Genomic DNA, 67,017 nt, shown 5'->3' on the forward strand with positions numbered 1-67,017 from the left:
TCTAGAACTTGTCCATGTGGCGCTGCACCATGGCCCGTTGTTCGTCGGTGAGGCTCTCCCAGGTGATGGGGAGAATGTTCTCCACGCTGACTTCCTTCGCGGCCATTGCTGTTATCCTGTCTTGACGTGCCTTGACTGACTTGAGTTGGGTTCTTGACACGGGTCCCACCGGGCGTGCCAAAAATGTGTTGACGCTGAAAATGACAATCAACGGTCACACACGTAGGCCTGGGAATCAGTCTTAGGCCATTCCAGTGCAGGACCTAATTCTTAGAAATACTAGGCGTGCCAGTCAGTTTGATCTTATAACTGACAAGATAATCATGGAAAACAGTTAACCCTGAAATCGCTATCGGCTGGATAGCCAATACCGTCCTAGGACCCTAGCCGATAGACTAGATGACCGGCTTTACAGGAATTTTATGATATTAATTATAAATATGCCTAATCGGCTAAGTCACAAGCAGATTAAATACTAGATAAGCCAACCAGCGAGTTAATCTTAAAAGATCAGACTCAACCGAGACAGTCTTAAGATTAATCGGCCGATTGGACTGCTCCAACATTTATCATCCGCTAAATTGTCAGCCGATGTAAAAAACATGGAATTCATATAGTAAACTGGAATGCTACACTAATTACTCGCATAAAATAATATCAACCAATGACATGTATGCCCATACCAGATCTAGAAGATCGAACCTAATCGAGACACTACAGATCTAAGCATAACCACGCATGACATCAGATAAATATTATAGCACATGAATAATAAGATAGCAAAGCAGCGTAATTCACCAACTAATATATTAAACTTAGCCGATCGGACAAATCTCCATGGACAGATCGCACCAAATCTCCATAGATTAGACCTAACCGAGACAGTATGCTACCCGGCGCGATATAACCACAGAAACGTGAAGACCAGTAATATTAATAAACCAATCAAGGAATTACTCAAGATAGCACTGGCTAGAACTCCAGCAGTAGGCCCTCGCAAACCCTCAATCCAATCTGATAACATGAACCAATCAAACCTAATTGATCGGACCGAACCGAGACAGAATTAGATCAGCAAGACTCACGCGGACAGATTAGACAGAAGAACTTACGAGAACTTGATTGAGAACTACCATTACCTCAAACCAAAACAGATTAAAATAATGATAGAACTCAGCCCGCCGATCAACTAAACAGAAGATCGGATACATCCGAGACAGTTCTGCCTTAATTGATCGATGGGTTTTGACGAGCTAGAACTTACATTGCGAAGCTGACAAACCCCATGCCGAAAGCTCAAGCAAGTCGAAGAATTGAGGTGATGCACCAAGTTAAATTGATCGAGAGATATTTTACAAAGACCCCGAACACCTATATTTATAGCCCCGGGAAATAACTAACTGGATAAGAATCCGCTACCAAAAAGAATCCGCTACCAACTAACTTTACATTATTCGGACCCTAATTAAACAACAGAATCCTAACCAAACATCAAGATAAATCCTAATTAATCTACACGGTATCTCGGTTAAACACCGAACCTATCTCTAACTTTCGGGCTCAATCGGACTCCCATCCTTGTCCGATTCAGACTCCATCAGCTGCAATCCCTTTGTGTCCAGCCTCCTGTCTACAGCCGATTCAAGCTTCCTTGTCCGATTCGGTTTAAACCATGTTTCAATCAATTACGCTGATTTGCCAAAATCTGGCGTTAACACCCCGAGAGTTTCTTGATGAACTCACTGGTGGAAGGCGCTCTGGAGCCCAAGGAGGGGAGAGCCGATGAAGAATATTCAATCGGCTTACCACTTCTGCTGACAGCGGGAATTGCGATAGTAGGCTGCAAAAGAAAGAAAAGTCGGTGACCATAGAAAAGATATGCCAAAGGTGAATATGTGGATTTGGTACAAAAGTTACCTCAGAGTCAGCATATTCATAACCGGAGTCAATCTGATTGTAGAAGAAGCCGACGGCAGTGGAGAATAAGTGCATATGTAGCTCTTTCCACTAGCCAACATAGAGATCCAGCACTGCATTCCCAAAAGAAAAGGGACCATCGACCCAAACGGGATAGCTTCAGCTATTTTCGCGATTCTGTCAAATTCTAAAGCCGAAGCTACATGGCCTCTCATCTCAATCTTGCCGAAGAAGAACAGATCGACTGGTAATTAACCACATCCAAGTTACCTAGAAGCAAGAGCCGGATGATAGAATTCGTAGGATGGACTGGCCGATTGTCCAGCGTGAAAGCTCACTGGCAGCAAACATGGGGAGCAGGCAAAAGCAAAGTTCTCTGATGAACATTGGTCTGTTAGTACATCTTCCAGCCTAAGTATGCTTGGGATTTCATAATCTCGAGAATCCGGGTAAGCAAACCAAGTTTGAGCATTGGGTTCTGGCCCTTGGTAGCAGATCTGAAAAAGGTGTGGCAGTCGGGCAACTGACATCCGGTGACCCAGGAAGGATGCCTGGCAGTCTCACGATGGAGCGCGAACCCAAGGGGCGGCAGGTGTGCCGAATGCAGGAGTGTGGGGTGCGAAAGATTGAGAAGCGGGAGGAATGCAGTGACGGAACTTCCTCACTCCAGAGAAAAGTGGGATCTTATAGAGCAGGCGGGCAGAAAAGAGCCGTTAGCACAATGCAGCAAAACAGGGAGTTCGTTGAACTGTACCGTTGCAACATTGAGCCGATAGCGGAAATTGGCTACAAAAGAGGAAATTTTGGAACAATGAATTATTCCGAAATTAGGGGGCATGTGTTAACGCCAGATTTTGGCAAATGGGAGTTATTGATTGAAACACGGTTAGAAACCGAATCGGATGAAAAAAGCTCGAATAGGCTAGAGATAGGAAGCTGGATGCGGGGAAGTTGCAGCCGATAGAGTTCGAATCAGACAAGAATAGGAGTCCGATTGGGCCCAAAACCTGGAGATAGGTTCGGTGTTTAACCGTGATTCCGTGTAAATTAATTAGGATTTATCTTGAAGTTTGTTTAGGATTCTGTTATTTAATTAGAGTCCGAATAATGTAAAGTTAGTTGGTAGCGGATTCTTATCCGATTAGTTATTTCTCGGGGCTATAAAAAGGAGTGCCTAGGGTCCTTGTAAATTATCCTCAGATCAATCTAACTTGGCGCATCACCTCAAATCTTCGACTTGCTTGAGCTTTCGACGCGGGGTTTGTCAGCTTCGCAATGTAAGTTCTAGTTCGTCAAAACCCGTCGATCAACTAAGACAGAACTGTCTCGGTTAAGTCCGATCTTCTGTTTGGTTGATCGGCGGGCTGAGTTCTATTATTACTTTTGATCTACGTTGATTTGAAGTAGTATTAGCACTCGTTCAAGTCTCTACGAGTTCCTCCTTTCGATCTGATAGCCTTGTTCTAGTCAGCCTGATTCTGTCTCGGTTCGGTCCGATCAATCTAGTTTATTAGATCTGTGTTGTCGAGTTTCATCGGGGGTTCGTAGAGGCTTATTGCTGGAGTTTTAGCTAGCATTATCTTGAGTAATCTATCGATAAATTGGTTAAATTTATCGATCTTCATGTTTCTATAGCTATATTATACTAAACTGCATACTGTCTCGGTTAAGTCTGATCTATGTATGTTCGATGTAATCTATCTATGGAAATCTGCGCGATCGGCTAAGTTTAGTAGATTGGTTGGTGGTTTACGCTGCTTTGCTGTCTTATTATTCACATGCTATAATATTCATCTGATGTTATGCGTGGTTATGCCTAGATCTGTACTGTCTTGATTAGGTTCGATCTTTTAGGTCTAGGATAGGCACGTTTGCTGTTGGTTGATATTGTTTTATGCGAATAGTTGGTATAGCATTCCAGTTTACTGTATAAATTCCATGTTTAGTCTTATGTTGGCTAACGATTTAGCGGATGATAAATGTTGGAGCGATTCGGTCGGCTGATTAACTTTAAGACTGTCTCGGTTGAGTCTGATCTTCTAAGGTTAGCTTGCCGGTTGGCTTATCTAGTGTTTATCTCTCTGCTGATTTAGTCGATTGGGCATATTCATAATTGTCATCACAAAATTCCTGTAAAGTCGATCGTCTAGTATATCGGCTAGGGTCCTAGAACGGTATCGGCTATCCGGTCGATAGTGATTGCAGGGTTAACTGTTTTCTATGTTATATCTTGTCAGTTATAGAATCAAACTGACTGGCACGCCCGGTATTTCTAAGAATTAGGTCCTGCACTGGAATGGTCTAAGATTGATTCCCGGGTCTTCGTGTGTGACACGTTGATTGTTATTTTCAGCGTCAACACTTATCAGCCGGTATATGGGCATGAGGCAGTACTCCCGTGGGAAAATAACATTGGCTCCAGGAGATTGATGTTGCAAGATCAATTGACAGCCGATGAATACTATAATCTCATGATGGACGAGTCGGAGGAAGTTGCCCAATCCCGGTTAAGGGCGCTAGAAAAGATAAAAGAAAACAAGGCTCGAGTGTTAAGGCACTACAACAAGAAAGTCAAGCCGAAAACTTTCGAAGAAGGTGAATTGGTATGGAAGCTGGTTTTGCCGATTGGATCCAGAGATAACATTTTCGGCAAGTGGTCACCGAATTGGGAAGGCCCCTTTCGGTTTCATAAATGTGCGCCCGGAAATGCGTATATGCTAGAGGGGCTAGATGGAGAAGTATTCGGAAGAGCGTTAAACGGGAAATACTTAAAGAGATACTATCCGACCGTATGGATAAATGCTTGATCGGCTAAAATGGATTAACGTGAAAGCCGGTACAACCGAGTATCGTCTCCAGATGGACGATGTTAATACATCGCCCTTAGACTAAAAACCTATTCCAGGATAGGACAGAAGACAAGTTACGCAGAAGTGATATCATTAAAACCAAGGGCTGCCGAGAGCCAACAGAAGTATTGGCTCATGCCAAGCGGGCCAGTCACAGAAGAAAAGTTAAGCAATTACAAGCCCAGATATACTTTCAGGGCGGCAATCGCACGCAGGCGAACATTGTCGGCCCCTTGAATAATCTTCAAGTCGTCGGCGTCGGTCCCAGCGATTGCTTTCAAGGACCGGCGACTGTGAATTGCAGCTTGGACAGCTGACTTTAAGGTTTGCTCTTGAGCAACGACGACTGATGGTAGGTTTGCTAGTTTGTTCTCCTCCGCGACGAGGTCTGCCATAACTTGGACCAACTCCGCCTCCAAAGCAGCCTTCCTCGACTGTAAGCCGGTGATCTTGGCCGATATGGCTGGCGTGGCCGACTGAAGTTCGTCCAGCTTAGTCTTCTTAGTGACGGCTTTTCCCGATCAGCCTGTACCTTCGCTTGGGCTGCGACTTGGGAGGCACGGTCTTCGATCCGTCGGCGAGCTCTCAACACCGGAAGTCTATGAATTTCAATATAGCCAGCCGAAGCGATGGCGTCGATCAGATCATCCGGCAGCTTGTCTTGTATTTCTTCGATTCTCAATCTGATCGGGCCGGCATCATTGATCAAGGCATCGATCAGGTGGTCTAGCCTGGCCAGGATATCCTAGAGTTGTGCTTTGAGATTGGTCGGTAGATCAACGGGGTCAGCAGTGTTGACTTCAGATGACTCCAGGTATTGGCCAACGTCAAACAAAAAGAAGTCACCCAAGTCCTGGAGCAGAGACGATGGATGAGCCAGAGCACAAGTAAAGCAAGGAGATAAGCTGGAAAAAATTACCTGTGCCACAGAAGCGACGTCGGCCAACTGGATAGGCGTGTTAGCAGGAAGAAGGACTTCCTCCGGGACGGGCACTGGTGTAGGATCGGTATCGGCCGGCAGGGTCGGTGAGCTGGGAGCATAAGGAAGCTATCACAAGGAAACAAAATGTTAGCCAAGAACACGAGATCGGGTGACGAAAGGATCATCGGGTGGTTACCTATGTAGAAGAAGTAGCTTGTCGAGGAGACCGACGAGCCACCATTTTTCGTTTCATGCCAAACCTCAGGGATGGGCTAGATGGCGAGGCTAGACTTGCTGGCACTGGTGCTGTAACAGTAGCAGGAGCTGGATCAACGACAGCAGACAATGCTGGGGTAACATTGGCTGCAGGACTAACGGGAGACTGCAGGGAACAAAGTTAGCAATACAATTGACAAAAACATAGATGTAGGGATGTGTTATAAGGCAATTAACCGCAGAGAAGGAAAAAGACAGGTAATCACCTGCTAACGAGTTTCGGCGTCAGAAATTTCCTCGGCAGCCGCGTCGACGGCGGCATCCAATTCGGCCAATGACGCAAGAATCGGCAAAGCCACTGCCATTGTTTTGGCCTTCTTTTTCTTCGAGGCCAAAGTAACTTTCTTACTCCTAAGAGGCCTCTTTGCTGGATTTGGTGGCCCCGAAAATTTCTTGGTATACTCGCTTGGGGAAGGTGCTCCGTGGCCCAAGGAAGGAAGAGCCAATGAGGAGTATTCAATCGGCTTGCCACTTCTGCTAACGACAGGAATTGCAATGGTGGGCTACAAAAGATAGATTCAGTAATTACAGAATAAATACACTGAGAGTAAATGGATGAATCATGTTCAGAAGTTACCTCGGTATCTGAGTACTCGTAATCGGGATCAATCCGATTGCAGAAGAAGCTGTAGAGAAGAGGTGCAGGTGCAGTTCATTCCACTAGCTGATGTAGACGTCCAGCACCACGTTTCCAAAAGAGAAGGAAGTGGTTGACCCAAAGGGGACTACTTCGGCTATTTTGCTAATTCGGTCGAATTCTAAGGCCGAGGCCACATGGCCCCTCATCTCAATTTTACCAAGGAAAAATAGGTCGGCTGGTAACTAACCACATCCCAGTTGACAGGCTATGAGAGCCGGATGGTAGAATTCATAAGACAAACTGGCCGATCGACCAGCGTGAAAACTCACTGGCAGCAAGCATGGGGTGCAGGCAAAAGAGAAATTCTCTGATGAGCACTTGTCTGTTAATACTTCTTCCAGCCTGAGTATACTTGGAACTTCGTATTCTCTGGAGTCGGGGTAGGCAAACCAAGTCTACACATTGGGATCAGGGCCTAGGTAGCAGAGCTTGAAAATGTGTGCTAAACGGACAGCTGACATCCGATGACCTAGGAAAGATGATGCCACTTCTCCATAAGACATACATCTCCGAGTCTCGACCGGCTCTGATTCTAGGAATGACAGAGAAGGGAAGCTGCGTTGGTCGAAGGCCGATAGCTCTAGAACTTTGGAGAAGTACAGTCGGAGCCATAACTGGAGGAACCACCATGGTCCAGCTACATGACCAACTGGCTGGCCGGTGGAAAGCTTGACGAAACTTGATGTAGCATGTGGTATACTGCCCCAAGCAGGTATTGACCAAGAGGCATGGGGTCTCCATCGGCTAGGTGCTCTGCTATGTTCTCAAAGTTGGTTGTTGGGCCCAGGGTTTGTCTGCAGAACACGAATCTCTCTAACCAGAGGTTAAGGAAAGCACTATGCTCCCTATGGTTGGCTGTCCCAGAGCTCTTACGATGGGAGGCAATGTATCCCGACCAAGCCCCCACATTTTTGGTCTGAAGCCGGTGCTGAAAGGTACCTCTCAAGTTTAATGGGTTTAGGGGGGTCATAACGTTTAAACCCATCAGCATTGCTAAGTCCATGAGAGTGAGTGTAAGAATCCCGTGGCCCAAGACAAAGGCATTTAAAGCATCAGACCAGAAGTAAGAGGCAGCTGCTAAAAGGGGTTCATCTTTTTCCATCTCAGATAAGCTGAGCCTTATGCAATAGTCGATGTCTAATTCTTCCCACTGGGTGCCATAACTTTTGTACATCCGATTGTACCAATCCCTCCAACCGGTCAAAGGGGTGGGGAAGGATCTGAAGGATTGGGACCAATCAGATGTGTTTAGCCTGACATTCTTAAATGGGATCCGATTGGCTTCAGAGCAGATAATTTCTATAGGATCGGGGTTTCCCATGGGCCCAAGAAAGTAAAACCTAGGGTTTGGGCTGGGAATCATGATCTGGTTTTTAAGTTGCTGAAAAGAAAACAGTGCGGGAAAGGAATCAGCTAACAGGCCGATCGATGGCATGGTGCAAAGAAAATTCGCTAACAGTAAACCCTAGATTCAGAAAACAGAGTATTCAACAGTGGAGGGAAGGAATGAGCTCGGAGTGGGGAGCTTACCTCAGGGATCTCGTACGGGGTGTCTGGCGATGAACTTGCGGATGCCATTGGTGCTAATGGAAGCTTGACGCGACGGTAGGTCTGTGTTTCTCTACGGCACGGTGGCGGTGAGTCTAGCGGTCTTGCGGGAGGAACACGGGCTCGAGGAGCAAGTGGGATGGATGAAGGAGTAAGGATCGCCGGGGCTCTGGAAGGAGAAGACAATGGTGAGAAATGGTTAAGTCTGGAAAGGGGAAAGGCTTATAACGCAAGCGGTGGAAAATGACCATTGGTACAATGCGCCAAAACAGGGATACATTGAAACTGTACCGTTGCAACAGAGTGAGCCGATGGCGGAAATCGGTTACAAAAGAGGAAATTTCGGAACAATGAATTATTCCGAAATTGGGGGGCATGTGTTAACGCCAGATTTTGACAAATCACCGTTATTGATTGAAACACGGTTAAAAGCCGAACCGGATAAGAATGATTGGATCGGCTGGAGACAGGAAGCTGGATGATTAATGACAAGGCTAGACAAGCATGTCTGCGCTAATGAGTTGTGACTGCAGAGAAGTTTAAGCGATCAATTTGATGGAACAAAAACGTGACTAACTTGATGGTTGTGTGTGACCCGGAGCGACGGTTCTACGAAGACGAAGGGACTTGAAGAAGATTTTATTTTTTGTTTTTGAGTTGTAGGAACTCCGTACTATTAAGAGGGGTCACCAGAAGCTATGCATGCATCCAAGAGTAGTTAGGGTTGAGTCTAAGTCGAGCAGAGGCTCGCTGCTGTTTTTCGCAAGCAGCATGGACCGGACGGTCCGGCCCCGTGACCGAACAGTCCGGTGCCAGGACGGTCCGGACCCTAGTCCAGCTCCTCCTCTAAGTGAGTAAGCCAAGTGTCGACCGGACGGTCCGACTCCCTAGCCGGACAGTCCGGTTAGGTTTCTTTTCCAATGGCTAAGTGACGTCTGCCAGCCTATAAAAGGGGCTCTTGAGATCTAGCCTATAAAAGTTTAGTACCTCTCAAGCCTCCCCACTAACCCAAAACACCTCCTAGAGAGATTAATCGTTGGATCATGTCTTAGAGAGAGTGTTAAGGATAGTGAGTGATAGAGTGTTCATTCTCCTGCGTTGATGGATGCATGTGGAGTCGGTGCCTATTACTCTTGGAGATTGATCTCCTAGACGGATAGGCGTCGCCCCTGAGCTTTCGATTCGTGTGGATCGCCCGGCAGCAAGTTGTGAAGGTTGGTGCCTAACCTCCGTAAGGAAATAGGTAAGATTGATAGTGGATTCTTGTGCTTTCTCATAGAGGACTGCAGGGTAGAGCGGATTGTAACCTAGGGCTGGCAAGCCGCCTTGATCTTGACCTTGGTGGTCGATCGAAGGGGTTGCTAGTCCTTAGGTGTAAATTCAGAGACACGTGTTGGCCTTGTGGGAGGAAGCCAAGAGAGGAAAAGGATCGAGAGAGATCCTGCTCGTAGGAGCGCCTCAACGGAGATTAGGATCGAAAGATTCGAACATCGGGATAAATCTCTCGTGTCTTCATTCTTGTGATTTCTGTGTTCTGTTTGTTCCTGCGATCTTTCTGCTTTTATTTTCCACACACTATCACAGCACATTCTCAGGAACATCACCGAAAAAGCATACTGTCATGTCTGCATTTTTAACTAACCAGATGGTCAGGTGTTCTAACCAGGACGGTCCGGCCAGAGCTCTCGGCCCAACCCGAGAGTGCTGACCAGACGGTTCGGCCCTTACTGACCACTGCGATTTGAAAGAATTTTCAGGACACCTATTCACCCCCCTCTAGGATGTCTCTCTGGGACTTCAATTGGTATCAGAGCGTATTCTTCTGAAAAGGCTTAAAAGCTTGAAGTGATCTAAGATGGGAGACAAGACTAGCGACGTTTCCAACAACAACCGTAAAGATGAAGATGGTGGAGAAGGCTCTACCAAAAGGGGAGCCTCTATTGAGTTTGATTACTCTCATGGGCACCTCAATGTAATAGATTGCAGAAGTGCATGACCACGTCGAGTGATTGAGGAGTCAATCACGAGAAAAGTAATCTATCAAAGATCGAGTGAATGATTAAGCTATTAAAATGATGATATATGTTTCGCCTTGTGCTTAATCAATATCATATAGTAAAGGGACTCAAACATTAACATGTCATAGGTTCAACCGATGTGATCTTTATGTATACTCGACACGTCATTATTTTGAGAGGTTGGTTTTCACATTTTTAGACCTACTTCCTCAGGCTTTCTAGGGTTTTGATTCCTCTCCCATAGTATTTGTACATGTTATTTCGAGAGCTTATTTGTGCATGTTAGTGGGCATATTTGGGTATTTTGAGTGTTGTGAAAAGTATGATTCATCTTGGAGGGTACATCTAGCCAATTCGAAGATCGACCTCGAGGGTACATCTTGAAGCTCATTGCTCTTATAGGTTGTACTTCTAGCCAATTAGATGCCGCCCACGTGTATCTAATTGTTCTGGATAGCTCGAGTGAGTTTTTATGATTTTGCCTCAACTCTGTAAGGAAAAGAGATAACTTTAGTAGAAATTAAGCTCGGTCCTAGAGGTTTATATGTAGAGCAAGTTTCATTACAGGTACTACCTCGTTGCCATTGCATGGACCTAGGTGGTCACTCGGGAATAGAGATTTGCCTTGGCAGTTACTTGAAAGCCTTGGCGATTACTTGAAAGCATAGGCCTCTTCCATGATGCAAGCTTGGTGAAGCTTGGGATCAAGTGCAATTTGACTTCTTGTAGTTGCTCAATGAGGAGTAGGATCTTCATGATGCGAACTTCAATGAAAAATCATGTCTCTTGCATTATCTTTATAATTTCCTTGCTTGAACTTGTTTATGCTTTGTATCCTATTGTTTACCTGCCTGAGATCTTTTTTCATATGTGAGAGTTGCCTTGGTTGCATCCTTATTGGGAGACTGAACCAAGGGATTGGAATTTCTTATCGTAGAGATCAAAAGTTTCTATCAGCCAACCTTGTCTGCGAAACAGAGAATGTTGATTGGAAGTTCCAATTGTTTTGATCAGAAGTTCTAGTAAGTAATTTAATTCCACATCTAAGTTTTTCTAGAGACGTCTATTCACTCCCACTCTAGACGACTCAGTGGTCCTTTTAAATTCAGCCTTAGCTTGTGGAAAAATAATAGTTAAGCATTTTTTTTGCCTTTCGTAGATAAAAGGTTATCTCTGTCTTTGAATGATTTTTAGTTCTTAGTCAAGCTAGGATTTTATAATTTGCAGTTGTTTGTCTGACAACTTCTATAATAATTGGTTGTAACTTCATTGAACCAAAGGCTGGAATGAGTTCGATTATTAACAGAAAGGAGCTTTTGCAAATTTGCCACTAGTTTTTTTTGCAGGATACCACACTTGAATGACAGTTCTGGTGGAAATTTGTCAATTTTTAGTGGCAGTTATGTAATAATAATTTTAAACCGATGGCAAATTTAATTGCCCCTAAAAGAAAAGGTTGAATCTTTCTTGGTGTTTAGAATCTCATAAATTTAGAGCAAATGTTCGCACCAACGACGTATCCAAGATTTCAAGTAGAGGTGGTCCAACTTATATAACTTTTTTATTGTCACAAATATAGTATACAATATATAATAGAAATATAAAATGAACAAAGTGTATTTTACATATGTTAATAAATGATATTTTTCTCCTATTTTCATTTTTTTCTATATACATATGTATGCAGGGCTTAACCTAGGATTTTTTGGGTGGTCTATGTGCACCCCTAGTTTTCAGTGAATAGGTAGCACACAAAATGACAAAAGTTTTAATGAAAATGGCTATACAGTATATTTGCTCTAGCTCCACACAAGTTAGGGCAAAATGGGATCCTATGACATTACTTTCCCCATCATAGAGGTTGACATGTGAACCCCATAGCCATCAGCCCATATGTTAGCCACCAAGTCAGAGAAAAGTTAAGTGAGAGTAACTTCGTCCGCTACTAGCTACATCCCCTCCTATCCCCCACCTTTGCTTTTTCCTTTTCCCCTTCTAGCTTGAGCTATTTATGTTTTTGCAATTTCTGCTAGGGTGACATCTACTAGTTTAGCAATCTTGTATTTATGACTTGTGACTTATGATCTATATACAATAGACACATATGGTGACAAGTTGTCAAAAGTCATATCTAAGAGGAAAAAAATTAAATATTTTCCTAGCTCATGCACAAACTAGACAGACGCCAATGACGGACCTCACCGATGCCGAATCGAGTCTGCTCAGAGGCACAAACGGTCTTCAAACATGATCGCGAAAACCGTCGCGATTACCGTGATTATTGATACCGTAATTATCGATACCGTAAAAACCATCGTGATTACCATCCCGAACCGTGATAATCATGTAATATCATGGTGATTTGACCATCAAAACCACGACGGTATAATTCAATTTTTAAAATTAATTTTATATGGTTTTTCCATGATTACGGGGATAATCGCCTACCGTGCTTCCGGGAGCCACAAAACGAGAAACCCTCGTCCCACCGCTGTCTAGGAGTAGCAGGATGCTTCTCCTTAAATCCTTTTGCGTCGGCTTCCGCCTCTCACGCCGTGGGCCAATCCACCTACTCCACCGCTCTCGCCGCCGCTGCCGCCTCCTCCTCTCCGTCCTCCCTCAGGCCGCCATGGGTTCTGTGGCCGGCGACACCGCCCGCCTGTCCTACCCGCCGGCCCGCCGCGACGATTCCGTCGTCGACATGTACCATGGGGTCCCTGTTGCCGACCCTTACCGCTGGTAAGTACAACCTTGCTTCTCCTTCCCGAGGGTGGCCTTCCTTCTGTTGGCTGCTTATGCTGTGCGATGCGATGCGTGCGCAGGCTGGAGGACCCAGAGTCGGAAGATACCAAGGAATTCGTGGCCAGTCAGGCGGAGCTAGCGGAGTCTGTGCTCGCCGGCTGCGCCGACAGGGAGAACCTTCGCGGTGAGGTCACTCGCCTCTTCGATCATCCCCGCCACGGGGTGCCGTTCCGCCGCGGGTACAAGTACTTCTACTTCTACAACTCCGGACTTCAGGCCCAGAGCGTGCTCTACGTGCAGGTACGCCATCAAACTCAGTGAAAAATTCAGAGCCATCATGCGGCAGATCTAAGGTCTGGAGCTCTGCGGGATATGCAAGCCAGATGACGTGAAAGTAATTGCAGATGGGATTTTTTTTTTTAGATTTGGTCAATGTAAATCTTTCACATTATAGTTACATGCTCTAGCAACTGAGGCTATTTTAGTTGGTGAATATTCAATGCACATCCCTACTGTCTAAGCTGGAGCTTCCTTTGCTTGGCCGCTTGCAAGTCTATTTCTTCTTGATTAAATCGAATCTAATTTATAAAATAGTATGTTTAGTTCTGCAATAAAATTCAGCGCTAAATCTGTAGTTATGAAATTGTTTTGTCGGTCTGCTGGTAGCTTTGTGAAATTTAGTCATTCTTTTCCAACCTATGCAATGTGTCAAGTTGGGCAAGATTAAAATATAGACAACTGTGCTTGTGTAATATTGCCATGGGCATGTTTGGTTTATTTGCCCACATCCCACCCTCACTTAGGCAACCTTCTTTACCCCCTCTTCCCAGCCTATATTCTCTTGTTTCTGCACGTACGCTTCCTGAACTGCTAAACAATATGTTCTTTACAAACATTTTCTGTACAAAAGTTGTTTTTAAAAATCACATCAATTCATTTTTCAAGTTTTTAAGCTAATAATTAATCAATCATATACTAATCTGTTCCGGTGGTTCCTAACCCAACAAAGAACATGGCCTTAGCCTTGATGAGCAACATTAATGGGTGTTTGTTTCCACTTTGATTTTAGGCAAGGTGGTCCACCCTAGCAAGTAGGCTAGCAAAAGAACCAAACACACTGTACATAAAAATGTACCCTGTGAGACTGTTCAAATCTCATGGTTAAGTTTGACAACTTTGAGCAATACCGCATCTTTTGCTTTCTCTGTGATATTCATGCTTTCAATTTCTCATAAGATGATTTGGGGTTCTCACTACATAAAATATACAAATGTGTCCACATAATTCTTTGCTGTTTTTTCTTTTAGAGTACCATTTTGTTTATGTTTGAACTGTCTCCAACATAATCCTATTGATGTGATGAAATGGTAGATTGAATATAGCATATACTTATGTGATGATGGATTGATGGTATTCAGGATAGTTTGGATGGGGAGGCAGAGGTTCTTCTGGATCCAAATACACTAAGCAAGGATGGGACAGTGGCTCTTTCAACATATTCTGTTAGCAAGGATGGCAAGTACATTGCTTATGGCCTAAGTGAAAGTGGCAGCGATTGGGTCACTATTCATGTCATGAATGTTGCTGATAAAGAACCATTGTCTGACAAATTGTCTTGGGTGAGCAGTTACAGCTTGTCACTGTTATTTGGAATTGTACTGCATACGTTTCACCTATTGGTTCTTAAAACCAAATCCGACATATGTGTTCTATCAATTAATGGTGCAGGTGAAATTCACATCTATCAGTTGGACCCATGATGGGAAAGGTTTTTTCTATGGTCGATATCCTGCACCCCGGTAGGTTAATGAACTAATTTTTTCTCCTAATATTATACTTGTTTCTTAGTTTCTCCCATTCCTTTTGTTAGAGAAGTAGAATTGGATGCTGGAACTGAAACAAACATTAATCTTAATCATGAGATATATTACCATGTGGTGGGGTCGGATCAATCAGAGGATATATTGTGCTGGAAAGATCCTGAACATCCTAAGTATACCTTTGGTGTGTCGGTCACAGAGGATGGAAAGGTAAAAATACTTGTACACGCTATTTAATTCTTCGTTCATCTTTTGGATGTATCAACTTGATTCCTTTACTTCTATGGTTGGTGCAAAGAATATTCTACATTCTAGTTTAATGATAGGATAATTTTATTACAAAGCATATCTGGGGTCATCTTAATTCTTGAGTGATCAGTAGTTTTTGGTATGGCCTTCGACATGTCTATAAAGATTACATTAATCATATAATGGATTTTCCAAATCAACATGCATGCATGCATAGTACAAGTTGCACAGACAACAGTATTATTTAAGTAAATAGTAGGAGAAACATGTTCTTGAAGATGCATGTCTTGCTCACATTGGCTAACCTGTCATGAACCTACAACTTTTTGTAACCTTACAAATACCTGTTGTCAAAGTGAAATAAACAAACAATATGAAAAAAAAACAAAGCTCAAAATTGATTGAAATTTCACAGTAGCAATGTTATGGCTCACAGTTTTATATGAATTGCAAAAGAACAACTCAAATCCAAGGTCTTGAGAAAAAGTTATGGCCCTTCAAAATATATTTGGCTAAAACAGCAAAAATGATTGCCTACCGAGTTTGGAAACCCCATTTCATTAGAATTTGAATAATTCTATTCCATCCATCTCAAAATATAGCTACTTCTAAAATTTAAATTTGTCCCAAAATACGACGACTTCTCCACCTACCTCCTAACCTCAACCAATCACAACCCTTCCCCATTTAATTTCTTGACCTATTTTCTCATATGAACCAATCAATACTATCTATCATCTCAACCTTAATCTCTCCAAAAAAATGACATAATTAGTTATATCTTGAGATGCAGGGAATAGAGCATTTTTTTTGAGGAACGGGAATAGAGCATTTATGTGCAGAGTTTCTATATGACAGGGAGTATAGAATGTGATGGACAACCTGTTTGTTTTAAACCACCTCAAGTTGAGCTATCATGAATTAGTTTTTGATTTTGAAATTAAATGAATTTTCAATGTAAACATAATTGATTTTCTGATCTTTGTTGGAGTTAAATATTCCCTTTAGTTTATTGCATTAGGAAGAAATTTTCGTGGTGGATGGTGCAGTAGAGTATCTCTTCACATATATAAATAATGAATTATATCCACGACTTCTATATTGCCTCTAAAAATGGTTCTCTCATAACCTCATCTTTTGTTGTTAGTACATCATACTAGGTATTCATGAAGGTTGTGATCCTGTCAATAAGCTGTACTACTGCAAAATTTCTACTCTTGCTCAAGGGATAGAGGGTTACAAAGAATCCAAGGAGAATCTTCCATTTGTCAAGCTTATAGACAACTTCGATGCCCAATATGAAGTTGTGGCAAATGATGGTGATGAATTTACATTTTTGACCAATAGAAATGCTCCTAAGAACAAGCTTGTAAGAGTAGATATCAAGAAGGAAGAATTGTGGACTGATATTCTTCCTGAGCATGAAAGAGATGTGCTTGAGTCAGCTGATGTGGTTAATGGTAACCAGTTATTGGTGTGTTATATGTCAGATGTTAAGCATATACTTCAGATAAGAGACCTTGTAACTGGGAACTTGCTTCATAAGTTGCCTCTAGAGATTGGTTCTGTTTCAGAGATCTCCTGTAGACGGGAAGACACAGAAGTCTTTATTGGCTTCACAAGCTTTCTTTCCCCTGGTATTATTTACAGGTGTAACCTCACAGCTGCAATCCCAGAAATGAAGATATTTCGTGAAATTTTGGTTCCTGGATTTGATCGAACAAAATTTGAGGTTAAGCAGGTAGATGCCATCTCTGTCTTAGTTTGCTAATGAATCTAGACACACATAAGACTTTCAAGCCCTTGCCAAGATTCATATGGATGCTAATGAATCTAGACGCATATACAAACCGTAGACATTGATCAATGGATTAATCTAAGTAAAGTTAAAATGTCAGTATGAAATGGAGGGAGTATATCATTTTCTATAAAAAGAATACTAGTGCACTTTGTAAAAAAAAAAGGTGATTTCTAACTATTTGGTAACTATTTTTTTTCCAGATTTTTGTCAATAGTAAGGATGGAACCAAGATTCCCATGTTCGTAATGTCAAACAAAGATATTGAACTTGATGGGTCACATCCAACTTTGTTATATGGTTATGGTGGATTCAACATAAGTCTTACTCCTTCTTTCAGTGTTAGTCGTGTTGTTTTATGCAAGAACATGGGTTTTGTTGTCTGTGTTGCAAACATTCGGGGAGGTGGAGAATATGGGGAAGAGTGGCACAAAGCTGGAGCACTCGCAATGAAACAAAACTGTTTTGACGACTTCATTGCCTGTGCTGAACTACTCATTTCTGCTGGTTATACTAGTTCCAGGCAGTTATGTATTGAAGGTGGAAGCAATGGTGGTCTTCTGATTGCTGCTTGTGTTAATCAGGTCTGTATACTTCTCTGGTCAAAGTTGTTTTATACCCCCTTAGTGAAAAAATGCTATTTAATTTTTAAAAAAATGCCTAAGACTGACTTCAACCATTAATTTCGAACAAAACATATTCATAATATCTGCAGAATCAGCATTTTATGAAAGCTCTTTGAAATGTGAATATGCTGATAACTTTTATGCACCAAATGCAATTGTAAATTGACCTAATTGTTGGTTAAAATATGTAAAATTTGACTTTTTCAGAATATAATTTGCCTTGTAGGATACTATTGTGATGTCCTGCATAAATTTGATTTCTTCTGTGTTGCAGCGGCCTGATCTCTTTGCGTGTGCTCTTGCTCATGTTGGTGTAATGGACATGCTCCGTTTTCACAAGTTCACTATTGGTATTTCTTTTCGTTTTCCTGTGTATTATCTTTGTTTACGTGAGTATTGATAATATTATCATTTATCAGTGGATGCTTGATGTTTTTTATAGGTCATGCCTGGACTACAGATTATGGTTGTTCAGATAATGAAGAAGAATTCCACTGGCTTATCAAGTATGGAATTTCCTTTATTCCCAACACCACATTTACTAGAATATGTTTCTGTCAATGTTCATTGCTAACGATTGCTGGTCTATTGGGCCATGCAGAATTGCAGTTTCATAATTCCAGTTTCAGAATTATCTGTGCTGTTCAGATCTTATAATAAGAGTACAGTAATTCTTAAATGTCACATGTTTTCTTCATTGTTCCTGATTACCCTGAATATTCCTAGACAAAAATCTTGTGCATACATCAACCCACGAGTCCAACATATGTATCTAATATTTCCAGTGATAATATTTCCTATCCAATTTTCAGCATTCCAAAACTCTTGTTGGTCATTCAGTAACAGGGTGCTCTCAGCAAGTACTTCCCATTTTCCGAAGCCACATTATATCTTCAGTGTTTTATTTGATGTATTACACATGTATTCTGTACTGATGGACATAAATACTACTAGATATTCTCCCCTTCATAACGTGAGGAGACCTTGGGAGCAAAGTTTTGGTAGCGGTTGTCAGTATCCAGCAATCATGCTGTTGACTGCTGATCACGACGATCGTGTTGTGCCATTGCACTCGTTGAAGTTGTTAGCAGTAAGTCACATTTCTTTATTCCATTTCTCTGCATTTTCATTTGAATGCAAAGCGACCAGTCCACAACAATTGTTTTGTTAGTAGCATTCTTATTCTCTGGTACCTTAGCGCTAACCATATTAACTGAAAAATTCACAATAATATTTAAATGTACTGTAACAATGCTCTTGTTTATTTCTTGCTTAAGGAATAGATATGCATCCGCATATATGGGATGACCTTATCTTTCACATAGACCTTTGTTCAAAACCCACCTGATGAAGCCAATGCAATTACTTAACCCGCCCTCCACTTAGAACCCAAGCCCAAACCAAATCAGTAGGTCTGACTCATTTCCCATAAGATTTACCGGCCTGAATCTTCCTCCAATATATTGTCCATCATGCCAGTAATGATTACCGCACCATGCCACTTAAGAAAAATTTGAAGACATTGCGTACTGGCCTTTCGGGAAGTACTGGGATGGAATGGACATTTCATGCCTCTATTGACAGAAGTTGTCAGGAACAAAAAAAATCATGACGATGGATAAATTGCACAAACAGTAAGAGGAAAATTTTGATTGTGAAGTAAATGGACAGGGGTCACTTTGTTGTAGAGACCAAAATTCTTTCAGATGTTACTGCCTACTGGTACTGAAAAGGTTTAATCAGACGGTGATGATGTATATTTATTTTGATACCTTAAACTGCTGTTTGTTGTTCTAAGCATTGTGACTATCAAAAGATGATACAGGAGTCGTTTGATTTACATAGTATGATTTTTGACCTCTTTAGTTTTATATTCTCACCTGTTTGCTTTGCTTCTTATTCAGACATTGCAGTATGTCTTGTGCACTAGCATTGAGGACCCACCACAGGTCAATCCGATTATTGGTCGCATTGACCGCAAGTCAGGGCATGGAGCTGGCAGACCAACTAAAAAAATGGTTTGTGCAATTTTACATGTCCTGCTATAGATCCATAGTAATACCTGTGTTGTCAATGTAGATTCATATTATCATATTTGTGATGCTATTTGCAATATATATTATTTCAGATTGATGAGGTCGTGGATCGATATAGCTTCATGGCAAACATATTAGGTGCTTCATGGACGGAATGATTGATTTTGTCCTTCATAAGGCGGAGATGGTGAGTAGTGGTCAATGCAATGGTGCATGCAATCCCATAAAAAAGGCCCCCTTTGGAACGAAGGATTTGTGGATGAATTGTGTAGTGTTCAAATCCTATAAAAATACTCTTGTTTGGTCCTTTGGAGCGAAGGATTGAATCCTTCAAAATCAAATGAAATTCCTTTGAAATGGCTCAATGCATGAATATTGTATAAAGGAAAGTTAGCATGAGTTTTAACTTTTTGGAAAATTTCCTTTTGAGTCTCTCCGCAAATTGCTGTTTTTTTTTTCTTCCTTTGGCCTATTCAAACGATCGATTGTATTTATTCTTTTCAAATAAAGGAGCCCAAAACAAACCCTCCAGACAAACATGTGTTCTTGTAATTTAATTATAATTTTAATGTTACGACCTCTGAAAGTTACAACTTCTTTGTTACATTCCCTTGCACGAGGGGTTTCCTAGGTAAGTTAAATTTGATTAAAGAAAAATGTGTATTTGTTACGTTCCCAACTCAAGCAGGAGACGAGAGAAAGGAATTGGGAGGAAGAAGGATAGGGAAGCAGTCAGATCGTGTTTGCCTAGGATCTTCACAGTGGGGTAACATGTTAACATGTCAAGTGGCTCAACTTTGTGAGCTCAACATGCATTCTATTGGCTCAAAATCATCGCTCTGCCAAATCACACGCCTCTGCACGAACGTCTTTGTCAAGTGTCGAGGAAAAACAGCAGGTGCACACTGTGGGGGGCGTGCCCTCGTCGCCAAGCCGAGCTGCCCGAGCTCCGGCCGCGAGCCACCCAGAGCCTCGGCCGCCGTGCCTTGATCTGTCGCCGTCGCTGCACCTTGAGATCCACCGCCGGCACACCTCCATCTGTCGTGTCGCCGCCTTGAGATCCACCGCCAGCACGCCTCGATCTGTCGTCGTCGTGCCTCGATTCCTACCGCTCGCCGTGGTGCCTCGATCCGTTGGCGTGCCTCGATCTGTCGTCGTCGTGCCTCGATTCCTACCGCTCGCCTTGAGAAAAGCTTGCACTGTGAGAGCCCTTACAAGCTCGATGTCTTCCTCTCTGCCTCTATTTGTTCTATAGTGCACATATTTTGCTCATCGTATATTTTTCATTTATCATTCTTCAACAATGGCTAGAAATATCCCCTCAACATCGAATAACCAGAATACAGCGGCACTCTCTCGTTAGATCGTGTTGCTCCCTCTCCCCTAATTTGTGCTCCACTCCCAATCCTCGCATGACATCTCACACCTCCCTCCCGTCCTCACTCTATCGCCACTGCTCTTCTCCCTCAAGCCATCTCCACCTCCAACACCGCTTCCTCAAGCCCACCACCTCCCTCCTGTCCTGACTAGGCCTGCTTGTGGGCTAAAATCTGATTCAAATCCATCCCAACTCATCTCATCATCAAGTAGCCCACCATACCAATCCGTAATTCCTCTCCTCCTAGACCCAAACCAAACCAAACCAGCCCACTTTGGATTTCAAAGCAACCCACCCTAAACCATTATACAAAATGCATTGAATCCACTCAACCAAAATGGATTTGATCCATGGATCGACTTTGCGTTGTACATCAAACATTGAACATAATTCACACTATCTCCAAATCCCCTGAAGGTTTATTATAACAACACTTAATGCCTTGTATATCTTGTAGGTGTCGACGCTCTTGTTGCCTGATGTGGTTTGATCTTCCAGGGGGTGGAGTACCCCTCTTGGCGCGCTCCAGGTCTCAATCACCCCTTCCCAGTGGTTCCTCTGCAACATGAACCCCTTAATGATAAGGAGTTCATGATGGACATGGCCTTGGGGATGACCAAGGATCCCTTGTATGATAAGGATTTTCATGATTGACATGGCCTTGGAGGGAACACCTCATATGATAAGGAATTCATGATTGACATAGCCTTGGAAGGGATGCTGATGACAAATGCACCTTCTTGAACACCTGAGTGGTGTCTATCTCGCGGGTGACGCCCTCCCCTTAGCAAGGGACTTTAAGTGACCTCTGGGAGATGTCAAGCCCCTAGGACCTAGTAATCCCTAGGGGCCTTACCTAGGTCCTCTTCGTGGATATTGATATTTTTCCTTTCGAAAAGTTGGTGAGGAATTGCTAGAGGCCTAGGGCCCTAGGAGCCCCGGGTCTAGGCCTCCAACATGACCACCTATCCATCGATCCCTACACATCTCCTTCCGGGAAGAAGTGAGGCCCTAGGTCCGGTTCCACCGACACGTGTGAAGTTGGGGTTCTAGTTCTGGCATTAATGGGTTTGTCGTGCAAGTCTAGGATTTGGGGAGTTGTTAACAAGTCATCTGTTCGGGTAAGGTTCTGTTTTCTTGTACATTTTCCTGTTTCATTCGGGTTACCGTTAAAAAGCTAGTAACTCATTTTTCAGGTTTAGCGAGAAAACAACAGAACTTCTAAGATTCATAACTAATTAATCCGAAGTTTGTTTAAGCCTATTTAATTTGCAGTGGATCAATAATTTTGTTAAGAATCTAAGTAAGATAGTTTCTTTTCCTATTTTAGTAGTCATTTGCACTATTTTTAGTGTTTTAATTATTTTCTTTAGATTTTGGCAAAACCCAATGTCCAGTCGAAGAGCCTTTAGTGGTGTAAGAGGAGGAAGTAATTGACTTACCTATGGGTGGATCAATAATAATTTTGTTAAGAACCTAAATGAGATAGTTTCTTTTCCTATTTTAGTAGCCCTTTGCACTATTTTTAGTGTTTTAATTGTTTGCTTTAGACTTTGACAAAACCCAATGTTCGGTTGAAAAGCCTTTAGTGGTGGAAGAGGAAGTAATTGACTTACCTGAGAAATTAGCAGTTGAACCATATACCCAAGGAAAGAGTTCCACCGCCTTTTGATCATATCTTATTGTCATATGTTTTAATTTCATATATTCATGTTATATTTATTTGCTAAATTGATTTGAATGGGGAATGAAAGGTAGCTAAACCTAGATGTTGCATATTCACCTAAGGATTATTGCCATGCATTTATTTGTAACCTTAGGATGTGTTATAGGAATTGCAAGATCATTAATATCCGCTATTTACATGCATATTAGCATATATGCTTAGGCCTTGGATATCAAAGACATAAATATACGTGGCTTCTTATATCTTTGATCAAATGAGATTTTGGTATTATGTACAACATGTATATGACATTTAGTCGTGAAATAAACTTGGTTTTAGACTTGGACAAGTAAGTGGTATGCATATTAAGTAGTTGTTTTCCAATGAAGGAATACTTTTCTGAGTCGATTAAGGACCGAACTTAATGCCATTTATTGTATTAATGAGTATATCTCCACATCTTCTCGTATGGGATAGCCATAATTTTCAAACACTTGATAACTAACGAAGCTGCCGAACCAATAAAAATACCTAGGAGCAGTTTCCAAATCAACCATGGATTATCCTATTCATCATAGTGAATTCTTTTATTATTTCACCCTTATTTTTAATTTTAAAACTAAACCTTCGAACCACTTATGCTATGCAAAGTCAATTTAACTAGGACTATAGCAGAATACAGATATGTGACTATGTGTTGATGTCAAAAGGTGATCTTGACGTGTTACACGCGTATGCCTGAAAGTCTTTTAGATCACTTCAGTGCAGGACCCAAATTTTTAGATTGTTTCAAACGGAAACATGAATGCCAGTCAGTTTGACCTTACAACTGACAAGACATAAAAACATGGGGAAAATATTAACCCTAAACACTCTATTGGCTAGATAGCCGATATTGCTTTAGGACTCTAGCCGATAGATAGCATTGATCGGCTCAGGAGGAATTTCATGATAGATAAATATAAAGGTACTCTATCGACTGAATTATCGATATAATAATCAAACAACTAATTGATAACCACCCAACCTAGAAGATCGGACTCAACAGAGACAGTTCTAAAAATGACCAGCTAATAGACCAGTTTATCGATTATTACACTTGCATTCCACAGTCGATAAAGCTTATTATGAATTTAAACATGATAATCTGAATTACTAACTTAATAACTAGTGCTTAACAATATCAAGCAAATTTATACATATTCAAATTAAACCTAGAAGATCGGACTAAATTAAGGCAGTTCAGTTTTAAACATGTCTATATATAAGACATAACATTGCGTAGTACTGATTATTAATTACTAACCCAACGTGTTTCATCAACTCGTTTCATTAAACCTGACAGTTCATGAGTGCTTTTATGACTAGATTGGATCAAATTAACATAGATCGTACTTAACCGAGACAATATGTAATCAAAACCAATATATTTATAGATGAATCAACAATCCGTGAGCTTAATAAACCACCCGATGAAACACTAAGATACTACTGGCTATAACTCCAGCAAAAGGACTACACAAGCATTCGATCTAATTAAAAAAACATGAAATCGGATAAACGACTAAACCGAGACAGAATCATATCTACTCAATTCATACTAATAAACCAAATCAAACTCAAGCATAAACCATGATTGATGATAAGTCATTGTTGCAAACTAGAATATAGATTGAAACAATCACAATACCTCTGATAACCATTGAATAAATCAAAATGAGTGTCAGACCAAACCGAGAAAGTCCTATCTAATCGATTCGATGGGTTGCCAAATACGAACTTACGTTGCAAAGTTGATTAACCTTGCGCCGAGAGCTCGCTCCATCGAAATATGTGGTGATGCACCGAAACGAGTTTATTAATCTGTGATTGATATCTATTACAAACTACAAACTACGGGCTTTGTATTTATACCCCTAAAACCGCTCAAATGGATACACACACGTATCTCTTAACTAATCTTAACTAATATAAACTCTATCTTTCTTAATAGAATAAATACCAAAAATAAAACTACTATTTACATATATTCGTCTCCGTGCGGACTCTATCTCTTTTCTAAATCGTTTTCCATGTGCTTCGTATCCCAATCAGACTCCTCTCCTTGTCCAATTCATCTATTACTTGGACTCAACTACCAGTCCGATCCAGCCTCCAATCATCTGTCCGACTGGCCCAATAGTCTGACTTGATCTTCAATTTTATCACCTTGCCACCGAGAGCATCTCCAATTGATTAAAATTGATACCTAAGACTAAATTTGAGAATTGAGTAAGAAAATATATCTCCAACAGGTTTCTAAAAACATTCCTAATATTTACACATGCCTAAAATTAAATCACTTGTGTCCTAAATTTAGGACAAGAATACTTGTTCCTAATATAAGTTATTCATTTAGATTTCTGTTAGAGGAGAACATAAATTTTATACCTAGTATTTTTTTAGATGAACCCAATATAAATTTTTGGAAAGCAAAATATTAACATTCTCTTGGGATGCTCCAACGGCTAAAATCCAATTTTTACCGTTGACACTATATCTATTACTTATGATAGGGCAACATTATTGATATGACGGAAACAAATAAAAGTAAATTGCTACAGAGTATAATTTTAAAATTAACAAAAATAAAATGTTTTAAAGATCATCCCTACTAGAGGTCCCGGATTCCTAATTACGCCCGTATTCTTTTGTGGGTTATGTAACTGACGTCTGTTCTTTCGTGGGTTATAAAAGCAGCGTAGTGAACGTAGCAATAGATTAATATATGATTAATTAATTATTAGTTATAAAAAACTTAAAAATTAGATTAATATAATTTTTGAAATCAACTTTCTTATATAGAGTTTTCATAAAATATCCACGTTCGGAAAGAATGGGCCCACGTATCCTACTAAGGCCTTGTTTAGTTTCCAAAAAGTTTTTTTAAAAACATCACATCGAATCTTTGGATATTTAAATAAAGCATTCTCCGCAAAAAAATAAAGCATTAAATATAGATGAACCAAAAAACTAATTACACAGTTATGTAAGAAATTGCAAGACGAATTTTTTAAAACTAATTAGTGTATAATTAGTCATAAGTGCTATAGTAACTAACATGTGCTAATGACGGATTAATTAGACTTAAAAAGATTCGTCTCGCGGTTTCCAGGCGGAATCTAAAATTTGTTTTATAATTAGACTACGTTTAATATTTTAAATGTGTGTTAAAAACCTGATGTGATGTTTTTGAAAAAAAAATTTACAACCTTAACAACCCCTAAACTCAAACCCCATCGCATCTCTTCCGCTTACTGTTTGGCACTATGAGTGTGGCATCTGACGTCGATCCCACTCGCACTACCGCAACAAAATCCAAAACCAACTAACGTCATCCCGATAGGCTGCCACCCAACGACCCCAATCCAACACGAAGACTGGTCCATCGTCACGTCACCACCCTCCTACTATACTCCGATCCGAGCCCTCACCCCTACCGGAACTGCCATCGGCCGACGGCGCGCCTCCTCCTCCCCAGTGCCGGCGCTCCTGCGCCCCTCCCCCCCCCCCCCCCCCAGGACTCTCAGGCTTGTTCGCTTGCTCTCTCCCTGCACCATGGGTTCTGACTTCAAGGCAATCCCCTTGATTGGTAAGCTCTGGGCCTCTTCTGCTTGGTAGATGGGATTCCTCCTGCGGAAGATTCAGATCCTGCTCGGCTTTGCTTCACCGCTATTTTTAACCCGCTTTGCCACCATCAGTTGCAATTAGTTTAATTGTAGTTTAATTAAGCAGGCACCGCGGCTTGTCTGCAAAAGGATCTTACACATTATAAGTCAACCGGATGCTAATAAATCTAAGCACATTACAAATATATACATTAATCCATGGATGAATCTAGGTGTGCTCAAAACATCTTATAATATGAAAGGAAACTTGATGGAGCTGATATATATTGGTACTGTGAAATCTCCATCTAAAAAATTCACCTTTTTTTTCATTTTCAGACATTAGACCACTGGTCGAAAAGATTGATGATCCGAACATGGCCAACGACAAGGATTTGCTACAAGTTATCAGAATGTTGGATGATGCCTGTAAGGAGGCTGGATTCTTCTATGTGGTAATTACTCATCTACTTGATGGTGTAAAGGCTGCTTCATACCTTTTGGAATTGATTCAGTATACAATGGGTATAGAACATGAACCCTAATGTGGTTGTGTTCTTGTATTGCATGCAATGATTTTTATATTACTATCCGAGCTATGTAATGTCCAAGTTTGTAAAAGGAAGAACAAGAAGAAGCAAAGTTATGCTGATGTTGTATGTATGTTATTATAACAGAAAGGCCATGGGATTGCTGAGTCGCTAATGAAGGAAGTTAGGGACATGACAAAGAAGTTTTTCCAGCTTCCTTACGAGGAAAAACTAAAGATTAAAATGACACCTCAGAGTGGATATAGGTGTGGTTTCTTATACATGTTTTGAGTTCCCAACATTTTTCTCCTTGTACCACGTTGGAACTTCCTACCTGAAGGACTTACCTTGTTGTCTTTGCCATCAGAGGGTACCAGAGAGTGGGTGAAAATATTACCAAGGGTAAACCTGACATGCATGAAGCAATCGATGCAAGTTTACTTTTCTCTCTTTATTTCTTTTGTCATCCATTAATTTGCTCTGAACTAATCCCTGATAAAACAAACATCACAGTGTTACACGCCTATTGAACCTGGTAAATATGGAGATCTTGCTAAACCAATGGAAGGATCCAATTTGTGGTATGTTTCCAACTCCTGAACTCTGTTTGTTCTCAACTAATATCTTATAGCATGTCATTACTTGAAATCTTTATTTACTTGACTTTGATATAAAATGGTACTGTGATTTTAATCTATTGATCATTTAGCTCATAGGAGACCTCTGTGCAATTTGCAATATTTTTGTGGAAAATCAACCTGTATTATGTCACAACAAGGTATGGCTACAGTTGTAGTTGCATATGTTGCTTCATTTTATTGTTGTTACTGAAAGCATATTAAATACTCCCTCTGTCACAAAATGTAGCAACCTAGTACTACGATTAGACACCACCTGGTACTACGAATCTAGAAAGGGAGTCATGTCCATCTAGATTTGTAGTACTAGGTGATGTAATCATAATAATAGGTTTGAAAATTTTGGAACCGTTGGAGTAGTTGGTACAAAGGGTGTGTTTGAAGGTGAGGGAAAGCGAAGATGAAAATAACTACGTAAAACAAGAAGGCTCATTGGTGAATGATTAATTAAGTATTAGTTGTTGAAAACTTGAAAATGCATCGATGTGATTTTTAAAGCAATTTTTTTTTTGCAAAAAAACACATTATTTAGCAGTTTAGAAAATGTGCTCATGGGAAACAAGAAGGGTCTTCAGCTCAACCCTCTGGCGAACAGAGTCTAAATAGAACTGTATTTATATATTTTGTAATTGCTTGCTAGCTATTACTGGAGAATTGTTCTAGACTTTGCTAGGCTGCCCTTGAGTACTTTAGGTTACATATCATTCAAAATTCAAATAACTGAATCATTTACTTTTATGCAGGCCCAAATATCCATCAGATTTTGATGTACTGCTGGAAAACTATATCAGCCTTCTACAGGGTTTACTTCTGAACTTGCTTTAAATATTTATTTATGCATGTATGTTACATATCTGTTTATCAGTTACTTACCATTGATAGTGTTTTTTATGGAAATTTTACTTCTAGATCTTTCAAGAAAGATCATGCGGGGTATGGCATTGGCATTGGGTGGGCCAGTTGATGCTTTTGAAAGTAGTATAGCAGGAGATCCGTTTTGGGTTTGCAGACTGATTGGTTATCCTGTATCAACTGATATTCCAGAAGAGCAGCGCTCTGATACTGGATGGTAAGCAAAATTTATCTACAATTTTAATTGGTACTATATCCTGCAAATTGTGTGTATTGACTAGATTCATCTGGCACTGCTTTTCTTTTACATCGGATTCATTCTACAATCAATTCAGTGGAGCTCACACAGACTACGGTTAGTACATTTCTTTCCAAAGTTCCATTAGAAGAAAACTCATACACGTGGTAAAACACATATTTGTTGCTTTGATGTATTAAGGAAAGTTTCACGTGTTTTCTTTGTTTGTTTTTTAATGTAAAAACTCAGTTGAGGTTATATCAAAACCATGGATATCATGTTTATCAATTGGTTAAATTGCAGGTCTTTTGACACTGGTTAACCAGGATGATGACATATGCGCCCTTGAGGTACTTATTTCTTCACCATCCAATTCATAGGAATAAGTCATTTCTTTGCACTCGAACTCTACTCAGATTTCAATTTTCACCCTGGACATAAAAACTGGTAACATATCACAAGATATCTGGACAAATATCATTGGTTACACTATTCAGAGATTGTTTTGATTGAGATGGTGTTGTATCTCACTGAGGTAGACCATGTTTGGCACATTTTCATGTAATTAACATATATGTCAGTCAAACTTGTCTAATAAAGTTATAGGAGCCAACAGGAAAAAACAATGTTGGGTTCAGATATGATATTTATCTTGATCTGGAAGTTATTTTGTGAAGAACAACTTATTTTGTAGAGCAAAGTGAAAATTAGATTACGAGCAAGTTCATGGGCCCAAAATGTACATTTTCCTATCTTGTATTTACCCATCACATATCACGCTTTATGTTTTACATGTGTTCATATTATGTTGAACGAAATTTTTTAGCCATTGTTTTCCTTGTAGTATTTAAGGTTTGCTGTAGACGCAATTAATAATACAACTAAACATATTCTTCTATTCTATTATGTAATTCATGCACAACATCATGGAAGTAATTTAATCTTTAACTTTGGAATTTGCTCACAGTAGTAACCAAAGGTCTAGTTTCATTGTAGCAAGCCAGAAATCTTGAATCTGATTCCACTCCGTACTTTATTGTCCTTGATCTTGATTACGAGGTTTTTGCTTGGTAGCCTTTACTCCTCACTTTATCTTAGTTCCGAAGTTATTTGCTTGCTTTTTTTCATTCTAATAAAGAAGATGGGAACTAGAATATATCGAAGATGATACTGCAATTTGTTTTTGTCAATGACAGTGCACTGGTGGTGTCTTACTTATCACTCACTGTCCACAGTTAGCCTTTAACAGGATGAACCCTACAATGTTAATCTGTTTGAAATATCTGATGAATATATTTCAGGTAAGAAACCAATCAGGTGAATGGATATATGCCAAACCAATCCCAGGAACTTTCGTTTGCAACATTGGTGACATGCTGAAGGTTCTTTTCTTCCTTTGGGACTTCACTGTTATCTTTCTTAATTGTCATCGAACATGAGACACTTACCAATTATTATCACATTTTATTAGGTTTGGTCAAATGGAATATATCAGCCAACGCTTCACCGAGTTGTTAACAACTCCCCTCATTACCGTGTATCGGTTGCTTTTTTCTATGAGGTATAGCTTGCTTGATCTCTAGTCTGGGTCCTACACATCGTTTATTTGAAGTAATTTCTCATTTGATTGTTTCTTTTCCTGAATCCAATGCCACAGTCAAACTTTGATGCTGCCGTAGAGCCGGTTGAGTTCTGCCGAGAGAAAACTGGTCTTGTTGCAAAGTATGAAAAGGTTGTTTACGGGGAGCATTTGGTTCAGAAAGTCTTGACAAATTTCGTGATGTAAAATTGTGGAAAACAAGAATGAACATGTACTCCAAGATCGGATCGCAAAATTTTATCAATAAAATCGTCATCGAACTTTAATTGTAGCAGTTGTGTCATTTGTACCTACAGTCTACTGCACTTTAGGGGCCTTGTGCACGCTAAGGGAGTCTTTGGTTGCCTCTTGTGGATACATTTTCCCATTGTTGCTAGATTAGCGGCGAGGAGGTCACGCTCAGCCGGATCAGGGCCTCAGGAGGCGACCGGTTGGAGCAACAATGCTCGAGTGCTAGTCATCGAACTAATCAATTTCTCTATGTGATTGAAAAGGTATTAGGGTTCTGATGATGTTTCCTCAAATGTATTGTGGTCCAAATTTGTTGTGTGAAAAGACGGATTCGTAAGGAGTCTCAGTATGTCATATGTCTTCATGGTATTCGGTGAATGCAATAGGTATAAGATTCTATTCAGTTTAAAGACTTTAATACACAGGGCAACTTTTGGTGCATTTTACTTGTAGTATTATACTATCAGTAAAAAAGGGTATTTTTTTTACTTTGTTAATTACTTGGTTCGCATTATTTTGTAATTTTGTTTTTTTCAATAAAGATCACAATAAAAAGGACGATATTGCCCTTTCAAATTTCCTACTACACCTAATATTATTGGTAGTATAATTTAATCATAGTCGTTCGATAAAAATAGATCAACGGTATGAATTAAATTATACTACCAGTAAAATACACTGGAGTCAGCCCTAGTACAAAAGGGAGAGTTTGTTTTAATAGCTTGGAGTCTTGAGTTTGAGTCTAAGTGTGGTGCACTCTAGGTTTCTAGGAGTAGTCTCTAAAAATGAGCTAAAACTCTGTTTTGTATTGAGCAAAAGTTCTTAGTCTCTAAAACAAGTGCTCAAAATTTCCCTAAATATGTGTGGATAGAACAGTCTAGGAGGACCACGACAATATGTTCGACCCATCATTGTCTAGCTTGACGATCATAGCTTAGCTCAGATAGTATGGATCGACGTTGGACTATCTAACTCAAGGGAGTTTTTGCAATCATGTGTTGATCAGACAAAAATCAAGTGTTGAACCAGACAATCTGTGGTTGATTGTCGAGAGTTAATCCTAAACCCTTCACAAATCTCCCGAGAGAAAATCAAGTGTTCAACACTTGATTTTTGTCCAGTCAACCTCGAAGGATTGTGAATGGTTTAGAATTCACTCTTTAGGAGAAGAATCACCTATATGAGAGTGCCTTTAGACTCTGTAACCAAAGGAAGGAACAACACTCTTTTGTAGAGTGCTCCAACGAGGACTAGTAGAGATACTAGTCCTCTCTTGCTATTACTTTCCATGCATTTACTTTTTGCTTGGCTTGTTGCTTTCTTATCTAGAATCAATAGAATTGCTAGGAGAGCCTATAGGTTATTAAATATCTGCCCTCTCTCACACACAACTTATGCAGTTGGGTTAGTTCAAAGATTTAAGTAGTTTACATGTTTATTAAAAGTCCTATTCACCCCCTCTAGGTTACCTTGATCCTTATAAGTGGTATTTGAGCCTTGCCTCTTTTGGATATTAGCTTTACCGCCTAAATAGAAACATGTTCGGGGAAAGGTTTAATCCATGCAGGGCACCCACCTTTGATAAAAAATACTATCCATATTAGAAGGCTCGCATGTCTTGCTTTTTAGAAGCTATGAGTCTTGTGTACGAAGAATGGTAACCGTTGGATATGACAATCCTCTCGATCCCTTCAATCCTAGCGAAGAGGAGGGAAATAATACAGATTACAATGCCCAAGCTAAGAATGTTGTTTATAGTACCTTGACCATTGATGTGTTTAAACCATATTAGTGATCTCCATGATGCTTATGATATATAGAAGACTCTTGAGGAGATTCATGAGGGCATGGAGGATGTACGTGCGGGTAAACTCTATATGGTAAAGGAAGAGTTCAATACCTTTAAGGTGAGAACAGGTGAAAATGTTAACAAAATGTTTTCTCGCATGAACAAGATTGTGAATGAGCTTCAAGGGCTTGGCTTGAAGGCTCTCCCTAGATTCATATGGATTCTAATGAACCTGGACACACATATATATAACATATTCATTGATACATAAATGAATCTTGATATAACCAAAACATCTTAATATGGAACGGATAGAGCACTTAGTATTATGTTCCCTTCACATGAGTTATATGAGATGCGATGCATGGATGTTTGATCTATAGATGCTTATGAGCTTTCGAGGTTATGCTTAAGTGTTTTTATCTGGGATGGAATCATCAGTTATATCATTTGCTTGAAATGTTAGTCTAATCTTCTTCAATGTACAATTTAACTCTATCTATTTCTATCTCTATGATCATATTGTCATCAATCACCAAAAGGGGTTGAAAGCATCTAGGCACACATAAGTTGGGGGTTTTGGTGATTAATCATAACATAACCACCAGACCAATCAATTTCTCTAAGTGTGGTTGAAAAAATGATTAGGGTTCGGATGATGTTCCCTCAAGTGCATTATGATCCAAATTTATTGCAATGAAAACATGGATTCTCCGGGAAGCTTGGTATCTCATATTCATTCAAGGTATTGGATGAATACAACAGATATATGTTTCCATTCTATTTAAAGACCGTATTATAAAGTGGTGAGCTCGGTTTAGTAGTTGGAAGTCTTGAGTACAAGAGTCCAAGTGTGACGCAATCTAGGTATCAAGTCTCTCGAAATCAAGTGTTGAAAGTCCGGATTGTTTTGAGCAAAGTCAGTGTTTTGATATCCTTGTGTACTCTATAACATGTGTGGCAGGTGGCAGCTAGCCTGGATAGTCCGGGTCGATGTTAGGTTGTCCGGCTCAAGAGGATTTTTGCGATCATGTGCTGATTAGGCAAAAAAAAAAAAAGTGTTTGTGCCTAACAATTTGAGATTGATCGCATTTGCCAGCTAGTTCAACCCTAAGGTCATGTGATGACTACTCAAGGAGGTTAACTGTTCAAACAATCTAATCTAAGTACATACTACCTCCATTTCATATAGTAAGATTTTCTAGTATTGCCTAAATTCATTCATAGATGACTATATATAATTTATATATATGTTTAGATTCATTAGCATCCATATAAATCTAGCATTAAATCAATGCTAGAGAGTGTTACATTATGAAAAGAGGGAGCAGTTAAAATCCCTTATACTAAAAGATAGAGATATTACTGACTATCATGTGGTGACGCTTATACTAGACAAACAATTCTACTAGCAGGAATAGGAAGCTTAGCAATTTAGGTGCAATATTTTTAAAACCAACAGCTGTGACCCTGACCACTACAGTTACGCTTTCCACAATGTCCCAGTAAAAACCGAACACCCCTAAACAGCGTAGTATCGAACGCTCGCATTAGGACTGTCGTCCAATTGATGAAACCACAAAACAGGTAAAGCGTAACTGCTGCAGTCATCACATACAAGATAAAAGATTCTTCACTGCTAGAAAACAAAATTACATTGCTACAGCCAGTCTCCCAGCATAAATATTACATTTTGTCTTCTCTTGTTCACATTTTGGATCACAGAATTACACCCAATCTTAAGATGCGCACAAGGCGGGTACGAAGAAGACACTAAGAAAACAGGTGCCATTAAGAACAAGAGCCAAGAAAAAATGGAGAAGATACATGGCGTATTTCCCAGGCTATTGCATGTTTGCACCCCTCTTGAATGTTCAAACCAGTTGATACCACAAGCCAGCATATAATCCACTCATCTTTATTGCAGCTCATGTCTTTATGCGCACAACAAAAGAACCTGCAATATTTCACATAATAGTTATATAATTAACAAAAGGTGGAGGGAATTTCCAGTACAGATGGGGCAATGCGATATGCTTCTCAAAACTGAAAACACCTAAAAGTCAAATAGCTAAGTCATATTGTTTGCTCAAAAAAAAATCTGTCATATTACGTCCCTTTGAAATATTAATTGTATGAATATTATTTCCACATTTCAATTAACAAAATGAATCTCTTTTAGCTAAATATATAAAAGCTGTTCACTGAAAAAATGCAATTAAAGCATAGAGAGACTAAAATTCCATAACAAGAAGAATGTTATTACAAACATTTGAACCACCTTTTAGCAATGGCTAATGGGACATTGATACTACTTTTGTTCAACAAATCAGCCAAAAGGGCTGAAAGTAGTTCACTAAGTGAGAAGGCTAGAAGCAATCTAATAACAGCATAGAAGGGGGGGAATTTAACAATTTGCCACTATTAGAGATGGCTACTCTTCAAATGCCACTTTTATATGTGTTCTTATAGAACTGCCATTGGAGAAAGAAAATTTCTTAACAAATTGCCATTTTTGCTTACATGGATCACCAACTCATGCTGCCACCATGGATGTGAAGTGTGAAATATCCACTTTACCCCTTATAAGCCTCATACAACTCTTCGCTTCTTTCATCTCGTGTCTTATTTGAAATTTTTAATATTATTATTTTTATTGTTATTATATGGTTTTAACTTTTAATTTATATCACAATTAATTTATAAAAACATGGTTTTAACTTTTAAAGATGAACTAAATTAATTATCAAGAATCAATTTGTTTCCAAAATATGCAATTCAATTTTTATTAGATAACCTTATGCCACTATATTACTGTCTTATCAGCTGGCTATATATGCACAAATTTATACACAGAAAATACATACATGTATTTGCCGTGGTGACTAGTTATGTCAGATTCAAATATCCATGTATGTATTCCCTTGATAGTTCTACTCGGATTCAACAAAGCAATTAAGTTTATCATAGACTGAAGACAAAAATTTGACCATCCGTTTTATTTAGAAAAATTATTATTTTTAAAAAATAGTCACACTTAAAATTACTATTCATATTTTACCATATAATAACAATAAAAATATTAATATTAAAAATTTCAAATAAGACACGAGATGAAAGAAGCGAAGAGTTGTATGAGGCTTATAAGGGGTAAAATGGATATTTCACACTTCACATCCATGGTGGCAGCATGAGTTGGTGATCCATGTAAGCAAAAATGGCAATTTGTTAAGAAATTTTCTCTCTCCAATGGTAATTCTAATAAGAACATATATAAAAGTGGCATTTGAAGAGTAGCCATCTCTAATAGTGGCAAATAGTTAAATTCCCATTCTGGGAGGCATGCCCAGCGGCGGAAAGGAACAGAAGGTGTGCAACCTATTATTTGTTAGTGCCATATACTGTGCACAAGGCCTTGGTTCTCTGCTGGAACAGGAAAAAATCAAAGTCATCTAGAAAGATAGTAGAAGCTTCTTCCGACATATCAATCCTAAGCTCGAACTTGCACCTGATCAGGTGATTTCAAATTCTCTGCTTTACTTTGATGACTGGGGCATTAAGGAAGGCCACATGAGATGGTGATTTTGTTTGTGCTTGGGTGACTTGATAAGTTTATTCAATGTGAGATACCAAATATCCACAAAGGAAGAATCCAATACATTATGTTCACCAAAATATTTTTCACCAAATAATTTCTCATAAGGAAGCCCTCCTCTTGAGACTATCTGATCTGATTTTCTCATTTCAAATCCAGGCCTGAGTTTTGCTGGCATCAGTGAGTGTGACTATACTATTCAACATTTGAGAGTAATAGTATTTTATTTTAGTTAGTAGGAAAGAATCATACAGTTATACTTATGATGTGAAATACATTAATATTTTCATTTTGAGGTGCTATAATTTTAATAAGAACCAATGGTTCAAGTTTGAATAATAAAGCTAGATGACAATTATATGAGAACGGAGGTATCTAGTGCATTATCCAATTCATGGAGTTGTATGCTAAGTCAGGAAAAGTAGTGCAACTCACATGCTGGAAGGTTGGACATATCTGCAGTGACAGAACACGATATCCCCAAATTGGTCAAAGCACCTCTTATTATCCCACATGGAAAGTACAGAAGCATGCTTGTTGTTTGGGCTGCACTATCACCTAGTGTTGTAGAGTCATTCTCAGTTGCATCCATGCTCTCTACTGATGGATCTATAGAAACACGAGTAAGCCACCGGAAACGGTTATCTTGAAGAACAAATGTGCCCTGCATATAGGGAAGTAACATCAGTTCTGTCACAGGAGTAAAATAAGGTATAAAGTTTACATTCATTACCCATTTACCCTGTGATTAGTTTTTAGATTGTCAATCTGCTTCTTGAATAGCTCAGACCAAAAGTCTTTGCAGATAAATTTGATTGCTTCAAGATGATCACTAAATCGAGGGCGCTCCATGGTATATCTGATTTTGAACAGAAATTATGGTTAACTTTGCAGCACTAAAATGCCTGGAGGTAAGAAACCAAATAAAGATACGCAATTCAGACAGCAGTGAAACTTGTGCTTAAGAATATGATACTTCTGAAAACATTCACCTAATGACCAATGAAAATAAAATAAATGCCAAATGTGGTTAGCAATTAAATAAATTGAAAAACAAATTTTCGTTATATAAACAGTACAAAAAAACATTTATGGAAAATAACTACAAAAATCTGGATATTGAGAAAAACTATTACGGGCTGAACCATTTCTATACTTGGTTTCAAAAATCTGTGCTAAAGAAAACAGTCAAAACAAGCACTTGGCCATTGATCTTACATACCCTATGCTAAGCACAATATTATTAACTAAGGATGTCGATGCCTCAATGGTTACTGAAGAAATATATTAATTATAATGAAATGTGTGCATGATAAATGTATCAGTCTAATTAACTCTGAAGTCTTTAGTAAGGAAGCATTATCATTTATGAATCCCTGCTGCATACAAATCAAAGTATCGTTACAAAGTTCCTTCAATCAATTGTTTCAGCTTGTTGAGTCCTGAAAGTCAAGTATACCAGGAGCTCCACAAGTTTAGGAAATATATCATTAATTTAAAGAAGAATGAAAGGGAGTAATTAACCCCAGTGCTCTACACCATCTAGATCTCCAAAAGACCAAAAGTATATCATATGAATCTATCAACCATACATTTAACTATATACTGCAATCCGAATTGCTAAGATTTTATTATCCATATACTGAAAGCCAGGTATGTAGTCAAAAATAGTTGTACTTCTTAAAAAAAACACAATTTGGATGGCTGTGATCGCATGGTATATTTGTGACCCTGTCTGACAGAGCATTGGTGCTAATGGCATCCGGTTATGAGACCTATTAATATTAACAGATTACAACAGTAGCATTCAAGAGAAGAGATAAAGTGTCCTACAATAAAAAATAGTATAGACATCAGTAACCGGTTAAGAAAGTGACCTGTTAGAAATGATACACATGTAAGTTCAGTCTTGTTCTATCTACTAAAGTTGAGAATTATGGAATGAACATTTAGTGCTCATTCGTTTTGGGGTAAAACAAAGGATGGATTCCTAAGGAATAATTCCTATATGTGCCAATCAGTTTGTAGGAAGAGTATAGGAAAACCAAAAGACTTTTTTTTTCTTTCCAACAAGTTGTAGAGAGAAAACAAAGAAAATTTTTACATCAACTGCAACCTCTTGTAAGAATTCCTAAGGATTGGTGTATGCACGCATTCCTAATCCACCACTTTCCCTATTACCATGGGTTAAAATTCTTCCAAGCTGAACAAGAATTGTGGAACATATAAGGTTCAATCTACTGAGGTTGAGATTTCACAACAAATATTGAACTGCTCCCAAATATTCTTCCAAGCTCGATGTTGTTGTCAAATTTGGTTGATAAGCCCTTGTTTAGGGCGATTAAAAGCGACATTTCAAAATCTATTGGCGTCAACGGAAATGGATCAACGGATTAGCTGAGAGACTGAGAAGGATCGGGGAGGGGCGTAGCAACAGATCCATCTAGAAGGGAAACTGAGATCCGAGCAAGAGGGACAGAGAGGGGGAGGGGAGGGAGTTGTCTGTACCTCTCGGTGAGCTGGTGGCCGACCTGGAAGCCGATGGCCTCGATGCGGCGGGCGGCGAGCTCTGGCTTGGTGGCATAGAAGCGGCCGCAGTAGGCTGCCACCATCTCCATCACCACCCCGTCGACGCAGCTCTCCGCCACCTCCCGCCCCATCCCCCGTCGCGGTCCTTTCCCCCTGTAGGTAGGTCACCGCCTCGCCGGTGAGAGAAGGGGGGTGGGGGTGCGGCGGGGAAGAGATCTAGGCGGGCAGCGAGAGGAAAGGTGCCGTCGGAAATCGGGACGATGGATCGACCGGGCGCGGTCCGGTCAGGAACTCAGGAGCGGGCGAAGGTCGAGCTAGGAGCAATTTTAGACCCGGTTTAGTTAGGGATTTTTTTTTTCACGTCGGACATGTATTGGACGCTGGAAGGGGTATTTAATATAAATAAAAAAACAAATTTTATATCTCGTCTGAAAATCGTGAGACGGATGTTTTGAGCCTAGCTAATCCGTCAGTAGCACATACAGGTTATTGTAGCACTTATAACTAATCATGTATTAATTTAGCTCAAAAATTTTGTATCACGATTTTTCCTCTAACTATACAATTAGTTTTTTTTATTTCATCTAAGTTTAATGTTCCATTTAGATGTACAAATATTCGATTTGATGTTCTTGGAAATAGTTTTTTAAATTAAACGGGACATAAGGCCCAGAGGATTTTTTTTCTATATAAAGTGTAGTAATATAAATACATATCCATATTAATCTATACGATTTCTTTCAAAATGTTTTAGTGGATGAATATTTTCTATATTTTCTCTCTAACATATAAAAAACTCTTTATATTTGTACTTAACTAGTACCAACCGAATGGTTTTTATATGAATTTCATCCTTAACAATTTAATCCTTAATTTTCCTGTTTTCCCGGCAACTGATAAAGAACACCGCAAGATCCCACACACTATTTCAGCATTTACATACATTTGGGTTGGATTATGGGAACCACAGTCCGTCCATAATCGATGGGGTGGATTGGCTGTATTTTAACCATCCTTTTGAATCGGATCCGTTATATTATACCATGGTCTACGATCAGATCGTGTGTATCACACACATGCACCAACAAAAAAAAAACTCATGACTCATAAAATAAATCCGATGGATAAAATCATCTGCATCGAATAAACGACTTAGATTATACATAGAATTAATTACATTTACTTTCCACTTAATCATCCGTACAGACAAATAATACACGCAAAATAAATTGCATGCAAACATGTACACGCCAAATAACGGCTTGTCATGCGCATGCATGTATGTAGATTATTTGCTGCACGCTGACTGACCAAAATTCATGAAAAATAAATGCTAGCCACAATCTATCAGCGCATGCATGCACATCCATCCGAGGCAGGCAATCAACCATCATGATATTTTTGAAATAAGGATCTATCTGTCATACGATGCACTAACACATTACTACATATATATATATATATATATATATATATATATATATATATACATATACATATATATGTTTGGTATATGGCTTGAATCGACTTAAGGTGTAATTTGAACTATTTTGGAAAAATTAATTTAAGTAACAAAATTAAATAATATATAAATAAAAATATTATGACACAGTAGCGTTTAGCAAGGGTATATTGCTAATCATTATATAGGATGTGTTTGGTTCCACGGTTAGGATGGGTTGGGACAGAGCCAATCCATCTCTAACCCTGTTTGGTTGGTGGACTCTCCTGGGTCCAACCCATCCTACCAAAATGGTGAGACGGATCTGTCTCAGGATGACCACGACACACAAAGGGGTGCCCATTTTATTTATTAAATTTATTTAAAATATATTACTTGTATAAATATACATTCAATTACTTCAGGTTATTCATATATTAATCCTAGTATTTATTATTTTTGATATGAGAGGTAACCTTTATCACATCTCATCCTTTCAACTAAACAAAAAAATAGGTCTAACCCATCCCATCCCTTCCACCAAACAAAAAAACAAAATCCAACCTATCCATCTAACCAAACAGAAAAATAAAACTAACCCATCCTACAATTCAGAGATGGAGCTAACCCAACCCAGCTTGTTCGTGAACCAAACACATCCTAAACAAACAATGCTCCCAGGAACCATGTTTCCATGCATGATGATTGACTCATCTAACGTGCGTTCAAAATACAAGTCCGCTTCATGGCTTGGTGGATAAGGTGCTCCGTGGGTTCGGCTTCCACAGGGTGTCTTATGTATATTTTTTGGACTTTTTATTATCTTAAAACTTTAAAAATTTTAGTATAAATTTTTGGTTATGTATTTCTGAAAAGTGTGGTATCTTAAGGTAATTTTTCAAGTACGGTAATAGAGCTCATATTTTTTTAGGGGCGGTCGATGATGACGCAGACCTGTCTAGAGGCGTGATTAGTTGTGACAGCAGATGAATCCGACCGTGACCCTGGGCCAGTGCATACAACTATATGTATATTTTTTGGACTTTTTATTATCTTAAAACTTTAAAAATTTTAGTATAAATTTTTGGTTATGTATTTCTGAAAAGTGTGGTATCTTAAGGTAATTTTTCAAGTACGGTAATAGAGCTCATATTTTTTTAGGGGCGGTCGATGATGACGCAGACCTGTCTAGAGGCGTGATTAGTTGTGACAGCAGATGAATCCGACCGTGACCCTGGGCCAGTGCATACAACTAATTAATTATTTAAAATTTATATTTTAGTCATAAATTTGTAGCGTTATTTCCTATAATTATTAATATTTAGATTTTAGTCCTGAATTTATAGCATTGTTTGTTATAATTATTAAAATTTATATTTTGATCCCAAAATTATACCGTTGTTTGTTATAATTTTTTATTGTCAAATATATTAGACAATGGATTGTAAATTTAACACCAAAAATTTGTTGTTGAAATAAGTTCTCAAATTAAATCATTATTATTATAATTTTAGGGTAGATTATTTTGATTGTTGTACATATAAATATTTTTACATATAAATATTTTATTTATATATAAATTTTATGCACGGAAATATTTTATTTATGTGTTAAGTTTATGTATATTTATGTAAAAAGTTTATGGATGGAAATAGTTTATTTATGTATCATGTTTATGAATAGAAATATTTTGTTTATGTAGAAACTTTACCAATGGAAATTATTTTTCATATATATAACTTCAAGTAGAAGGTTGAAAATTTAAGACAACTTTGTTTGAAAACAGAACTTAATCTCAGAAAAAATCTTGGAAAGGTTTTGATATCAAATACTACATATTACATTTTTCTTGCACCATAGATTATTTTATTATACAAGTCAAAAATTTTATCTAGTGGGGCAAGTTGACAGCCCTCAAATTACATCGTCAAAATGATCACACAAAAAGTTACATGCACTTACACAACTAATATCGATGGCATGTTGAAGTGTTCGTATACCTTTAACACATGTGACACCCAAATAGAATAAATAAAGTGGAAATGCAATTTACCTTTATTTTTTCAAAAAAAAATTCAATTAATAATTGTTAACGCCAGATTTTGGTAAAATCACCGTTATGGATTGAAACGTGATTAGAGACCGAATCAGATAAGAAGGGACGGATCGGCTAAAGATAGAAGGTTGAAAGCGGGACAAAGGCAGCCGATAGAGTCCGAGTCGGACATGATTTGGAGTCTGATTGGGCCTGGAACTTGGAGATAGATTCGGTATTAGTTGTAAGATAGGTTTTATTTTAGAGTTTATTTAGGATTTCAGACTTAATTAAAGTCCCGATGTAATAAGTTAGTTACTAATACGAATCCTTATCCGGTTAGGTTAGTTAGATCCGAGGGTATAAATATGTGTGTTCGGGTCATCGTAAATCATCAGATCATCTATTCAACTTCGGCGCATCGCCAATTGTTTCGACTTGCTTGGGATCTCGGCGTGAGGTTTGTCAACTTCGCAATGTAAGTTCCTAGTTCGTCAAAACCCGTCGATCGGCTAGAACAGGACTGTCTCGGTTAAGTCCGATCTCCTGCCTAGCTGATCGGCGTGCTGAGTTCTATTATTGCTTTGATCTATTTTAAGCTTGAAGTAGTAGTATTTCTCGATCAAATCCTTGCGAGTTCCTCTGTTTGATCTACTGGCACGAATCCAGTCAACTTGATTCTGTCTCGGTTTGGTCTGATCAATCTAGTTGGCCAGATTTATGCTATCAGATTGGATTGAATACTCGTAAGGGCTTATCGCTAGAGTTCTAGCCAGCATTATCCCAAGTAAGCTGTCAGTTTATTCGTTAAGCTCGTCGATCTTCATATGTTTGTGATTATATCGTACTGGATCGCATACTGTCTTGGTTAGGTCCAATCTATATGTATTTAGTTCAATCTGCTTATAGAAGTCTGTCCAATCGGCTGAGATTAATGAATAGGTTGGTAGATTATGCCGACTTGATACCCTGTTATTTATATACTGTAATATTTTACTAGTTGCTTGCATGGTTATGCTTAAATACTGTCTCGGTTGTGTCCGATCTTCTAGGTCTAGTGTGGGTATGTATGTGACCGTTTATTATTGCTTTATGCTAGTAACTAGTGTAGCAATCCGGTTTACCTTAAATTCCACGTTTAGTCTGCTGTTGATTTTGCGTGCGATAAGCATCGATCATATTGGTCCGATCGGCTGGTTAATCTTAAAACTATCTTGTTTAAGTCCGATCTTTTAAGATTAATTAGTTGACTGGTCTGTTTGATGTTTGTCCTACTGTTGATTCGGCTGATTGAGCATATTTACACTTGTCACCATGAAATTCATGTAAAGCTGATCGTTTAGTCCATCGGCTAGGGTCCTGGGACGGTATCGGCTATCCGACCGATAGCGATTTCGGGTTTAACTGTTTTCTATGTTATATCTTGTCAGTTACAGGATCAAACTGACTGGCACGTCCAGCAATTCTAAGAATTAGGTCCTGCACTGGAGTGGTCTAAGATTAACTCCCAGGCCTATATGTGTGACCGTTGTTGTTATTTTCAGCGTCAACAATAATAAAATTGAAATCACAACAGTGCTATGATTATGTTTCTACTTTTTTTTTGAAAAAAAACTAAGTATATGTTTCACCTGAATAAGATATGAATTTCACATTTAATTTGGATTTCAGTTAGACGTTCCAGAATTGCGCAATATATAAGACTTGCACAGGGGAGAAGAAGGGCTAACACGGGGGAGAAGAAAGAGAAAAGAAGCCATAGGAAAATAAGAAATGGAAAATAAACTAGAAAAGAATGAGAAAGAAAGAAATGAAAAAATGGTGAGAAAAGAAATAAGAACCAAGATAATAAGGAGAAAGAAAAAAAATAAAATTAAAAGGTTCTTAGTAGCCGTCACCGTGTACTTTTTAAAATTCAATATTTGCATAAAAAATATCAAAGGGAGTACGACTCAGATAACTTCCTTAAAAATGTTATAACAGGTTTTAGGATGCCTCTGTCTTTCTTAGTTGTCAAAAGACCGCCCATGTTATTTAATTTGTTTATGACTGAAGTAAAATTTATAATCATCCTGTTGTAAACCTACATTTTCCAAATTAATTTTTTGGAGACGTCTCCAATTTACTATTCCTGATGTATAATGTAATGTTACTAGTTGACCGTCAAATTGATGATATATCTTATAGGTAAAATTATACATCTATCGAGTGTTAAATCAATCTAATTTAAATAGCGACATCCATGGTCATCGACATGGTCGGAGATTTGCCATGAGTGGTAGCTTACGAAAGCCTTTTGCTTTCGGGAATGAGCTTTGTGCAGGATAATGCAAATAGTCGTGTGGTTCTGTGTGGACACAGAACCTTTGTGATTAGGATGGTTTGGTTTGGTGAACATCTATTTATAAATTATTTATAAACGCAACTGCGCTATATGCAAAATATAGCCATAGCCATCTTTTTGTCAGTTGTGCATATGATTTTTTTCCGTGCACATTTGCTGGGTACTGCAATTTCCCCCAATTGCAGAGAAAAGATTCCAACTGTTCTTGACGAGTTGTAGATGAACACGATGACTAGGTAGTCTAAGAAGACTGCATGTAGCAGACGCATATCTACTTTCTGCTATGTTAAGTTGCTTTCACGCATTAATTTATACTTTCTGCTATGATATTTTATTTCCTTTTTTCACCGTAATACTTTCACAGTCAATCAAGTAATCAATTTTAGTTCGTTAATGGTGATGTTGGCTATGATATTATCTTTGTGACAATGGTTTTCGTGTGACTTCATGTGTTAGCGTGATCCTGGACTAGCATATAACATAGGGTATCAAAACAAATATATTGTCATAATGTAGTTTAAATAATATTTTGGCATATATGTTATCTAATACATACAGTAATTCACTGAAAATATGAGCTTACAATAAGAAGTGGAGAAACGAAAGCCACGTAACGGTCGTGTGGGTAGGGTATAGCCAAAGTGTTTGACAAGATGTGCCTAGTGGTCTAACAGCAGAGAAGAACTGTGTGCTCGGGCTCCAAGTATATTAGCATAGCTGTGGAGCTATGAAGCCAATAAGTAAATTACATACAAACTGTCACTGTCGAGCCCCTCCAGTGGATAAATTTGGTCGATAAGTATATTTTAGCAATTTCGTCATTTAGGCCGTTTAGTGACATTTTTGCTCGTTACAGAGTCGCACCTAGGTGTATAGCACCGGACAGTTGTGCCTTGGACTATAATGTCCGTCCTATATGATCCAAAACTCAAAATGAGCCTTGTGGCGAATCGTGGGCATTCCTCATGTTACACATTTGCCTCCGGCCCGTTTTGGGGTTGGGGATTGTCTTTGTGGATCCAAACATGCTCACAAAGCGCGGGTTAAGAATAAGACCAATAGGGACTTTACGAGAGACCATTTGAGCTCGTGATCGTAATGCTCCTAGTAGCTCCGCCATTCCACCCTAGCTCGCATGTAAATAATCTGACTTTTTCATGTCATTGTTTTCGTCTGATAAAATGGATGGACAAAAACCCAAGCCAACAGTACGTAAGGAGGGCTGGACTCATATGCATAATGCTCCTGCGCGTACGACAATGCCGAATTGGATGAGAATGACTTATCATCCCCCTGGGGATATCTTATGATAAGAACAGCGGCAGGCGATAGATAGCCCACAGAACGGCTACATAGCTTAAATCATTTGCAATTAATTGGTTCTAGAACGGGATATAGCTATAGTCTATAGATCTAAGCTGGGATTGGAAGAGCATCGGCAGGCACGCAAGTGTCGGATTAAATTAATGTCAATCACATAGATCGTTCCGACTAAAATCCTGGAAAGATTTCACTCAATTCGATCAAGTATATATATACTACGTGCTGGGTTTAATTATCTCCATGTGCAATTAATTTACCGTCATACTACACTCACATGTACTGTACAGAGGGCGATGTATACACCGAGTATATCCTACTGGAGTAAAAGACGTATCTTGATTAGCTGGGCAACGTGCCTGCTAGCATCGTGTACGACGCCTCCCGCCGCAGGCGCCGGACGGCCGTCTCCGCCGCCGGCCGCGTGACACACGCTTGCGGCCACTCGGCGGCGGCGCCGTCCCGGGGCAGCTCGGCCCGACAGGTGGGGCAGTTGGTCCTGATCCGCAGCCAGGGCCCGATGCAGCCGGCGTGGAACCAGTGCGCGCAGGGCAGCCGCACCACGGCCTGCCGCGCCGCCATCTCCTCCGTGCACACCGCGCACACCGCTCCGGCAACCTCCTCCGGCGCCGGCACCGCCGCCGGAACCACCACAACCGGCGCCGGCGGCGGCCTGCCGCCGTCCACCGGGAAGCTCTCGTCGTCGGCCCCGGCGTCGTCGACGGCCACCAGCGGGTGCACCCCCATTATCGCCGACAGGAGGAACCGCGCCGCGATCCAATCCATCTCGCCATCCATGGATGCTCGTACGTACTGTCTGTCTTGGATGAAAGCAGAGCAAGGTCGAGGAGGGACAGAGGAAAGAAAGATAGGAGGGGATGTGCTTGCGGGTTGCGGCGATTATTTATAGGTAGCGCGGCGTGGCGCGCGACGTCGTGGTTGATGGATGAGCACGGAGGTGCGATCTGATCTGATCTGATCTGATGCAAGAGGTGACGGGGACGGGGCGAGGGATGCGTGCGGGTTGACGTGAGAAAGGTTGGAGAGAGGGCGGCGGGCGGGCGGGCGGACCGAAGTGGTGCGCGTTTGGACGCGACCGGGTTGGGACTCCACGTGGGCGCCACCCCATTATATTCTTTCTTAACTTTTCTTTCTATCGTGTCGTGCGGATGGCCTGGGGTATGTAAGTTTGGGCTTTTGATCGGGGCATCGGGCTGGCGCCATCCGCCATATCTTCCCAGCCGCCTCTCCCGCGGAGAGTCCACCCGATGAATGTCCGCGTGTCTCTTAACCTACACAGAAATGCTTCTATGCTCCACGGAGAAAAAACCTGCACGGAAATTAAAGCCTATCAATAGGTAAGATTAAATGCTGATTAGTACTGTAAACGTTATTAGCAAGGGGCAGTTTCGTCCTTAGAAAAATTGAGCCTATATCTAGTCCAGCCCATGTGTAGAAATGTGCAGAGCACGTCGTCTCGATCTCCCTCTCCAACGCACGCACGTCGTCGTCCTGCATGCCACCTGAACCAGTATCACCCGGGTTCATCTGCGTCGCCCCCTTCTGTTCTCCGGCGAGCCACGCCGCCCCAATCCATCGGCGAGCAGCAGCGCCCGCTTCCTCCCTATTCCTCCGCCGACCAGCACCGCTCGCCTAGTTCCTGTTAGTAAGCATAGTATGCTCTATTGGATAATTCAACTCATCCATAAATAACAGATTACGAATTTAAACCCTAATCAATACATGATCACCGGTTAATTCAAATACGGAAAACTAAATAAACCTGTAGATGAAACCATATGATTTCCTTATTTCCTTTCCTTCAATTCCGTCTTCTTTCCTTCGTCTCCGGCGAGATTGGATCGCCGGTGATCTGTTCTGAATCTCCGACCTTTGGGTCTCCAACGGCACTACTCTGAAATCACCGCACGAAACCCTTCTAGCGCGTCTCTGATCGGGAGATTGATTTCGAATTTCTGGTTGCGAGAATAAGCGACACGAGCGTCCCCGTGGGCTCCTCTTCTTTTATATCGCACTGGTGGGCCTCGGGGGTTTTTCCTAATCCGATTCTGACCCGTAACCACCGATCGCAGTTACGACCCATGAGGGTTACGAATTTTAGAGTTAGAAATAGATTCCGGATAGGATTACGGTGGTTATATCCTTTCCTAAATATCGGCTAACCGATAAATCAACCAACATTCTCCCCTTGATTTAGAGGTTAATTACGAGTCCATCATATAATACAGCTCCCCAAAGCAATGTGTCACAACAACATTTAGCATCATTGAGACGACAAGACTTATATAGTTCACTATATCACAAAAAAAAAACCCTTGATTTATTAAGCGGGTATTGATTGAACTTATTTGCCCCGGTTTCTAGGATCATATTCAAGGTCATTACACAATCCCATGTTAGCCACATGTTCTTTGAACAGATTGGGAGGTAAGCCTTTGGTTAACGGATCCGCAAGCATTGATTTAGTGTTTATGTATTTAATTTTGATTGTTTGATCATGTACTCTATCTTTCACAATTTCACAACATGGTATTTAATGTCAATGTGCTTGGTAGCTTCACTTGACTTGTTGTTACTCGTATAGAAAACTGTGGTCTCATTGTCGCAGTATATTGTCAGTGGTCTTTCAATGCTGTCAACCACTTGTAATCCCGGGATAAAATTTTTAAGCCATACAGCCTGCCCCGTTGCGTGATAACATGCCACAAATTCTGCCTGCATTGTTGACGATGCAGTCAGTGTTTGTTTAGTACTTTTCCATGAAATGGCTCCCTCCGTGAGAGTGAATATATACCCAGAAGTAGATTTCTTGGTATCTAAACACCCTGTGAAGTCAGCATCCGAATAACCTGTAACTTCAAGCTTATCAGATTTTCTGTATGTGAGCATGTAATGTTTAGTTCCTTGCAAATAACGCAATACTTTCTTTACTGCCTTCTAGTTGTCCAAACCTAGTTTAGACAGATATCTGCCAAGCATCCCGGTTACAAACGCCAAGTCTGGTCGCGTATAAACTTGAGCATACATTAAGCTTCCGACAGCTGAAGCATATGGTACCTTAGTCATTTCTTTCTCTTCTAATTCATTTCTCGGACTTTGGAATGAACCAAATTTGTCCCCTTTCATAATTGGAGCAAGTGATGTCGAGCATTTGCTCATATTATATCTTTCCAATACTCTGGAAATATATGATTTCTGAGATATCCTAGCACCCCTTTGGACCTGTCTCGGTGAATCTCAATACCCAAAACGTATGATGCATCACAGAGATCTTTCATATGAAATTTCGATGACAAAAATTCCTTGGTTTCTCACAGCAGATTTTTGTCACTACTTGCTAATAAAATGTCATCTACATAGAGTACTAGTATAATGAATTTCCCGCCTTTAATTTTGGTATAAATGCGGTTGTCCGTCTTATTTTCCTTAAATCCGAATTTTCTGATAATTTCATCGAACTTAAGGTTCCATTGCCTTGACGCCTGTTTAAGTCCATAGATGGATTTATTAAGTTTGCGTCCCATATGGCTCTTTCTTTCCACAACGAAACCTTCCGGTTAAGCCATGTAAACATTTTCATTTAAGTCGCCGTTTAGAAATGCCGTTTTCACATCCATTTGATGGAGTTCTAAATTATAATGTGCCACTAGCGCCATGACAATTCTGAATGAGTCTTTCTTAGAGACAGGAGAAAACGTTTCATTGTAATCAATTCCTTCTCTCTGTGAAAAACCCTTCACCACAAGTCTTACTTTGAATCGTTCGATATTTCCTTTGGAGTCCAATTTAGTTTTGTAGACACATTTGTAGCCTACTGTTTTTACTCCTTAGGAATTTCGACTAGATCCCACACTTTATTTTAGCTCATTGATTTGAGTTCATCTTCCATGGCTTGAATCCATTTGGATGAATTTTGACTGCTTATGGCTTCTTTAAATGAGGTGGGGTCGTCTACCTTCCCAATACCTTCACCCATGTAAATTTCATAATAATCAAGGATGACAGATCTCCTGTTCCGTTGTGACCGCCTCAATTCTTAATTTTCATTATTGACCACAGATGGTTCAGGATCAGGTTGCGGAATTTCTTCTTCATTATGTATCACAGGACTCTGTTGAGGCTCATTATTTTCATGGGTTTCAATATTTTCCTCAGTAGTAGCCGTAGCTGAAAGTGCATCTAGGCCCCTAATTTGTTTTGGTGATTAATGACAATCAAATGATGAGGACTAATGACGTGTGTGAGAATGTGAAGGTATAAATAGTCGTCATGAAAAAGTTGTTGTTGCACCGCCCACGTGAAAAGAGAAGTAAAGTCGGTATATTCGTGTTGGCGTGTGTATTTACTTTGAATTTGAGTCGACTAGGAATGCTGTACTATCAAGAGGGGTGTGCAAATGAAATCTAGGAATGAATCCGGTGCTCGGAAATATTTTTGAAGTGGATCTTTTGCTATCTTTTTGAAGTTGTGCTAGAATTTACGGAAGTTCCGAAGTTACTGTCGGAAGTTCCGAAGGGGCCAGAATCGGTTCTGTAAGATTCACGGAAGTTCCGAAGGAGACCTTCGGAAGTTCCGAAGGAGCCAGAATCGGTTCTGTAAGATCCAGGGAAGTTTCGAAGGTGTTGACCAGAACTTCCGTTGACTTGACTTTTCACAGTTGACTTTGAATTTTCTAAGTGTTGGGGGCTGCTATTTTGAACTGATCGGAAGTTTCGAAGGAGACCTCCGGAAGTTCCGAAGAAGGAATCTTTTGCCCCAACGGGCAGAAATTGAGAGGGGGGTATAAATACCCCCCAACCCCTCAAGCTAGGGTTGCTGCTTCACATGTTCATCTCTATGCCCTTGGCTTGCTTTTCTTGAGATTCACTTTGAGCCTTGATTTCTCACTTCCTCCTCTCCACAGATCTAAGTGATTTGGATTTTGTGTGTGTGAGAGTTGGTTGTTTTGAGTTGGTTTGAGTGCTTGGTGTTGACTTCGTGAGAAATATCGTGAGCACTAGATTCATCCCAAGATCTCCTTGCTAGCTTGTTACTCTTGGTGGTTGAGGACACCTAGACGGCTAGGCGTCGTTCCTCGAGCCACCGAAGCTCTTGTGGTGCGCCGGGAAAAGGTTTGTGAAGGTTGGATCTCACCTCCGAAAGGGAAGAGATACCTCGAGTGAGGGGGAGTGCACGAGTGCAACCCCGAGGAAAGGGTTGTGGAACCCGGCTCAAGTTTGAGCTCCTCAACGGAGAGTACAATCCCCTCAAGGATTGGAACTTCGGTAAAAAGTCTCCGTCTACACTTGTGGTGAAATCTCTCTAACTTTTTAAGCATTGCTTTTGGTTGCCGCGCGTACTCTAGTTGCTGTTTGTGCAAAGCTTGGAGATGGTTTGCTTATTTGAGGTTTGGTTGGCTAGATCTACTCCTTTCTCATTCTAGATCTGGTGCTGTCGGAAGTTCCGTGACCGGAACTTCCGAAAGTCTTAGCTTCCGCTTTTTAGGTTTAATTTTTAAATTGCCTATTCACCCCCTCTAGGCTTTGATATACTCTTTCAATTGGTATCAGAGCCTAATCTCCTTATTAGGCTTAACCGCTTGGAGAGATCATGTCGGGAGAGAGGAAGGGTGATGATGCAATTATTCCTCATGGCCGAAGTGGTGATTACTCCGCCGTCAAGCATGAATACTCCACATCTACATCCTATTCCTCTTATAGCGGAAGAGCACCATACTTCAATGGTACGGAGTGTGCCGCTTGGAAGTATAGGATGAAGATGCACTTAAAGTCTATTAATCCATCTATTTGGAGGATAGTCGAAAATGACTATGTTTTGGTGAATCCAACTGCGCCCACCGAAGAAGATGACAAGAATGAGCATAAGAATGCTCAAGCCACCAATGCATTGCTTAGTGCATTGAGTTCAAGTGAGTTCAACCGGGTCGATGGGATCGAGAGCGCCAAGAAAATTTGGGACACCCTCCGCAATGTCCATGAAGGCACCGACGGGGTGCGTGAATCCAAGGTGGAAATCTTGAAGGGACAATTGGAGAGGTTCTTGTTGAAGCCGGAGGAGACCCCAAGTGAGATGTACGACCGGTTGAGCAAGATCGTCAACGAGATCAAGGGACTTGGGTGTAACGACATAACGGATAGTTATGTTGTGAAGAAGATGCTCTGGGCCATCACACCAAGGAACTCAACCTTGGTAACTCTCATACGTGAGCGTGCCGACTTCAACACCTTGACACCTCATGATGTGCTTGGGCAAATCCTCGCTCATGACTTGATGGAGCAAGAATCCAAGGAGGCTTGCAACTTCATCTCTCAAGGCTCAACACCGAAGAAACAAGACATAGCCTTGAAAGCCGTCAAGGAGGCCGAGGTTGATGAAGAGTGTACTTCTCAAGCCGAGAATGACATGGCATTGTTCGTCCGGTGGCTTGGGAAGTACATGAGGAGAAGCGACTTCTTCAAGGGAGGCGCCTCCAAGTCAAGCTTCGGCAAGTCAAGGGGAAGGCACTCATCACGCAAGTGTTTCGAGTGTGGTGAAACCGGGCACTTCATCGCCGAGTGCCCTAAGCTCGATGACGACAAGAAGAAGAAGAAGAAGGAGAGGCATTTCAAGATGAACAAGGGCAAGCATGGGAAGAAGGAGGAAAGAGGGCAAGCTCATATCGGTGATGAGTGGACCTCCGACTCCGAGGGCAACTCAAGCTCAAGTGATGAAGATGGAATGGCAACCGTCGCCATCAAGTCTTCACCACCACCGCCACCAACCCTCTTCAACTATGATAGCAACAATGATGCTCCTTTTTGTCTTATGGCAAAAGAGCGCAAGGTATCACCTTCCTCAAAATTATTTAGTCATGACTTGATTGATGAAATTTGTGGGAGTGATGATGATAAGGTTGAAGATGAGTTGGTCGATGAGCTAAGCAAGGAGTCCTTGCCAACCATGTGTGAATTGCTTGACACTATTGAGGGTCAAGAGTCCCTTCTCGAGAAGCAAGAGGATATGCTCATTCGTGAGAAAGAGCGTAACCTTGAACTCGAGAGTGAACTCACTAAGGAGAGAAAGAGATATGAAACACTTGTGCGTCTTTACAAAGACACCAAGGACTCATGCTCACTACTTGAGGAGTCAAATGCAAAGCTTCTAGAGAAGGTGGAAAGCTTGGAAAAGGCATACCACTCTCTAGAGGATAAGCTTGACACACTCAACAAGTGTTCTCCCTCCCTTAGTGAGATATCTAAAAACTCAAAGGAGTCAAGCAATGAGCCATGTGTTAAATGCAAGGACCATGACCTTGATGCTTGCACCTCAAACACCAGGGCCGTGAAAGCCTTGACTACTCAAAATGAGAAGCTCATGGGGTTACTCAACAACGGGCTTCTCAAGTGCCACATGGGTAGTAAGGCCCTAAAGGAGTACCTCGGGTACCAACGTGACAACCACAACCGTGAAGGCCTTGGATACATTCCTCCACCTAAGGGAAGAGTTGATAGGAGTGTGATGATCAAGAAGATCAAAGGGCTTGACAACTTTGTCAAGGCCAAAAGTATTCTCCCTATTACTCATATGCCTCATTGTTCATTTGACACATCTTATATTCTTAGGAGGAATGCCAATGGTCATGTTGTGGCTCGCTATGTTGGTCCTCGGGGCAAACATATTTCTATCAAGAGAGCTATTTGGGTGCCAAAAGCACTTGTCACTAACATGAAAGGACCAATGCAAGTATGGGTACCTAAAGCAAGAAGTTGAACTCTTGTTGGAATATGTCTCCGGTGGAAGGAGTTGGGTGATCGATAGCGGTTGCACCAACCACATGACCGGAGAAAAGTCGATGTTCTCATCTCTTGATGTAAATGGATCCTCTCAAGAGAACATCGTCTTTGGAGACAATGGTAAGGGAAAGGTCGTTGGATTGGGTAAGATTGCAATCTCCAATGACATCTCTATCTCAAACGTTCTTTTAGTAAAATCTCTAAATTACAATCTTCTTTCCGTTTCTCAATTATGCAAGCTTGGATATAATTGTCTATTTACCGATGTGGATGTGACCGTTTTTAGAAGGAATGATTCCTCCGTGGCTTTTAGAGGTGTTCTCAAGGGCAAGCTTTATCTTGTTGACTTCTCTTCGAAAGAAGCGAATCTTGAGACATGCCTAGTGGCCAAGTCCAACATGGGGTGGTTATGACATCGGAGACTAGCCCATGTTGGAATGAGAAATCTTCACAAACTTCTAAAAGGAGATCACATTGAAAGACTAACAAATGTACATTTTAAGAAAGATAGGGTGTGTAGTGCATGTCAAGCCGGGAAACAAGTTGGAGCGCGACACCCCGTCAAGAATGTGATGACCACCACAAGACCTTTGGAGCTTCTACACATGGACCTCTTCGGGCCGATTGCTTACATAAGCATCGGAGGTAACAAATATGGTCTTGTAGTAGTAGACGATTTTTCACGTTACACTTGGGTTTTCTTTTTGCATGACAAGAGTTAGACACAAGAAATATTCAAGAAATTTGCAAGAAGAGCCCAAAATGAGTTTGATGTCAAGATCAAGCAAATCCGAAGTGACAATGGTGGTGAATTTAAAAACACCAACATTGAAAAATATCTTGATCATGAAGGCATCAAGCATGAGTTCTCCGCTCCCTACTCCCCACAACAAAATGGTGTAGTAGAGCGGAAGAATAGAACACTTATAGAGATGGCGAGGACCATGTTAGATGAGTACAAGACGTCGGATCAGTTTTGGGCCGAAGCCGTCAACACCGCATGTCACGCCATCAACCGGTTGTATCTCCATCGCCTTCTAAAGAAGACTTCCTATGAGCTTCTTACTGGTAACAAACCGAACATCTCATACTTTTGAGTTTTCGGTAGTAAGTGTTTTATTCTTAACAAGAAGGCAAGAGCATCCAAATTTGCGCCTGAAGTGGATGAGGGGTTCTTGCTTGGCTACGCGTCAAATTCGTGTGCATACCGTGTTTTCAACAAGACCTCCGGTGTTGTTGAGATCGCGCGTGATGTGATGTTTGACAAAACTAACGGCTCCCAAAAGGAGCAAGTTGATTCTCAGGTGCTAGATGAAGAAGAAATACCGTACGAAGCTATACGGAGGATGGCTATTGGGGATGTACGTCCTCAAGTGTCAAATAGAGATGACCCTTCTTCATCAACACATGTTGAGCCATCAACATCACAAGTGCAAGAACCACCATCACCAACAATCCATGAGCAAGATGAAGAAAGCCGTTGTCACACCCGGAGTTTCGTCCTAAGCCTAAATCGTAAAAAGAAATTCGTAAGGAACAATTGGCTTAATTAACTCAGGAAGAATCCCTCTAAAAGAACCTAATTCAATTAAATCGAGGCTCGCAAATCGACTAACAGGACTTAAATTTAAATTGCAGAAGTATAAAATTTGGCCAAACAAATTAATTTAAAACTCGGCAAAAGTGGGGTTTTCCTTTTTCCCTCCTTTTTCCTTTCTTTTTCCCTTCCTTCTCAAATTGGGCCGAAGTCCAATTTTCCTCCCTCTTTCTTTTTCTTTTTCTTTTTCTTTTCCTTCCCGGGCCGGCCCAGCCGAGCCGGCCCACCGCCTCCCCCTCGGCCGGCCCAGCCGAGCCAGCCTCCTTCCGCCCGCGCGCGCCCCCGCCTGGGCCGCGTGTCACGCCCAGAAATTTACACCAAATTTCTGAACAATAGCATGTATTAAATCTCGGTCCAGGCATCAGCCCGAGTACACACTATGACAAATTAATACACAGTTCCACGGCTTAAAAACAAATAAAAACAATTATCTATCGAAATGCAGCGGAAAGAGGAAAACAAGACTAGACCATCTAATCTTCAGCTTCAGCTTGCGAAGACGGCTCCACACCACAGGCACTCTCGACGGCGGACTGAACCTTACTTCAACCTTCGGAACAACCTTCTTCTGACACCGGCTCTGGCGCTTGCTCTGGTGGGGGAAAATTAAGCAAGGCTGAGTACAAACCACCGTACTCAACAAGTAACACCCAAGAGAGGGAGAATAATGAATGCAACAGGGTATCAAGGATAGGCTAAGGTTAACTTGCACAAAAGCTGCAGTAATTTAGCAAAACAGTAGATAAAATAGACTGAAATAAAAGTGAAGTAAACATTTAAAATAATCATCCACTGTCCAACGTTACACCACGTTGCAACAGGCCCAGACCGCTGTCGAACGTTACACCACGTAGCGATAGGGTCAACCCTCTGTCCAACGTTAAACCACGTTGCGACAGACCCAAACCACTGCCAACGTTACACCACATTGCGCAGGGTCAAACCAGTTCCAAGATTAATAAAATTATTAAAGGGGTTCAACTAATCCCAGTGAGTCTGTCGGTTCGCCCAATAACCGCGGGCACGGCTATTCGAATAGTTTTACTCTGCAGAGGTGTACAACTTTACCCACAAGACATGGCTGCCAAGCATGTTACCATGCCCCAACGTATCACCACGATACCTCAGTACGGAAACCATGATAAGACCTTTCACCTAACCCTCCCTAGACAATCGCACCACACTTCAGGTTTCACCCCCTCCTTTACACCAAGTCGGGCAGTCCCCTCTTGTGCCTTGGTAGATCCGGAAGCAGGAGAAGCTTTCGTTACACCACGATTGCCCGTCCATACTCCATCACGCCTACCCTTGCCTGGGTACGTCGAATAGGGACAAGCTAGATTACGAGTCTCACCGTTGCCCATTCTGGCTTGTGGTTAGTACGTGTAAGACCTTCAGGGTTTCCCGAGAACCGGTCCTTAATTGCCATGGGCACGACTCTCAAAACCATGCACCCACAGCCCACCATAAGCAATATTTTAGTTGTATTAAACCACATCGGGAAATGAATAATGATAACAACCATTGAAGGTGTACCAAAGTGCAACAATAATTAAATAATAATTGGTGAGCTAGTTGAACTAAGCATGGCTAAGCATTGACTAACCCTAATTCTAGTCAAATTAACCCTGGGATGACAATAATAAATGGGAATCAACGGATATAAAGGTAAATGCCCAATAGATAAATACAATAAATAGATTTGCATAAAACAATGCATGTTTGAATGTAAAAGCGGGGGATTTTATAATCATGGGTTCAATATGATCAAAGAAGGGTGCCACTTGCCTTGCTTAGACCCACGAGGAACTTCGGCGACGACTTCGGGAACGAACGGCGCTGCGACGGGGTCAAAACCTACGACAAACAAGGCAAAACAAACAAAACAGGCTAAAAAACTACTGAAACAGAGAAAGAAACTATTTTTAATGGATTCTTGGCATTTTTCTGGATTTAATGAAACTTGAATGGACCTAAACGGAGACTAGATGGATTACTTATGAATTTTAGAAGTTTTCTGGGTTTTTAACTAAACAGAAAAGTCCTAAATCAATTATTGCGCAATTAATGGGGCTGCTGACGTCAGCGAGGAGAGAGGAACTGACGGCTGACAGGTGGGGACCACCTATCGGTGAGAGAGAGGGGGAGGTGGGCGGCTGACACGCGGGCCCGGGGAGGAGAGAGAGGAAGGGGCTGGCGGGGAACGACTGACGGGTGGGTCCCACTCGTCAGCGAGAGAGGACAGAGAGGAGCGAGCAGAGCGCGCGGCTCGCGGCTCGCGGCGCGACGGCGCGGCGGGCGGCGACCGGCGGACGGCGGCGCGGACCGGCGGGTATGCGGCGGACGGCGGCGATTGGCGGCGGCGGCCGGGAAGCGAGGACGTCGGCGGCGCGAGCAGCGGCGCCCGAGCGCAGCGCACGACGACGACGGCACGGCGGCACGGCGACGGCTGAGGAGGAAAGGGGAGGTGGCGATGGCGATGACCGGCGGCACGAGGGCGTCGACGTCGGCGACACCGACCGGCGACCGAAGGGCGACGACGGCGTCGGCGAGGAGGAGGCAGAGACCGCGGCGGGGTGGCGCGGCTCGGAGCGGCGGCGGAGCAGAGCGGAGGGAGAGGGTGGCTGAGCGGCGGTGGAGCGGAGCGGCCAAGTGGCAGCGAGAGAGGAGAGGAGAGACGGCCTCGACGGCGGCGCGGGGACAGTGACGGCCGGCGACGGCTCGACAGCAGAGCGGCGGTTGGTGGTCGGCGGAGGCGAAGGTGGTGACGAGAACAGCGACGACGAGTCGGCGCGGACGAAGACGGCAGGTGGAGGGGCGATGGCGATGGCGCCGGAAGGTGGAGGCGACGGCGGGCGCAGGCAGCGAAGGCTTGGTGGCCGCGCGACGATGGTGGCGAAGGGCGGAGATGCAACGGCGAGCACCGGCAGCGCCCGACACCAAACGACGGCTCGCGGGATCGGGTGGCGGCGGAGGACGTCGGCCGACGGCGAGTGGCGGGGCGCACTTGCGGTCGCACGAAGAAACAGAGGAAGGGAGGAGAGCGGGCTCACCGGGGTGGCGCGGCGACGACGGCCGATGCGATGAGATCGGTCGGTGCCGGGCGACGGTGGCGCGACGGCGCTGCGGAGCGGCGGCGCAACCGGATGCGGCCAGAGGAGCTAGGCGGGAGCACGAGGGAGGAGTGGGGTGGAGTCGGCCAGGCAGCGACGCAGCTTGGCGGCTGAGCGGCGGACGCGACCGGAGCGGCGGCGCAACCGGAGCAGTGGCGCACGGTGACGATGGCGAACGGCACGGCAACAACGGCGTGACGGCGACGACGAGAAGGCGACAAGCGGGTGACGCGGCGGACGGCGACCGGCACTTACCGTTTGCACGGGGAGGTCGGCAGCGGCGGCGAAGAGGGGAGAAAGAGGGAGAGAGGAGCGGAGCGCTCACCAGTGGCGACGAGGAGCGGCAGCAGGTCGGCGAGGATGAGGCAGAGGTGATGACGCAGACGAGCGACGGCCTGCGACGTTCGGGGGCGAGATCGGCCGACGGCGTCGAGACGACGGGGCACGGCGGCGGAAGGGACGAAGGGGCGGCGACGAAGCTCGGCGACCACCGGTGGCGACGAGGGCCGGCGGAAGGTCGGCGAGGACGAGGCGGAGGTGGTGACGCGGGTGGGCGGCGACGTCCAACGGCCGACGGGGAAAACGGCGGCTGACGGCGACGGAGGGAAGCTTCGGCGGAAAGGGGGAAAGTGGCGGCGGGGCGGCGGCGCGAGGATTTTATAGGTGGTGGCGCCGGCTAGGGCGGAGCGGCCGGTGGAGACCGAGTCGACGACGCGGCGAACTCGGCGGCGGCGGTTGCGGCGGTGGTTGCAGCGGCGGCGCGGCGGAGGACTCGGGGCGGCGGCGGACTCGGCTGGCGCGACGCGGAGGCGGGGGCGCTGGCGAAACCTGGTCGCTGACAGGTGGGCCCCACCTGTCAGTGGCGCGAGGGGAGGAGGGAGGCGAGACGGACTCGCGGCGAGCGCGGGCGCGGACGCGCGAGCGAGCTGGGCCGGGCGGCGGCCCAGGCGGAGGCGCGCGCGGGCGGAGGAGGCTGGAGCGGGAGGCCGGCTCGGCTGGGCCGGCCGGGCGGGGAGAGGTGGGCCGGCTCGGCTGGGCCGGCCCGGGAAGGAGGAGAGGAAAAAGAAAAAGGAAAAAGAAAAGGAAGGGAGGAAAATTGGACTTCGGCCCAATTTGAGAAGGAAGGGAAAAAGAAAGGAAAAAGGAGGGAAAAAGGAAAACCCCACTTTTGCCGAATTTTAAATTATTTTGTTTGGCCAAATTTTATACTTCTGCAATTTGAATTTAAATCCAGTTAATCGATTTGCGAGCCTCGATTTAATTGAATTAGGTTCTTTTTAGAGGGATTTTTCCTGAGTTAATTAAGCCAATTGTTGCTTACGGATTTCTTTTTACGATTTAGGCTTGGGATAAAACCCCGGGCGTGACAAATCCACCCCCCTTAACAGAATCTCGTCCCCGAGATTCGGAGGAGCTGTTAAAGAGGTGCAGACAAGCAGCCTAGAGTTGGCAGAACTTACCTGGAACAAACTCGGGTGCGGCTTGAGCTTCCTTGGCTGAGACTTGATTGACTTGGGCTTGCACGAATCCTGGTTTGTTGCGTCTTGGCTGTGGACACTCCTTGGCGAAGTGACCCGGTCTGTTGCAGTTGAAACAAACCCCTGGCTTCTGAGCTGGTGTTGCCCGGCTTGGCGGTGGCAGTGCTGATAAGGGCTGCAGTGGTCCTCCATTGCTGTCGTTGTCATGGGGGTTGTAGTTGCTTGGGTTGAAAGGTCGGTGTTGACGAACAATCAGTGTCGAAGACCCCTGTTGTTGTCCAAAGTGCAAACGTGGCTTCTGGTTCTTTCCTGTGTTGACTTGTTCCGCTTTTCTCTTGCGATCCATCTGGTTGCACTGGTCCTCCTGGCAGATTGCTTTGTCCACTAACTTCTCAAAGTCCGCGAAATCCTTTGAGATCAGCTGTTTGGTCAGGTCATCATTCAATCCTTCAAGAAACTTCTCTTGTCTTTCAGCATCGGTGCGCACATCTTCCGGGGCATAACGTGCTAGGCGGTTGAACTCATGGAGATACTCTGTAACTGTCATATCCCCTTGTTGTAGATCACGAAACTCTCGCTTCTTCTGTGCCACTATTCCATCCGGCACATGAGCTTTCCGAAAACTATTGCAGAACTCGTCCCAAGTGATATCTGTAGTGGCAGTCCGAGTAGCCAGAAGGTTATCCCACCAAACGGAGGCGGGTCCCATCAGTTGGTGAGTCGCGAAAGCGACCTTCTCTTGATCACTGCACTCCAAAAGATTCAGCTTCTTTTCGATTGCATGTAGCCAGTCATTTGCTTCCATCGGGTTGGTTGTGCTCGCAAACGTCGGTGGTCGAACTCGAAGAAACTCTGATAACCTTGATTGTGCTGGCAGTGGTCCTTGGTGTTGATTTTGCTGCTGATTCATCCAAAGCTGCATCACCTGTTGGTGTTGTTGTTGCATCTGTTGCATCATCATGGTCATCATCTGAGCCTGGTTGGCTAGAACTTGGGCAATCATCGGGTCCTCTTGTTGCGGCGGTGGCGGTCCATTGCGCGAACCTTCATGGTTTTCTTGACTTCCAGTTGCTCCATTGTTGTTGCGGTTACTGTTCCTTGTGTTCACCATCTTCAGAGCAGAAGGAGAGAACAAAGGCAGAGGAGAAAATCAAAGGGGCTTTTCTTGAATTACTCGAGTGAAATTTTCTGATCTGGATTAAAACACTTAAAAGAGCACTCAACTCCTGGTGGTACGACCATAACGCCTCCACTTGTTATGGTGAACCGCTAACCCCAAAACAAACCTACACACACAAAAACTACCAAGCAACGACTAAAAGGCGATGCTAGGGTAACGTCTACGGCTCGAAACGGCTGCGACGACTGAAGAAGCAACGCTTGACTCTTGAACGACTTGTCTTCAACTTGAGAGCGACGCTTGGAGTAGCGCAGACCTGACTCTTCACCTCTGGAAGAACTTGACTCTTCGGTCTTGACACTTGATCAGCTGAAGTCGTTGTCGACTGCTGCGACGAAGGGACGGGCTCGTCGATGGGATGACACACATCTATAGAGATCAAGGTTTGAGAAGCAAGTATGCTCAGCTAAATTTTCAAAACCAAAAGACTCGACTCTTTTTTTTTTTAAACGACTCAAATTTTGCAAAATCTAATGCATATGAAAGAAGGCTCCTAGGGTTTCCATTTGGCTCATCCTACGGTCAAGATTGGCTCTGATACCAACTTGTCACGCCCAGAAATTTACACCAAATTTCTGAACAATAGCATGTATTAAATCTCGGTCCAGGCATCAGCCCGAGTACACACTATGACAAATTAATACACAGTTCCACGGCTTAAAAACAAATAAAAACAATTATCTATCGAAATGCAGCGGAAAGAGGAAAACAAGACTAGACCATCTAATCTTCAGCTTCAGCTTGCGAAGACGGCTCCACACCACAGGCACTCTCGACGGCGGACTGAACCTTACTTCAACCTTCGGAACAACCTTCTTCTGACACCGGCTCTGGCGCTTGCTCTGGTGGGGGAAAATTAAGCAAGGCTGAGTACAAACCACCGTACTCAACAAGTAACACCCAAGAGAGGGAGAATAATGAATGCAACAGGGTATCAAGGATAGGCTAAGGTTAACTTGCACAAAAGCTGCAGTAATTTAGCAAAACAGTAGATAAAATAGACTGAAATAAAAGTGAAGTAAACATTTAAAATAATCATCCACTGTCCAACGTTACACCACGTTGCAACAGGCCCAGACCGCTGTCGAACGTTACACCACGTAGCGATAGGGTCAACCCTCTGTCCAACGTTAAACCACGTTGCGACAGACCCAAACCACTGCCAACGTTACACCACATTGCGCAGGGTCAAACCAGTTCCAAGATTAATAAAATTATTAAAGGGGTTCAACTAATCCCAGTGAGTCTGTCGGTTCGCCCAATAACCGCGGGCACGGCTATTCGAATAGTTTTACTCTGCAGAGGTGTACAACTTTACCCACAAGACATGGCTGCCAAGCATGTTACCATGCCCCAACGTATCACCACGATACCTCAGTACGGAAACCATGATAAGACCTTTCACCTAACCCTCCCTAGACAATCGCACCACACTTCAGGTTTCACCCCCTCCTTTACACCAAGTCGGGCAGTCCCCTCTTGTGCCTTGGTAGATCCGGAAGCAGGAGAAGCTTTCGTTACACCACGATTGCCCGTCCATACTCCATCACGCCTACCCTTGCCTGGGTACGTCGAATAGGGACAAGCTAGATTACGAGTCTCACCGTTGCCCATTCTGGCTTGTGGTTAGTACGTGTAAGACCTTCAGGGTTTCCCGAGAACCGGTCCTTAATTGCCATGGGCACGACTCTCAAAACCATGCACCCACAGCCCACCATAAGCAATATTTTAGTTGTATTAAACCACATCGGGAAATGAATAATGATAACAACCATTGAAGGTGTACCAAAGTGCAACAATAATTAAATAATAATTGGTGAGCTAGTTGAACTAAGCATGGCTAAGCATTGACTAACCCTAATTCTAGTCAAATTAACCCTGGGATGACAATAATAAATGGGAATCAACGGATATAAAGGTAAATGCCCAATAGATAAATACAATAAATAGATTTGCATAAAACAATGCATGTTTGAATGTAAAAGCGGGGGATTTTATAATCATGGGTTCAATATGATCAAAGAAGGGTGCCACTTGCCTTGCTTAGACCCACGAGGAACTTCGGCGACGACTTCGGGAACGAACGGCGCTGCGACGGGGTCAAAACCTACGACAAACAAGGCAAAACAAACAAAACAGGCTAAAAAACTACTGAAACAGAGAAAGAAACTATTTTTAATGGATTCTTGGCATTTTTCTGGATTTAATGAAACTTGAATGGACCTAAACGGAGACTAGATGGATTACTTATGAATTTTAGAAGTTTTCTGGGTTTTTAACTAAACAGAAAAGTCCTAAATCAATTATTGCGCAATTAATGGGGCTGCTGACGTCAGCGAGGAGAGAGGAACTGACGGCTGACAGGTGGGGACCACCTATCGGTGAGAGAGAGGGGGAGGTGGGCGGCTGACACGCGGGCCCGGGGAGGAGAGAGAGGAAGGGGCTGGCGGGGAACGACTGACGGGTGGGTCCCACTCGTCAGCGAGAGAGGACAGAGAGGAGCGAGCAGAGCGCGCGGCTCGCGGCTCGCGGCGCGACGGCGCGGCGGGCGGCGACCGGCGGACGGCGGCGCGGACCGGCGGGTATGCGGCGGACGGCGGCGATTGGCGGCGGCGGCCGGGAAGCGAGGACGTCGGCGGCGCGAGCAGCGGCGCCCGAGCGCAGCGCACGACGACGACGGCACGGCGGCACGGCGACGGCTGAGGAGGAAAGGGGAGGTGGCGATGGCGATGACCGGCGGCACGAGGGCGTCGACGTCGGCGACACCGACCGGCGACCGAAGGGCGACGACGGCGTCGGCGAGGAGGAGGCAGAGACCGCGGCGGGGTGGCGCGGCTCGGAGCGGCGGCGGAGCAGAGCGGAGGGAGAGGGTGGCTGAGCGGCGGTGGAGCGGAGCGGCCAAGTGGCAGCGAGAGAGGAGAGGAGAGACGGCCTCGACGGCGGCGCGGGGACAGTGACGGCCGGCGACGGCTCGACAGCAGAGCGGCGGTTGGTGGTCGGCGGAGGCGAAGGTGGTGACGAGAACAGCGACGACGAGTCGGCGCGGACGAAGACGGCAGGTGGAGGGGCGATGGCGATGGCGCCGGAAGGTGGAGGCGACGGCGGGCGCAGGCAGCGAAGGCTTGGTGGCCGCGCGACGATGGTGGCGAAGGGCGGAGATGCAACGGCGAGCACCGGCAGCGCCCGACACCAAACGACGGCTCGCGGGATCGGGTGGCGGCGGAGGACGTCGGCCGACGGCGAGTGGCGGGGCGCACTTGCGGTCGCACGAAGAAACAGAGGAAGGGAGGAGAGCGGGCTCACCGGGGTGGCGCGGCGACGACGGCCGATGCGATGAGATCGGTCGGTGCCGGGCGACGGTGGCGCGACGGCGCTGCGGAGCGGCGGCGCAACCGGATGCGGCCAGAGGAGCTAGGCGGGAGCACGAGGGAGGAGTGGGGTGGAGTCGGCCAGGCAGCGACGCAGCTTGGCGGCTGAGCGGCGGACGCGACCGGAGCGGCGGCGCAACCGGAGCAGTGGCGCACGGTGACGATGGCGAACGGCACGGCAACAACGGCGTGACGGCGACGACGAGAAGGCGACAAGCGGGTGACGCGGCGGACGGCGACCGGCACTTACCGTTTGCACGGGGAGGTCGGCAGCGGCGGCGAAGAGGGGAGAAAGAGGGAGAGAGGAGCGGAGCGCTCACCAGTGGCGACGAGGAGCGGCAGCAGGTCGGCGAGGATGAGGCAGAGGTGATGACGCAGACGAGCGACGGCCTGCGACGTTCGGGGGCGAGATCGGCCGACGGCGTCGAGACGACGGGGCACGGCGGCGGAAGGGACGAAGGGGCGGCGACGAAGCTCGGCGACCACCGGTGGCGACGAGGGCCGGCGGAAGGTCGGCGAGGACGAGGCGGAGGTGGTGACGCGGGTGGGCGGCGACGTCCAACGGCCGACGGGGAAAACGGCGGCTGACGGCGACGGAGGGAAGCTTCGGCGGAAAGGGGGAAAGTGGCGGCGGGGCGGCGGCGCGAGGATTTTATAGGTGGTGGCGCCGGCTAGGGCGGAGCGGCCGGTGGAGACCGAGTCGACGACGCGGCGAACTCGGCGGCGGCGGTTGCGGCGGTGGTTGCAGCGGCGGCGCGGCGGAGGACTCGGGGCGGCGGCGGACTCGGCTGGCGCGACGCGGAGGCGGGGGCGCTGGCGAAACCTGGTCGCTGACAGGTGGGCCCCACCTGTCAGTGGCGCGAGGGGAGGAGGGAGGCGAGACGGACTCGCGGCGAGCGCGGGCGCGGACGCGCGAGCGAGCTGGGCCGGGCGGCGGCCCAGGCGGAGGCGCGCGCGGGCGGAGGAGGCTGGAGCGGGAGGCCGGCTCGGCTGGGCCGGCCGGGCGGGGAGAGGTGGGCCGGCTCGGCTGGGCCGGCCCGGGAAGGAGGAGAGGAAAAAGAAAAAGGAAAAAGAAAAGGAAGGGAGGAAAATTGGACTTCGGCCCAATTTGAGAAGGAAGGGAAAAAGAAAGGAAAAAGGAGGGAAAAAGGAAAACCCCACTTTTGCCGAATTTTAAATTATTTTGTTTGGCCAAATTTTATACTTCTGCAATTTGAATTTAAATCCAGTTAATCGATTTGCGAGCCTCGATTTAATTGAATTAGGTTCTTTTTAGAGGGATTTTTCCTGAGTTAATTAAGCCAATTGTTGCTTACGGATTTCTTTTTACGATTTAGGCTTGGGATAAAACCCCGGGCGTGACACCGCGGCTCTGGCCCAGCTCGCCCGCTCGCCCGCGCCGCGAAGTCCATCGCCGCTCCCTCCTCTCTCGCGCCACTGACAGGTGGGGCCCACCTGTTAGTGACCGTTTCGCCGCTCCGCGCCAGCCCGCGCCACGCCGGCCGAGTCCGACTCCGCGCCGCCGCCGCAACCGCCGCCGCCGAGACCGCGTCGTCCCCGACTCGGTCTCCAACCTCCGCCCGCCCTAGCCGGTGCCGCCACCCTATAAATCCCGAGCCGCCGCGCGCCGTCGCCCACTTTTCGCCGTCGCTCGTGTCGCCGCCGCGCTGCCGCCTCTCGCCGCCGCCGCACAACCTTGCCACCAGTCGCCGCTCGTCGCCGCCTAGCCGCGTCATCGTCTCCGCCTCGGTGTCGCCGACCTTTCCCGGACTCTCGTCATCGCCGGTGGACGCTTCGCGCCCGCCGCAGCTCCTCCAACCTCTCCGCCGCCGCGTCTCGCCCGTCGCTGCCACCCGTCGATCTCCGCCGCCGTTGCCGATCTCTCGCTCCCACCCGCGTCGCCACCTCTGCCTCGACCTCGCCGACCCGCCCGCGCTCTCGCCCCCGCCGGTGAGCACCCGCACCCTCCTCCCCTCTCTCTCCCCCTTTCCGGCCGACCGCCGCCGAGTCACGCGCCGTCGCCGGACGAGTGTGAAGCTCGCCCCTCCCGCCGGCCGCCGCGGTCGTCATCGCCTCCGCGTCGCCGACGTTTGGCCGCCGTCGCTTGCGCCCGCGCGTGCCGCGCCGTCGCCGCTCGCCAGTCGCCGTCGCCGCTGTTCTGCCGGGTTGCGCCACGTGCGTCGCCGCCTCGGCCGTCGTCGCCGCCGCGCCGTCGCCGCTCGCCGGTCGTCGCCGTCGTGCCGTCGCCGTCGCGCCGCCGCCGCCGCGTCGCCCGCCGCTCCCGCCGGTCGCCGCCGTCCGCCCAACCGCGCACTCTGCTCCCCTCCTCTCTGTTCCCCTCTCGCTGACGAGTGGGCCCCACCCGTCAGTCGTCCTCGCGCCCGCCTCCTCTCTCTCCTCCCCGGGCCCGCGTGTCAGACTCTTCCTCCCCCTCTCTCTCACCGACAGGTGGTCCCCACCTGTCAGCCGTCAGCTTCCTCTCTCCTCGCTGACGTCAGCAGCCCCATTAATTGCGCAATAATTGATTTAGGACTTTTCTGTTTAGTTAAAAAACCCAGAAAACTTCTAAAATTCATAAGTAATTCATCTAGTCTCCGTTTAGGTCCATTCAAATTTCATTAAATTCATAAAATTGTCAAGAATCCATTAAAAATAGTTTCTTTTGCTGTTTCAGTAGAGTTTGTGCCTGTTTTATTTATTTTTGTGCTTTGTCGCTTAGATTCGGACCCCGCCGAAGAGCCGGTTTACTTCGAGATCGTCGCCGAAGTTCCCCAAGGGCCAGAGCAAGTCTAGTGACACTCATCCTTGAGCATATTGAACCCATTATTGCAAATTCCCCGCTTTATTAGTTCAAATATGCATTGTTTTAATCAAAGTACTTACTTTATGTTATTTTCGGGTAAACCTTATTATTATGCCGTTGTTTATCCAACTTTATTCATTGCTGGACCAGGGGTAACTTGATTAGAGTTAGGCCTAGGTTAATGCTTAGCCATGCTTAGAACAAATAGCTCATGGGATCACATGTAATCATGCTTAGTTCTGAATAGCTGAGACATTGATTCACTACCCGGTTCGGGTTAATGTCAACTAAAATATTGATAATGGTGGGCTGTAGGTGCATGGTTTTGAGAGTCGCACCCATGGTAATTAAGGACCGGTTCACGGGAAACCCTGGAAGTAAATAAGTGCTAACCACATGCCGAAATGGGTA

At 43.5% G+C, this 67,017-nt stretch overlaps 5 protein-coding genes across 5 annotated transcripts; 2 read left to right on the forward strand and 3 right to left on the reverse strand.

Annotated features, from left to right (window-relative positions):
• Window positions 1–4,939: 4,939 nt before the first annotated feature.
• On the reverse strand, window positions 4,940–8,182 carry LOC121055319 (predicted GPI-anchored protein 58). The gene is made up of 4 exons (XM_040527527.1): window positions 8,135–8,182; window positions 5,927–6,070; window positions 5,686–5,814; window positions 4,940–5,242 (listed from the first exon to the last, which is right to left on the reverse strand). The coding sequence occupies exons 1-4, from the start codon at window positions 8,180–8,182 to the stop codon at window positions 4,940–4,942; spliced, it is 624 nt and encodes a 207-aa protein (XP_040383461.1).
• A 4,492-nt stretch (window positions 8,183–12,674) lies between these two features.
• Window positions 12,675–20,012, forward strand: LOC102704448 (prolyl endopeptidase-like). The gene is made up of 12 exons (XM_006660985.3): window positions 12,675–12,909; window positions 12,993–13,212; window positions 14,331–14,531; window positions 14,641–14,711; window positions 14,783–14,942; window positions 16,129–16,722; window positions 16,983–17,363; window positions 17,680–17,755; window positions 17,848–17,911; window positions 18,360–18,495; window positions 19,310–19,423; window positions 19,534–20,012. Exons 1-12 carry the CDS (start codon window positions 12,680–12,682, stop codon window positions 19,597–19,599), a joined length of 2,313 nt encoding a protein of 770 aa, XP_006661048.2. The 5' UTR covers window positions 12,675–12,679; the 3' UTR covers window positions 19,600–20,012.
• Window positions 20,013–25,865: 5,853 nt separating this feature from the next.
• LOC102705745 (2-oxoglutarate-dependent dioxygenase 33) lies at window positions 25,866–30,664 on the forward strand. Its single transcript, XM_006660378.3, has 12 exons — window positions 25,866–26,116; window positions 26,472–26,587; window positions 26,810–26,928; window positions 27,030–27,093; window positions 27,176–27,243; window positions 28,044–28,102; window positions 28,210–28,369; window positions 28,488–28,507; window positions 28,694–28,740; window positions 29,692–29,772; window positions 29,862–29,951; window positions 30,048–30,664. The coding sequence occupies exons 1-12, from the start codon at window positions 26,083–26,085 to the stop codon at window positions 30,174–30,176; spliced, it is 987 nt and encodes a 328-aa protein (XP_006660441.1). The 5' UTR covers window positions 25,866–26,082; the 3' UTR covers window positions 30,177–30,664.
• A 2,934-nt stretch (window positions 30,665–33,598) lies between these two features.
• Window positions 33,599–38,442, reverse strand: LOC102705460 (trafficking protein particle complex subunit 6b). The gene is made up of 4 exons (XM_006660377.3): window positions 38,114–38,442; window positions 36,347–36,464; window positions 36,041–36,269; window positions 33,599–33,967 (listed from the first exon to the last, which is right to left on the reverse strand). Exons 1-4 carry the CDS (start codon window positions 38,263–38,265, stop codon window positions 33,939–33,941), a joined length of 528 nt encoding a protein of 175 aa, XP_006660440.1. The 5' UTR covers window positions 38,266–38,442; the 3' UTR covers window positions 33,599–33,938.
• A 6,813-nt stretch (window positions 38,443–45,255) lies between these two features.
• Window positions 45,256–46,121, reverse strand: LOC121055380 (E3 ubiquitin-protein ligase RNF181-like). Its single transcript, XM_040527849.1, has one exon. It carries the CDS (start codon window positions 46,070–46,072, stop codon window positions 45,617–45,619), a length of 456 nt encoding a protein of 151 aa, XP_040383783.1. The 5' UTR covers window positions 46,073–46,121; the 3' UTR covers window positions 45,256–45,616.
• Window positions 46,122–67,017: the final 20,896 nt, after the last annotated feature.

The sequence above is a fragment of the Oryza brachyantha genome, chromosome 9, assembly GCF_000231095.2.
Source record: "Oryza brachyantha chromosome 9, ObraRS2, whole genome shotgun sequence".
Classification (NCBI taxonomy): Eukaryota; Viridiplantae; Streptophyta; class Magnoliopsida; order Poales; family Poaceae; genus Oryza; species Oryza brachyantha.

What these genes read in the sequence shown, in the direction of transcription:
- LOC102705745 (XM_006660378.3), top strand. Translation starts at nt 26,083, where the DNA reads ATGGGTTCTGACTTCAAGGCAATCCCCTTGATTG. An exon ending in ACACCTCAGAGTGGATATAG is followed by an intron (nt 26,929 to 27,029) that starts GTGTGGTTTCTT and finishes CTTTGCCATCAG; the next exon opens with AGGGTACCAGAGAGTGGGTG. An exon ending in ATGGAAGGATCCAATTTGTG is followed by an intron (nt 27,244 to 28,043) that starts GTATGTTTCCAA and finishes ACTTTTATGCAG; the next exon opens with GCCCAAATATCCATCAGATT.
- LOC121055319 (XM_040527527.1), bottom strand. Translation starts at nt 8,182, where the DNA reads ATGGCATCCGCAAGTTCATCGCCAGACACCCCGTACGAGATCCCTGAG. An exon ending in CCCCGTACGAGATCCCTGAG is followed by an intron (nt 6,071 to 8,134) that starts GTAAGCTCCCCA and finishes TGTTCCCTGCAG; the next exon opens with TCTCCCGTTAGTCCTGCAGC. An exon ending in ACGTCGCTTCTGTGGCACAG is followed by an intron (nt 5,243 to 5,685) that starts GTAATTTTTTCC and finishes GACGAACTTCAG; the next exon opens with TCGGCCACGCCAGCCATATC.
- LOC102705460 (XM_006660377.3), bottom strand. Translation starts at nt 38,265, where the DNA reads ATGGGGCGGGAGGTGGCGGAGAGCTGCGTCGACGGGGTGGTGATGGAG. An exon ending in GGCCACCAGCTCACCGAGAG is followed by an intron (nt 36,465 to 38,113) that starts GTACAGACAACT and finishes GTTCAAAATCAG; the next exon opens with ATATACCATGGAGCGCCCTC. An exon ending in ATCTAAAAACTAATCACAGG is followed by an intron (nt 36,270 to 36,346) that starts GTAAATGGGTAA and finishes CCCTATATGCAG; the next exon opens with GGCACATTTGTTCTTCAAGA.
- LOC121055380 (XM_040527849.1), bottom strand. Translation starts at nt 46,072, where the DNA reads ATGGATGGCGAGATGGATTGGATCGCGGCGCGGTTCCTCCTGTCGGCG.
- LOC102704448 (XM_006660985.3), top strand. Translation starts at nt 12,680, where the DNA reads ATGCTTCTCCTTAAATCCTTTTGCGTCGGCTTCCGCCTCTCACGCCGT. An exon ending in CAAAATTTGAGGTTAAGCAG is followed by an intron (nt 16,723 to 16,982) that starts GTAGATGCCATC and finishes TTTTTTTTCCAG; the next exon opens with ATTTTTGTCAATAGTAAGGA. An exon ending in GCAGACCAACTAAAAAAATG is followed by an intron (nt 19,424 to 19,533) that starts GTTTGTGCAATT and finishes ATATTATTTCAG; the next exon opens with ATTGATGAGGTCGTGGATCG.